Genomic DNA, 72,089 nt, shown 5'->3' with positions numbered 1-72,089 from the left:
AAACAACCTGAGGATTGAATATAAACATTGTTTGACATGTTTCTATGAACTTTACGGATACAATTTGGATTTTTTGTCTGCCTGTTTTGACTGCGTTTGAGCCTATGGATTACTTAAGAAAACACGCAAACAAAATGGAGGTTTTTGGATATAAAGAGACTTTATCGAAGAAAAGGAGCATTTATTGAATAAATGAATGTCTTCTGAGTGCAAACATCTGAAGATCATCAAAGGTAAGTGATTGATTTTATCTCTATTTCTGACTTGTGTAACTCTTCTACTTAGCTGGTTACTGTTTGTAATGATTTGTCTGCTGAGCTATGTTCTCAAATAATTGTAAGGTATGCTTTTGCCGTAAAGCATTTTTTGAATTCGGACACCATGGTTGGACTCACAAGAAGTTAATCTTTAAAACTATGTAAATTAGTTGTATCTTTTCTGAATTTTTATAATGAATATTTCTGTATTTGAATTTGGCGCTCTGCAATCTCACTGGACGTTGGCCAGGTGGGACCACATACCCTAGAGAGGTTAACCTCTCTAGGGTAGGGGGCAGCATTCGGAATTTTGGATGAAAAGCATGCCCAAATTAAACGGCCTGCTACTCGGGCCCAGAAGATATGATTTAGATAGAAAACACTCTGTTTCCAAAACTGTTAAAATAGTGTCTCTGAGTATAACATAACCTGAGAAAAATCCATTCAGGAAGTTTTTTGTTTGTGGTTTTGTAGTTTTCTATTCAATGACATTACAGTATCCATTGACTTAGGACTCCATTTGCAGTTTCTATGCCTTCCACTAGATGTCAACAGTCTTTAGAAATCGTTTCAGGCTTGTATTCTTATAAATGAGGGAGTAAGACCAGTCTGAATGAGTGGACCCTACCGTGTCGCAGAGATTTTTCATGCGCAAGTGCATTATTTGTTTACCTTTTTATATTGACAACATTATTGTCCGGTTGAAATATTATAGATAATTTAGGCTAAAAAACAACCTGAGGGTTGAATATAAACATATTTCTATGAACTTTGCGGATACAATTTTGAATTGTTTGTCTGATTGTTTGACTGCATTTGAGCCTGTGGATTACTGAAAACACACAAACAAGGTTTTTGGATATAAAGAGACTTCATCGAACAAAAGGAACATTTATTGAGTAAATGAATTGCCACCATATGAAGATCATCAAAGGTAAGGTATTAATTCCATCTCTATATCTCTATTTCTGAGTTTTGTAACGCTTCTGCTTGGCTGGTTACTGTTTGTAATAATTTGTCAACTGGGCTATGTTCTGGGCTAGGTATGTTCTGGGCTAGGTATGCTTTCGCTGAAAATCATTTTATAAATATGACACTGGTTGGTTTAACAAGAAATTAATCTTTAAACCTAGGTAAAATGTTTTGTTTTCTGAATTTTTATAATGAGCATTTCTGTATTTTAATTTGGCGCTCTGCAATCTCACTGGATGTTGGCCAGATGGGATGCTAGCGCCCCACGTACGCGAGAGAGGTTAATGGGTTTCCATCGCATTTTCTACTGATCGTTTTGTCCAACAAAAAACATAATTATATAGAGAACGTGCCAACTCTGCTTTTCGCACGTGCACTCTATCCAATAGCTCGCAGATTCAGGCTATGTCGTGACGTGACTGTCATTAATGTAATGACATTCTATTGATCAAATAATTAACTATGCTTAATTATTACGTAATTCAATTAATCATGTAACTTGGGGCACCATGAGAAAAGTTTGTTTAACCTCTTGAAACTCTGGGGGCAGTATTTCATTTTTGGATGAAAAACGTTCCCGTTTTAAACAAGATATTTTGTCACAAAAAGATGCTCGACTATGCATATTGATAGCTTTGGAAAAAAAAACACTCTGAAGTTTCCAGAACTGCAAAGATATTGTCTGTGAGTGCCCCAGAACAGGAGCTACAGGCAAAACCAAGATGAAACTGCAACCAGGAAATGAGCAGGATTTTTGAGGCTCTGTTTTTCATTGTCTCCTTATATGGCTGTGAATGCGACAGGAATGAGCCTGCCCTATCTATCGTTTCCCCAAGGTGTCTGCAGCATTGTGACGTATTTGTAAGCATATCATTGGAAGATTGACCATAAGAGATTACATTTGCCAGGTGTCCGCCCGGTGTCCTCCGTCGAAAATTGGTGCGTCATTTTCAGCTGCTGGTATTTTTCCATGGGATTCTGAGACGAAAGCAGGCTTCCACGAACGGCATATCAATGAAGAGATATGTAAAAAAAAAAACACCTTGAGGATTGATTCTAAACAACGTTTGCCATGTTTCGATCGATATTATGGAGTTAATTTGGAAAAAGTTTGACGTTTTGGTGACTGAATTTTCGGTTAGTTTCGGTAGCCAAAAGTGATTTTCTCCTACACAAAGATTCTTTCAGGGAAAACTGAACATTTGATATGTAACTGAGAGTCTCCTCATTGAAAACATCCGAAGTTCTTCAAAGGTAAATGATTTTATTTATTTGGTTATCTGGTTTTTGTGAAAATGTTGCGTGCTAAATGCTACGCTAAATGCTAAGCTTGCTAGCAATACTCTTACACATGCTTGATTTGCTATGGTTCAAAAGCATATTTTGAAAATCTGAGATGACAGTGTTGTTAAGAAAAGGCTAAGCTTGAGAGCAGGCATATTAGTTTCATTTCATTTGCGATTTTCAGAAATCGTTAACGTTGCGTTATGGTAATGAGTCTGAGGCTGTATTCACGATCCCGGATACGGGATGGGTAGTATCAAGAAGTTAAGAGGCTCCTCTGTCCTCCACTCGGTACCTGTATTAATGGCACCTGTTTGAACAAAATTCAAAATTCACTATGGCCAAGACCAAAGAGCTGTCAAAGGACACCAGAAACAAAATTGTAGACCTGCACCAGGCTGGGAACACTGAATCTGCAATAGGTAAGCAGCTTGGTTTGAAGAAATCAACTGTGGGAGCAATTATTAGGAAATGGAAGACCTACAAGACCACTAATCTCCTTCGATCTGGGGCTCCACGCAAGATCTCACCCCGTGGTGTCAAAATGATCACAAGAACGGTGAGCAAAAATCTCAGAACCACACGGGGGACCTAGTGAATGACCTGCAGAGAGCTGGGACCAAAGTAACAAAGTCTACCATCAGTAACATACTACGCCGCCTGGGACTCAAATCCTGCAGTGCCAGACGTGTCCCCCTGCTTAAGCCAGTACATGTCCAGGCCTGTCTGAAGTTTGCTAGAGAGCATTTGGATGATCCAAAAGAAAATTGGGAGAATGTCATATGGTCAGATGAAACCAAAATATAACTTTTTGGTAAAAACTCAACTCGTCGTGTTTGGAGGACAAAGAATGCTGAGTTGCATCCAAAGAACACCATACCTACTGTGAAGCATGGGGGTGGAAACATCATGCTTTGGGGCTGTTTTTCTGCAAAGGGACCAGGACGACTGATCCGTGTAAAGGAAAGAATGAATGGGGCCATATATCGTGAGATTTTGAGTGAAAACCTCCTTCCATCAGCAAGGGCATTGAAGATGAAACGTGGCTGGGTCTTTCAGCATGACAATGATCCCAAACACACCACCCGGGCAACGAAGGAGTGGCATCGTAAGAAGCATTTCAAGGTCCTGGAGTGGCATAGCCAGTCTCCAGAACTCAACCCCATAGAAAATCTTTGGAGGGAGTTGAAAGTCCGTGTTGTCCAGCAACAGCCCCACTGCTCTAGAGGAGATCTGCATGGAGGAATGGGCCAAAATACCAGCAACAGTGTGTGTAAACCTTGTGAAGACTTACAGAAAACGTTTGACCTCTGTCATTGCCAACAAAGGGTATATAACAAAGTATTGAGAAACTTTTGTTATTGACCAACTACTTATTTTCCACCATCATTTGCAAATACATTCATTAAAAATCCTACAATGTGATTTTATGGATTTATTTTTCTCATTTTGTCTGTCATAGTTGAAGTGTACCTATGATGAAAATTACAGGCCTCTCTAATATTTTAAGTGGGAGAACTTGCACAATTGGTGGTTGACTAAATTATTTTTTGCCACACTGTATTTGATGTTTTAGTTTTGAGGTAGACTCTCATAAGGCACACAAAGACATTCCAATCCCCATACTAGAGCAGAAAGGAATCGTCTGCTGCAATTTACAATGGCCGTGAAGTGTCATAAAACCTGCATCTCAATCCCACTCCCCCCTTCTGTGGGAAAGAGTTCTGTAAGCGCTGATACACTGTAACTCAATCCTTTGGATCCTCACAGGGGAGTCATGACAGCTACCTACATGATGAGATGATTATGGACAAAAGAGGCGAGATCATTTTTACTTGTCAAATGGCAGCCAAGCATCAATCATCATGTCACCAGAATAAGACTCTCGATATTCATTGGAAAGGAGCATCAAGCTTATCACCCTGCACTTTCACCACCCTTATCACCCGTAACTTATTCCATCTGTAGCCGAATAAACGGCATAATTTCCCGAGTCGTAGTGGAAAAACCACACACCATATCATCGCGTGACACCATCTTAACAATTTAAATTACCTGGTTCAGCTGAAGTGTGAAATCACGATATATTACAATAGATTAACATATACAGTACATATAAAAGACCATGCATTATGTTAAATTAGCATTATTAGTCATGTCAAACAGTATTGTCATATATCATCATACATTAACACTTTTTCAAATCAGGTATCAGGTACAATGACATTAGACACCAGACAAACCTTTTGTCTTTCTGAAGTCACTCTCAGGGCTGAAGGCTGATACGAGGGTTGTTGAGAGAAAGGGTGGTAAAATCATTAGCGTGCAATCATACACGCACACGCACTAAAAGGGCGCATGGCACAGTCTCAGCATGGGGCCAGAACTGCCAAATTGACCCATCACTTACAGTTGTAAAAAATGACTGTCTGAGCCTCTGGCAAAGATGAGTTTCATTCAGTTACAATGGTGAACAAAAGTTATTAACACTTTTACAGTGGGCATGTCACAAGTCATCAATAGTTGCTCTCAGTGTGACACTGACAGAATGCTGTTATGATGGATCAGATAAAGATGATATCCAGTCCACAGTACTATTATACAGTGCCTTCAGAAAGTATTCAGACTCCTTGACTTTTTCCACATTTTCTTACGTTAAAGCCTTATTCTAAAATTGATTACATTGTTTCCCCCCCTTCATCAATCTACGCACAATACCCCATAATGACAAAGTAAAAATAGTTTTTTTAGAAATGTTTTTTTTAAACCCGGAAATATTACATTTGCATAAGTATTCAGAACCTTTACTCAGTACTTTGTTGAAGCACCTTTGGCAGCGATTTATAGCATCAAGTATTCTCCCATTCTTCTCTGCAGATCATCTCAAGCTTTGTCAGGTTGGATGTCAGGTTGGATGGGGAGTGTTGCTGCACAGCTATTGTCAGGTCTCTCCAGACATGTTCAATTGGTTTTGTCCGGGCTCTGGCTTGGCCAGTCACGGACATTCAGAGAGTTGTCCCGAAGCCACTCATGCGTTGTCTTAGTTGTGTGCTTAGGGTCGTTGTTCTGTTGGAAGGTGAACCTTCGCCCCAGTCTGAGGTCCTAACCTGCTCTAGAGCGCTTTTCATCAAGGATCTCTGTACTTTGCTCTGTTCATCTTTGCCTTGATCCTGACTAGTTTCCCAGTCCCTACTGCTGAAAAACATCAGCACAGCATGATGCTACCTCCACCATGCTTCACCGTAGGGATGGTGCCAGTTTTACTCCAGATGTGACTGAATACTTATGTAAATAAGGTATTTATGTTTTTATGTTGGAATAAATGTTTTACAATTTCTAAACTGTTTTCACTTCATCATTATGGGATATTGTGTGTAGATTGCTGAGGATTTTTTGTTTAATCTAATACACTATAGAATATGGCTGTAACGTAACAAAATGTGGAAAAATTCAAGGGGTCTGAATACATTCTGAAGGCACTGTATTCAGACATCAATCAGTCTTGCGTTGGCCACAATGTTGAATGGCCATCCTTAATAATAGCAACTTTTTCTCCACTTAAGTTTTTTAACCTTTGTTTGTATCCTTCTCTACCAACTGCAGAGTTCCTTCCCTATCAACTGTTGATAACATTTCGTTTTCCCCCACCATTGACTTGTAGTGGGGCTGTTGATGTGCAGTTGAAGGCATGGTGTGATTCACTGAAAGAGGGCCAATGACCCACTACCCTGTCTAACTCTCACCCGACTTACCTCACCTATGCTCCTCTCCTCTCCTCCACTCCACCTTTCCACCCTCAGTCTCTCACCTTACCTGCCCAGCCCTCCATTGACAATATCAAATTATACAAAAACACAAATCACATTATCGATCATTGAACATCTGAAGATATTGCAGACTCTGGTTAAATAAAATAATATTTGACACAAAGATCAACACACTTTCATTCCAGAAATGTGTGACTTTCCTAAATAACATCTTATGTATTTTCCACAAGAAAGAGTGGGTGTGAAAAAGGGAGAGAGCAACTTGACTCCTAAAACACTACAATGCATTGAGTGTTGGAGCCGCTCCTGAGTACAAAGACAAAAACACACCAAATGTCTGCTTTCCGATTCAAGTCCAATTTATTGGTCACATACACATATTTAGCAGATGCTGTTGGTTTAATTGAATTAGAGATGGTGGTCCCTTTAATGTGCAGCAGCAACATAGGCTTAACAAAAGCCAATTCTTTGATTTGGGTTTTTGGTACGTTTACGCAGATCATTTCCTGGCACACTGCACTATTGGGAACGCTGATGGCCAGGCTGGGATCAGTGCTGGGAAACCCCTAATTGGATTTCCAATGGTTGTGTGTGTGTGTGTGTGTGCGCCAAAGTGATGGAGAGAGAGATAAGATGAGAGGATTTACCTATCATATCCAGGTAAGAAATTCTCATAACAATGACCTGGGGAATAATTGCATTCGAGAAGAGAAAAGAAAGCTTAGGCTGGGGATAAGACGACCATGCGGTGCTAGTCTGAAAAGAGAATCTTCACGTTTAGTAATTAGATACAAAAGTACCACACTATTTTTCTCATGTTGTGGAGATGTAGGGAGCCCCTTTGACCCTCAATAATATCCACCCAACTCCTTCTACGTCTCAAATGTTGATTATCTTCATGCTCCCTCTACCTGATCACTGACATCCACATACACAGCTCTAGCACTAATGAGGCTCAGCTCATCTACATAGAATATTAGCTAAAAATTATTGTGGAGCTCCTGCACCTAAATGTAAACCGTATCAGCACGTAACATGAATAACGGCCCCTATTTCTATCAAGCACGGCTTTTGCCCAATGATGTGATGGACCATAGTCCGGTATACTCAGGGCCAGATTAATCGAACCCCCTCATTGTGAGAAGAGGCAGAGCAATGCTGCAGTGCGCTGCAGCAGCACTACTGTCAATTTATACAGAAATGAGAGATCACTTGTGAGGCTGTTTTATGAAAGTCTGAGAATATTTAGCCAAAGGAAACATTTTTATCTTAAGTGACTTTAAAACCTCTTTGGGCTAGACGTGGCGCTAGCGACCCACCTCGACAACATCTGGTGAAATTGCAGAGCGCGAAATTCAAATTAGAAATAGTAATATTTAACATTCATGATAAAACAAGTGTCATACATCAGAAAAAAAACTTCTTGTTAACCCAGCCTCTTGTGTCAGATTTCAAAAAGGCTTTACGGTGAAAGCACACCATGCGATTATCTGAGGACAGCACCCCACACACAGAAGCGTTAAAAACATTTTCCAACCAGGCTGGTGCACCATGAAAGTCAGAAATGGTGACAAAATAAATGCCTTACCTTTGAAGATCTTCTCTTGGCAATCCAAAAGGTCCAAGCTACATCACAAATGGTCCTTTTGTTCGATAAAGTCCTTCTTTAGCTGGCGACAAACTTAAATCTCCGTCTTAAATTTTATTGTTTATTTATCTATTAAGGTACCTGAGGTTTGATTTTAAACATTGTTTGACTTCTTTGGAGAAGTGTATTGGTAACATTGGGATTAATTTTGTGTGCATTTTGAAGGAGAGAAACCTATGGATTATTGAATGAAGCGTGCCAGTCTATGGAGATTGCATGGTTGTGTGATACATTTTATACACCTGTCAGAATTGGGTGTGGCTGAAATAGCCGAATCCACTGATTTTAGAAGAGGTGTCCACATACTTCTGTATATATAGTGTAGTAAAGTACACAAACTATGGTGAAAGTAGTAAGGACACTAATACTAATTAACATGATAACAGGGGAACAGAGCATTACTTTAGAATACCGTGCCTAGGCCCCATAGTTAGAATGAAAACATGGTGAAACTGCACTTGAAGTAACAGTACTACATAATATTTGCTTAAGTTCAATGCTAAAATAAGTGGGTAACGACAGGACAGTAATCGGAAACAAGACTAAAACAAGAGGTAACTACCCAGCTACAAGCAAAGATCGAAAAGGTAAGGATGATGTCACACCCTGTTTTACCTATTTGTGCTTGTCTGCACTCCCCTCCAGGTGTCGCCAATCTTTACCATTAAACCCAGTGTATTTATACCTGTGTACTTTGTTTGAGTGTTCGTTTTGTTTCGTAAAACCTACCAGCGTTTTCCCACCTGTCTGTTCTAGTTCCTGTTTTGACAATTCTGCCTGCCCTGAACCTGAGCCTGCCTGCCGATCTGTACCTTGCTACACAACACTGGATTATTGACCCCTGCCTGCTCTGACCCTGAGACTGCCTGTCGTTCTGGACCCTTTGCACCCTCTGGATTACTGACCTCTGCCTGCACCTGTAGTAATAAATGTTTGTTACTTCGACACTGTCTGCATCTGGGTCTTACATGAAACGTGAGATGGCCCATGCACAGCATAAGTGAAAGTTCCAAGTTCATTAAGGATACACCCCTTCTTTCTTTTTTTTTTTTTTTTTGTGTGCCTAAAATGACATACCCAAATCTAACTGCCTGTAACTCAGGCCCTGAAGCAAGGATATACATATTCTTGGTACACTTTGAAGTTTGTGAAAATGTGAAAGGAATGTAGGAGAATATAACACAATAGATCCGGTGAAAGATAATACAAGGAAGAAACCAACTTATTTTGTATTTTTTTGTACCATCTTCGAAATGCAAGAGAAAGGCCATAATGTATTTTTCCAGCCCAGGTTCAATTTAGATTTTGGCCACTAGATGGCAGCAGTGTATGTGCAAAGTTTTGCGTTGATCCAATTGCATTTCTGTTCAAAATGTTGTATCAAAACTGCCCAAATGTGCCTAATTTGTTCAATAATAACTTTTCATGTTTAAAACTGTGCACTGTCCTCAAACCATAGCATCGTTACCATCTTATTTCAGCAGTGTAAACTAAAGTGCTACCCCCCTCTCCATGCTACTGAAACCATGGTACTGTCATAAAAAATGTAATCATTGTACTTCTGTGGGTACTGTTATGTCATTGTGATGTCATTGCTCATCAGAATGTCTTAACCATGCTGTCACACACCACAGAGTCTCATCGGGGACCTGTAGGCTGTGTCCAATGGTAAAGATCTAGCCAGTAGAGGCAATTCCATGGTAACTTAATTATGCTGAGACTCAAATGTTTCACTTTAAAATTATGCCAAAAAAACATTTACTCAAAGAACAGTGCAGATGTTTGGTGAGCGAATGACGGTAAAATCTCCCTCCATTTTTTTGTGACCATGTTTTGACCAAAAATATGTGTCATAAGGATGTATTGGAGGCGAATTCAGGTGCAGGAGAGCAGAGTGAAGTGAACAGACGCACACTTTATTCCAGTAAATATAACAGAAGCCTCCAAACAAGAACAAATTTGGTTGGTTCGGACCGGACAAAATATGTACCAATAGTAGACATCTATGTTGCACCTAAGTTTGGACATCACAGTAGAGTACAGTACACTACAACAGAACAGTATAGTAGAGGTCAGTACAGTACAGCACAGTAAAGTATAGTTCAGTAGAGAGAGACTGTTTACACACCTTTGCTTTAAAACCTCTTACATCGATGGCGGCGCTATTTCATTATTGGATAAAAAAACGTGCCCGTTTTAAGCGCAATATTTTGTCACAAAAAGATGCTCGACTATGCATATAATTGACAGCTTTGGAAAGAGAACACTCTGACGTGTCCAGAACTGCAAAGATATTTTCTGTGAGTGCCCTAGAACTGATGCTACAGGCAAAACCAAGATGAAACATCCAGGAAATGAGCAGGATTTTTGAGGCTCTGTTTTCCATTGTCTCCTTATATGGCTGTGAATGCACAAGGAATGAGTCTGCCCTTTCTGTCGTTTCCCCAAGGTGTCTGCAGCATTGTGACGTATTTGTAGGCATATCATTGGAAGATTGACCATAAGAGACCACATTTGCCAGGTGTCCGCCCGGTGTCCTGCGTCGAAATTGGTGCGCAATCTTCAACTGCAAGTATTTTTCCATGGAATTTAGAGGAGAAACAGTAGACATCCACGAACGATATATCAATGAAGAGATATGTGAAAAAACACCTTGAGGTTTGATTCCAAACAACGTTTGCCATGTTTCAGTCGATATTATGGAGTTAATCCGGAAAACAGTTTGACGTTTTGATGACTGAATTTTCGGTTTTTTTGGTAGCCAAATGTGATGTACAAAACGGAGCAATATTTCTCCTACACAAAGAATCTTTCAGGAAAAACTGAACATTTGGTATGTAACAGTCTCCTCATTGAAAACATCCGAAGTTCTTCAAAGGTAAATTATTTTATTTATTTGGTTATCTGGTTTTTGTGAAAATGTTGCGTGATAAATGCTACTCAAAATGCTACGCTAGCTATCAATTTTCTTACACAAATGTTGTTTGCTATGGTTGAAAAGCATATTTTGAAAATCTGAGATGAGTGTTGTTAACAAAAGTCTAAGCTTGAGAGCAAATATATTTATTTCATTTCATTTGCGATTTTCATGAATAGTTAACGTTGCATAATGCTAATGAGCTTGAGGCTATAAATAGGATCCCGGATCCGGGATTGCTCGACGCAAGAAGTTAACCACCATATGACAGAAGGAGAAATAAAACTGTTATCAGCTGAACATTATGCCAGTGTAAAGGAGGACACTAGCAGAGGGACCAATGGTGGTTTGTGAATGGTGGTTTGTGACAACTATGAATTACCATTGTAGCCAATTCACTCATTCTGTTAGATTGTTGCCAATGCAATCGTTGTTACATAGTTTTTGTAACAGATTGACCCGTTTTAATTACTGAGATAAATGTTGTTTATGAATTATTAAGTAAAAGCACTATAACTAGTTGGTAGGTCTACTTTTACTTGTTGTGAACTTTTATTACCCTCCCTCCTCATGGGGGAGACATTTTTTAGCTTTTTTATCTTATTTTGGTAACAGAGTGACAAGACACTAGGCTATATTTCTTAAATTTACAAAAGGCTAATCATTTCTGCAAAACTAAATATCAAAGTTGATACTAGTTGGCGGGGGTCTTCAAAATTATTATGTTTTGATCTGTTGGACCAGAAATTAAAGCCTTTCCTTATTCTTAATTTTCATGATGGAAAATGGTTGAAAAATGTATATATGCCTTAATATAGTATAGACTCATTCATTTCACAGCTAATTTGAAGGGATCCTAGGACTTCACATGTCGGTGCTCATGGAGCTTTTTTTTTTACATGGAAATGCCCATAGGGCTCTCATATGCATTATCACTAATCTAATGACACATAACGTAGGAATCGCGCGGGCAACAATGACATCCATCCCCCTCAAACAGCCAATGACTTAGAGAAGGGGAGGGGGCAAAGCTGAGATATCAGGGATCACAGATTGCCTATTGAGACAGGGGTACTCACACAGGGCTTCGCACACACACATTTCTCTCTCTCTCGGCATGGAGAGGGACGCATTTCAAAGACTACAAATATGCTAAACAGCAAGCCTGTCCTGCCATCTGCTCACCTGAACACATGCACACGCACGCACGCACACATACACACCAACACACAGTCTTTTACAACTGACCTTGTGGGGATACACAATTCAGTCCCATTCAAAAGTATATTTTCTCTCACCCTATCCTGTACTCTTACCCTAACCTTAACCCTAACACTAAACCTAACATTAGCTCATAAACCAAACCCTTAATAAATCTTGTTGAGGATAGGGGGCAGAATTTTCCCTTTGGATGAATTGCATGCCCATAGTGAACTGCATCCTACTCTGTCCTAGATTGCTAATATATGCATATTATTATTACTATTAGATAGAAAACACTCTGAAGTTTCTAAAACTGTTTGAATTATGTCTGAGTATAACAGAACTCATAGGGCAGGCAATCTTCCAAACAAGAAGTGAAATTCTGAATGTGGGTCAACTTTGACGTCATTGCCCCCTCCTTTTCCAACAAGATATGGATCTGGTAGCACTTCCTACGCCTTCCACTAGATGTCCTCATTCAGTAGAAAGTGAAATGGAGCTTTTGGTGTGAACTTTGACCGAATGGGAGGGGAAATAGTCACTGTCCAGACAGAATGCCATTTTCCTGTGGCGCATTTCTCTGTGGGTGCCACCGTCGTTCCATTTGGCTGCAACTGAAAACGTATGATCCGGTTGGAACGTTATTGGATATATATGAAAATAACATCCTGAAGATTGATTCTCTACTTACTTCGACCTGGAATATATCTTTTTGAAGTTTTCGTGCGAGTTGTCCTGGACCAGCATCAGTTTTTGGACATGTGAGCTGAAAGTGGTAGCAAATGCAGCTAATTGGACACCAGTATTGGACATTATGGAACAAAACAACGATTTATTGTGGAACTAGGACTCCGTGCACTGCCTTCTGATGAAAGATCATCAAAGGTAAGGGAATATTTATGATGTATTTCTGTTGACTCCAACATGGCGGAGAAATACTTTTACATCTGAGCGCTGTCTCAGATTATTGAATGGTAGGCTTTTTCCGTAACTTTAAACGTTACGTTTAAAATCTGACACATCGGTTGCATTAAGAACCAGTGTATCTTTTAATTATATGTAGAACATGTATCTTTAGTCAAAGTTTATGATCAGTATTTCTGTTATCTGGCGTAGCTTTCTATAATTCCTCGAGATATTTTGGAGGCATTTCTGAACATGGCGTCAATGTAAACCGAGATTTGTGGATATAAATATGCATATTATCAAACAAAACAAATGTATTGTGTAACATGTCATCTGATGAAGATTTTCAAAACGTTAGTGATTCATTTTATCTCTAATCCTGCTTTTGTGACTATCTTTGGTTGGAAAAAAATGGCTGCATTTTTCCTTTGATTTGGTGGTGGTCTAACATAAATATATGTTGTGTTTTCGCTGTAAAACATTTTAAAAATCAGACATGATGGGTAGATGAACAAGATGTTTATCCTTCATTTGAGGTATTGGACTTGTTAACCTGTTGAAACTCTAGGGGCGCAATTTCATTTTTTGGATGAAAAACGTTCCCGTTTTAAACAAGATATTTTGTCACAAAAAGATGCTCGACTATGCATATAATTGATAGCTTTCGAAAGAAAACACTCTGACGTGTCCAGAACTGCAAAGATATTTTCTGTGCGTGCCCTAGAACGTGAGCTTCAGGCAAAACCAAGATGAGACGGCATCCAGGAAATGAGCAGGATTTTTGAGGCTCTGTTTTCCATTGTCTCCTTATATGGCTGTGAATGCGAGAGGAGTAAGTCTGCCCTTTCTGTCGTTTCCCCAAGGTGTCTGCAGCATTTTGACGTATTTGTAGGCATATCATTGGAAGATTGACCATAAGAGACCACATTTACCACGTGTCCGCCCGGTGTCCTGCGCCGTAAAATTGGTGCGCAAAAGTCAGCTGCAAGTATTTTTCCATGGAATTTAGAGAAGAATGCAAGCTTCCACGAACGATATATCAATGAAGAGATATGTGAAAAAACACCTTGAGGATTGATTCCAAACAACGTTTGCCATGTTTCGGTCGATATTATGGAGTTAATTCGGAAAAAGTTTGACGTTGTAGGTGACTGAATTTTCGGTTCGTTTTGGTAGCCAAATGTGATGTACAAAACGGAGCGATATCTCCTACACACAGACACTTTCAGGAAAAACTGCGCATTTGGTATGTAACAGAGTCTCCTCATTGAAAACATCCGAAGCTCTTCAAAAGTAAATGATTTTATTTATTTGGTTATCTGGTTTTTGTGAAAATGTTGCGTGATAAATGCTACTCAAAATGCTAAGCTAGCTTAGCATACTCTTACACAAATTAGTGAATTGCTATGGTTCAAAAGCATATTTTGAAAATCTGAGATGACAGTGTTGTTAAGAAAAGGCTAAGCTTGAGAGCAGGCGCATTATTTTCATTTTATTTGCGATTTTCAGAAATCGTTAACGTTGCGTTATGCTAATGAGCCTGAGGCTTTAGTCACGATCCCGGATCCGGGATGGGGAGATTCAAGAGTTAATGTGTGAAAGTTAAATATTTCTAAAGAATATTTTTGAATTCCCTGTGCCACCTTTTCAGCTGAATGGGGGGGTGGAGTTCCCCTCGGGGACCGCCTTGCCATAAATAGCTCCTAACCCTGAACCTAACCCTAACACTAATTCAAACCTTAACCCTAAACCCCCTAGAAATAGGGGACCAACAAAACATCCCCAGTTGGTCAAATGTTTGTTTGTTTACTATTCTTGTGGGGACATCTGGTCCCCACAAGTATAGTTAAACATGTCCACACACACACACACACACACACTGCTCTTCTGTCCACAACGATGTGCTGTCTGCACAGCTTGTGTTTATGAATACCTCAACTATACAGGTGATCCCAATGGTTCAGATGCCTCCACTGACTGTAAATCAGTGACAGGACTGTCCACAGGGACTTCACATGATTCAGCTGACTCTAGATCAGTGCCAGGATAGGATAGTGACAGCTCAGCACTGACCAAATGGTGTGTTTCTCCTTTCTCTTAGTCTTACTCTGACTCCAACCTCTGAGTTGTGTGAAAGGAAAATATACACCGTAAACAGAAGCATACTACTCTTTGGCTATCTCCCAGCCCTCACGTTAGCAAACCAAACTTGGCTGCCCAGTCCAGCTCACCTAATTTTTAGATTGCAGTGTGATTTTTCTCAGTTTCCAGGGGTTTCAATTACCATGGTAACAGATGGTGGGGCGTTGACATGACTTAATCAATGGCTCCGATAGAGGGCGCCTCACCTCAAGCTCTGATAAAACATTGCAGGTTTATACTTTTTGCTACTTCTCCTGCTGAAAATGTCAAGGGGTCTGAATACTTTCTGAAAGCACTGTATGTGTGTGCGCGTGTGTGTGTTTGGAAGTGGAGAGAGTGATGTCCGTAACAGGGCCAGATACTGTTTGCTCTGCAGCTCCCAGAGCACACTAGTGTCCAAAAACATCTGCTATGAAGATGTAATGTTGATGAGTTTCTACTGCTCGTCCTGTCTTGCCAAAATGCGTCCCCCACTGTGTCACAATGGATTCGATAAGCTATAGCGTCCACTGCTATATCAATGGTGTGATGACCTAATGCATAAAATTTTGGAGATCATGACAGACAAAATTACATTATTTTCATCCCTGCTATATACACACACAACTGATTACCGTGACAAGTTTGCGCCCCAATCCCAATTTGAATAACTTGCGACTCGACTTGAAATAAAATAACTTGAGACTCTACTTAGACTTGGAACCTCAAGACATGGGACTCGACTTTGGCTTGAGACTGATGACTTTAAATGATCTGTCCAGGTTTAGTACATTATTTCACTTATTTTGTGGCACAGTGTCGCCCTTGCAATTGCAACAGATTGACTAGTGAAACTAGGACTGTGCCGGGTAGTCGGACAAAATTAGTATCAAAACGGATATGTGCAATTTCTAGATACGATTATGATCCAAGTATTTTCTGTGATTATCCATGATCTGAAAAAATGACATTTTTGGGTGCCAACACGCATCTTTCTAATGTCAGTCAGCCATGTGAAAGGTTCTACGTTGGTCTAAATAACTCAACTGGCTAGAATGCTTGCCTGTAAAGAGAAGGGCGGGCTGTACGTTGATTCTGCTACTCTGAATCGATAGAGTGAAGCTGTAGGTGGGTCTTTCTATAAATCATTTGGCCAATGTGTGATTTTGGGTATACAACTTACAAAATGTTTTGAAACAATAATAAAAAGGATTTTCATGCAGATCTACATGTGTATATGGAGGAATAAAAACGGTGGTGCAAATTGACCATAACTCCAACTATACAACAACATAGGCCTACTGTAGAACTATACATCCTTTAAGCAGGGTTCATACAGACATTGGCAAGTCAAATTCAAGCTCTTAATTGTAATTTTCCAGGACCTCAATGCTATACAATTGTATAATTTATGTAATTGTTCATATATGGCGGCCTAATAAAGAACCCCCACTCCCCCCAAAAAGCATGCAAAAAGTGTCAAACAAAGTGTCCAATCCCCCTTTAAGATGTTTTTTAAATTTCATTACCAGATAATATTGTGAATAAGCCCACTAGGCTATATAATTTCTCATCATTATATCCAGAATAATTCATAAGTGTAGCGTAGGGTGTTTCACACTAGTCTATCCTACACAATTGAGCACAGTAGGCTCGGTTTCCAATCCAAGGCACAAAAACACATGAACACATTACCTTCATGCTTTCGCTGTAAATCAAGCAAACAACAACGGATGATCAACCTCAATGTGGATCGAGGCATAACTGTCTTCAACAGTGTAACGAATGAGACACCCAAATATTCTGGACATTCCTTGTAAACAGCTTTTTTTTGCATTGCATGAGCTATCACAACAGTTATTCGTTATTCGACTGTCATTTGGAAAGTTCCTTTCTGGGTCAGACGATGATGTGTGAAAATATCACAGAGTAACTCTTCAGCTGGATGCCAAATGGTATCCAACAACTATTTAAGAACCACGACCTCTTGAAACTCCCCATCCCAGATCCGGGATCGTGACTAAAGCCTCAGGCTCATTAGCATAACGCAACGTTAACGATTTCTGAAAATCGCAAATAAAATGAAAATAATGCGCCTCCTCTCAAGCTTAGCCTTTTCTTAACAACACTGTCATCTCAGATTTTCAAAATATGCTTTTGAACCATAGAAATTGACTAATTTGTGTAAGAGTATGCTAAGCTAGCTTAGCATTTTGAGTAGCATTTAGCACGCAACATTTTCACAAAAACCAGATAACCAAATAAATAAAATCATTTACCTTTGAAGAGCTTCTGATGTTTTCAATGAGGAGACTCTCAGTTACATACCAAATGCGCAGTTTTTCCTGAAAGCGTCTGTGTGTAGGAGAAATCGTTCCGTTTTGTACATCGCATTTGGCTACCGAAACGAACCGAAAATTCAGTCACCTACAACGTCAAACTTTTTCCGAATTAACTCCATAATATCGACCGAAACATGGCAAACGTTGTTTGGAATCAATCCTAAAGGTGTTTTTTCACATATCTCTTCATTGATATATCGTTCGTGGAAGCTTGCATTCTTCTCTAAATTCCATGGAAAAATACTTGCAGCTGACTTTTGCGCACCAATTTCTACGCAGGACACCGGGCGGACACCTGGTAAATGTGGTCTCTTATGGTCAATCTTCCAATGATATGCCTACAAATACCTCACAATGCTGCAGACACCTTGGGGAAACGACAGAAAGGGCAGACTTACTCCTCTCGCATTCACAGCCATATAAGGAGACAATGGAAAACAGAGCCTCAAAAATCCTGCTCATTTCCTGGATGCCGTCTCATCTTGGTTTTGCCTGAAGCTCACGTTCTAGGGCACGCACAGAAAATATCTTTGTAGTTCTGGACACGTCAGTGTTTTCTTTCGAAAGCTATCAATTAGTCGAGCATCTTTTTGTGACAAAATATCTTGTTTAAAACGGGAACGTTTTTCATCCAAAAAATGAAATAGCACCCCCATAGCATCAAGAGGTTAATGACATGATGTGATGTAATGTTAATGTAATGACAAAATAAAAAAAATGCTGATTATTATCAATGACTTGTCAACAGGTGTAACAAGTTGTCCAGTGTAGGAAATCCTCACGGGTACCCTAGTTTATAGAAGATATAGCTTTGTAATTTAACCTGATCACTTTTCCTCCATGTTTTCGGTCGGATCATTTGGCGTGCTGCTGCCTGCTACTATGATAAATCGCACGGCCAGGACGTTTGCTATCAAGCTGACAATGTGCATAATATCTAAAAAGCGAGGCAGCGTTAGAGAGAAAAAAATGAACCGCTGATGCGCATTCTGACTGAACGACAGCAAATTTGTCTGTCAGACAAAGTTGAGAACACACACAGCCCTTCGCACACTGCTCCTTATCTGTATCTTTTTTGAAGTGAGAACCTGCAGGGATGTATTTGACCAACATATATTTAGGCATATTAAAAGACACTTTTCATATAGCCTACCATTTTATTACCCTCTGAGTGAGCGCAATGTGACTTATTAATATTTGCCTGTATTTATCCACCCAAAAATGAAATGCTAATTAGCTGCTAATGTGGCTATCATAAAGAACTAAAAATGCCATTATGATCTGGGCGGGACTGTTGAATCGAGGCAAAGGAAAGAATCTCTGGATTAACTATCTAATGTTAGCCAATCTAGTCATTAAATTGGCTACATTTTTTTTAAATTGACAAGTCTGAACTGTCTTGTGCAAAAAATGTAATTACACAATACCTGTTAGCAAGGATGCCAACTAAAGATGACGTGCAGGAGCTTGCAGGGATTTGTAGTCTTGCATGATGTCTACTTTGATGCTAATTAGCATTTTTGAATCTGAGAGTAAATAGAGCCAAATATACTGATAAAAGTCACCTTGTCCGAGAGAGATTTACATGGTTATCAAAATGTCACGCCAGGATAAGGTAACACGAAACACAGCCCTTATTTTAAGTGTTTCTAAAATTCCCTATAGGAGAAATGTGTAAAGACCAACCCCTAGAGAAGAGAAGCAGGTACAGGGAAGAGAAGCAGGTACAGGGTGTTGAACTCCACTTAATGTGGAACATACATTGAACAGGACAGAGACAGTGTCAGAACCGGGTATACAAATACAAACGAACAGTAATCCTGGAGCAGGGAACAGACAGATATAGTGGAGGTAATGACACAGGTGATTGAGTCCAATAATTGCTGATGCTCATGACGGGAGAAGGCAGATGTGCGTAATGATTTTTGTTTTATTTTTTTACCTTTATTTAACTAGGCAAGTCAGTTAAGAACAAGTTCTTATTGTCAATGACGGCCCAGGAACAGTGGATTAACTGCCTTGTTCAGGGGCAAAACAACTGATTTTTACCTTGTCAGCTCAAGGATTTGGTCTTGCAACCTTCCGGTTACTAGTCTAACACTCTAAACACTAGGCTACCTGCCATCCCATGATGGTGGCAGGAGTGTGTAATGCTGGGGAGCTTGGCGCCTTCGAGCTCCAGGGAGGGGAAGCGGGAGCAGGCGTGACAGTACCCCCCCCTCTAGGGGCGCCACCCAGCGTCCCACCTGGGCGAGCCTGACAGGCGAGCCTGATGGGCGGTGACCAGCCGGTTGGGGCGTAAAAGCCTGCTGATCCAGCTGAAGCGTAGATGCCTGGCGATCCGACTGGGCCTGACGTGGGATGAGCGCCTGCCGAGCCAACCGGGACAAGAAAACCTCTCGAGCCATCTAGCGCGTGGTAGCCCGATGAGCTGGCTAAGGCACCCCCAGTTCCATCGGCGGCGGTCCCCGGACACAACGTCACCACCAACCGGAAAGCCAGCACTCCCCGATGCTTTGTTTGATGGCTTCAGGATTCTGTAGGGACCGATGCTGGAGAAGAGAAGCAGGTACTGGGAGTTGAACATTTAATGTGGAACAGACATTGAACAGGACAGGGACAGCATCAGAACCGGGTATACAATGACAAATTAACATTTAATCCTGAAGCAGGGAACAGAGTTTGGGAACAGACAGATATAGGGGAGGTAATGACACAGGTGATTGAGTCCAGGTGAGTCCAATAATTGCTGGTGCGCGTGGCAGGGGAAGGCAGGTGTGTGTAATGATGGTGGCAGGAGTGTGTAATGCTGGGGAGCCTGGAGCAGATGAGACACAATTTGAGATGGAAAAAGGATTGGAACCTTTTTACTGTTTGACCCCCTAGGTTTTATAGGTATTATGAAACCTCCACAGTGGAGCTCTATTACGGTTGTGCATAATAGGAGCACGTGCACCTAAGTGCGTATAGAAATAGGCTTCATGCCACGCTTTGGAGTCAGTACATTGAATTATAGTAAATTATTGTTCCATATGTAAATGGTGATGAAATATCATTAATAATCATTAAGTCTGATTTAAGACGAATGTACCAATGTAACAATGGATGTGGAAATTGCCTTTTACATTGTAGAACCCGTTTATTGGTACAGTTGTAATGGCCAATTGGGTAATTGTGTGGTTCTGGGAGGGGATAAATGCTTATACTGTATGTACCTGTTTGAGCTCTTGTTAGACAGATTCGATTTGGTTTCGCAAGGGGAGGCTGTGCATTTTTGCCCTCTACCTGTGCCAGTTAAGATAGGACATCTCATGCCTAATACAGAAGCCTTTTCTTTTGGGCAGTGTATATTTGGTAAATGTACTTGTATATTTTGTATGATATGGTGCTTTTAACATTGGATCAAGACCTGTAAATAAATCTTCACTCTGAGCACATCAACCTGTCTTGCCTTCAGCTGATTTCAAATAAAATCAAATACAATTTTATTGGTCACTTACATATATTTGCAGATGTTATCGCAGGTGCAGTGAAATTCTTGTTTCTTGTTCCAGCGGTGCACTAATACCTATTCAAATCAATACACACAAATCCTAAAAATTTAAATTATGTAATTAAGAAATACCAAAACAAACAATGTCAGAGATTGGAATATATAATTATTGGCCTTCTAGTCAAAGAAAAAGCCATATCTCAGTCTGGCCAATAAAAAGAAAAGATTAAGATGGGCAAAAGGCCAGCATCCCGTAGTCGGCTCTTCACTGTTGATGTTGAGACTGGTGTTTTGCGGGTACTATTTCTTAAAGTAATGATAGACTGTCGCTTCTCTTTGCTTATTTGAGCTGTTCATGCCATACTATCAACTTGGTATTTTACCAAAATATCTTCTGTATTCCACCGCTATCTTGTCACAACACAACTGATTGTCTCAAACGCATTAAGAAGGAAAGATATTGTCACCCCCTGACCATAGTTTGCTTTGTATGTTTCTATGTTTTGTTTAGTCAGGGTGTGATCTGAGTGGGCATTCTATGTTGGATTTCTAGTTTGTCTGTTTCTGTGTTTGGGCCTGATATAGTTCTCAATCAGTGGCAGATGTTAGTCATTGTCTCTGATTGGGAACCATATTTAGGTAGCCTGTTTTGTGGGTGGTTGTTTCCTGTCTTTGTGTTTGTTGCACCAGGCTGTTTCGGTTTTGCCACATTTATTGTTTTGTATTATGTTGAGTTTACCTATTAAAAACATGAACTATAACCACGCTGCATTTTGGTCCGCCTCTCCTTCCCAAGAAGAAAGCCGTTACAGATATTCCACAAATTAACTATTAACAAGGTACACCTGTTAATTGAAATGCTTTCCAGGTGACTACCTCATGAAGCTGGTTGAGAGAATGCCAAGTGTCCAAATCTGTCAAGGCAAATTGTGGCTTATTAAATATATCTTGATATGCTTAACCCTTTTTTTGGTTACTACATGATTCCATAGTTTTGATGTCTTAATTATTATTCTACAATGTAGAAAATAGTAAAAATAAAGAAAAACCCTTGAATGAGTAGGTGTGTCAACTTTTGACTGGTACTGTTTGTGGTAATTTGTATTTGCGTATATGTTTGTATGAAGTGCAGTCAGGAGCACACACACACACACCCCACTCAACCCCCCCCTCCTAGTCAAATGTCTCTGCTTCTAACCCCAGTGACTTATCAGTGGTCTGTCAGGGTGGCATTTGGCTGTGTCTGTCCTGTCATACTCCCTACGCCTTGTTATCTCTTAATAGAGAATATTACAACCTGTTATTGCAGTCTTATTATCAGATGGAGGAGAGTATAAACGCATGCACGCAGGCACATACACGCGCACATAAACACACACACACACACCAACCTTGCTCTTATCATGACACAAGGTGAGACCCAGATGCAGACACAGGAGGCAGGTGGTTGGAGTCTTACAATTTTTATTAATCCAAAAGGGGTAGGCAGGCAAAAGGTCAAAACCAGATCAGACTCCAGGAGGTGCAAAGTGGCAGACAGGCTCGTGGTCAGGCAGACAGAAACGGTCAGTCATACGGGTAAAAAGTCCAGAAACAGGCAAGGATCAAAACTGGGAGGACAAAAAAAAAGGAGAACAGGAAAATACGCTGGTTGATTTGAAAATATACAAGACGAACTGGCACAGAGAGACAGGAAACACAGGGATAAACACACTGGGGAAAATCAGCGACACCTGGAGGGGGTGGAGTCAATCACAAGGACAGACGAAATAGATCAAGGAGTGACAGCTCTATTATTGCAACCTTGCTACCAGACTGAAAGCAGGATAAAAACACACAGCAAAGACCAGCCCTATCTGATGCCTCTGACAATGGGTGGATCATACACTCATACCGAAACACATGCTATTGTACATTAATAACATTCAGAGTGGGAAGATAGATGAGCTGAAGCTAGGTTACATTACTTAGCACAGTCAACTGTGTTGGTGCATTTTTTTTTAACCTTTATTTAACTAGGCAAGTCAGTTAAGAACAAAGTCTTATTTTCAATGACAGCCTAGGAACAGTGGGTTAACTGCCTGTTCAGGGGCAGAATGACAGATTTGTACCTTGTCAGCTTGGGGGTTTGAACTTGCAACCTTCCAGTTACTGGTCCAATACTCTAACCACTAGGCCACTACTGCCCCATATGCTCTGTTGTTGCAGAATGAGAGAAGAAAATGGACAAGAGGCAGAAAGAGAGAAACTAAGTGCTGTCCATGGTGCTGAAATGCTCATGGGTAGTTAATGGAATGGTATCGTGTGTGTGTGTGTGCGCGCGCCTTTCAGGGGCCAAAAGAGCAAAGACAGACACAAACCAAACATGACTGCTCTTCAGTCTAAGGCTTTGTCCCAAGGGTCTACGCTGAATACCTTTCTTTTCCGTTTTCCTTGACAAATAATTCCTATGGTTTTGATAGGTGAAGGCAACATGGTGGAATCCTGTGCAAGCCTTAGGCAGACCAGTGGGCTTCAAGGAACGGAGACAAAAAAAGAAATCCCTTGATGTGAATTTGGACACACCCTAAGATAATGCAATGTGAAGGGGTCTAGACTGATCCCAATGATGCATTAGGATCATGTTATGAAGGGTTATGAACAGATTATACAGGGGTTATGAATGTTTAGCTGCTTTAAAATTCTGTCAATAGAGTAGAGCATACTAAGGTGTGAGAGAGAGATAAGGACAGTGTTTTCTCTATATCTCTCTGACTCTCTCTCTCTGACATCAGTAAATTGGTTCTGTCTGATTTGATAATTACAATAGCAGCTTTGATGTCCCAGGCACAACTAATTTAACTGACATCATTAAAAACCGCAGTAGATCCCTCAGACTAGGACCCCTTCTGTCTAGGGCTTTGTCTATGAGTGTGGCGCAGATAAGTCAGACTAAAATAATGAGGTCTGTGTGTGTGACCTGCTGATAGCTTTGACTCTAGTCTGTATTTGCTTTAGTCTCACAGTCAATGAACAGATAAGACGCTCCTGTCTGATTTCTTCATTTAAAACCCCAGAACACGACCTAAACTAATAAAAGTGAAAAAGAGTGAAAAGCAGAAAGTTTTGGCAGTTTTGACAATGTCATGGTTTATATTGACCTTCAACAGGCAGTTTTTTTTATGGGACATGTCTGAAAGTCTACAAGGCTGTCATAAAGCAGCCTGTCATTACTTTCTGTGGCTTGTCAATGATACTTACTACATGTCGGTCATTAACAGTCAGCAAATATCCAGGATTAACACGTTTGAAACCCATAGCTAATTATGTTATGACACATTCATGGAAATGTCACAAACCCTTCATATTTTGTAGACGATCAAATAAGACAATTGTCATGGATTCCTACCAAAAGGGTATTATCTACTCAAGCCACACATAACAAAAAAAAGTGATAAGCCATGTTAAGCGCTGCAGTTGGCATTCTCTGGCATTTGGAGGATCTGTGAGGAGAACTTTATAGGAGGAAAGTCTGCTTACATTGAAGGTTTCTCTATCATGTCTAAAATCTAGCTCTTCTTTCTTTCTTTCTTTCTTTCTTTCTTTCTTTCTTTCTTTCTTTCTTTCTTTCTTTCTTTCTTTCTTTCTTTCTTTCTTTCTTTCTTTCTTTCTTTCTTTCTTTCTTTCTTTCTTTCTTTCTTTCTTTCTTTCTTTCTTTCTTTATAAACACAGGGTCGCTACAGTTGTTATTTGTGGTCTTCGACATCATTTTGAGTTATTTCTGAGGGGGAGGGTGTTCAATTTCTTTTACAGTAGAAGGGGAGAGTCATGTGAAAATATTTTAAAAGTTTGGGAGGGGGGTGCATTTTACTTTTATGACACCTCGAGTTGGACCAGCCCCCGCCCCCCAGAAAAGAGAGAGAGGGAAATAGAGACAAAGAAATAGAAAGAGAAAGACAGAAAGCGAGAGACAGAAACTGTTAGAGGTGGAGAGTTGTTACCCAAGGCTCATTAAGGATAGAAAGAAAGAGGGAGGAAATGTCAGAGTAGTGAGTACCTCGACAACTCTGTCAAGAAGAACAGTGATTCAAATGCCTCCAGCCAAAGACCCTGTCATCGATGAGACAGCAACAACGACAGTGTGCTGCATGCCATTAACACACCCGTAAACACAGGGCCACAGAGACGTGTGTGTGTGTGTGTGTGTGTGGGTGTGTGTGTTCAGCCACACATTCTCCTACTGCTCACTGTCAGGATGAAGCCCCTGGCAGTAACCATGAATGCTCTACAGAGGGTGACTTAAACTTGTCAGATCTACACACAATTTCACACAGATACATACAAAGGCTTTGCAATGCTAATAATGGACTTTTTTTGTCTAAACAACAATGCCATTTGGGAGATAGTAAATAAATACATTAGAAAAGAAAACAATATCATGTACCATTTACAATATCAACATCATACCAGCATTTAAGGATATTAAAAAACAATATAGGCAAATTAAATTTGACTATATCTGCTCTTCAACACACAGTGATGACAAAACTTTTGATCAAATCCAAATACTCAAGGGTACCTACAGTGGTTCGTCCTCTAAAAGTTGCAGCGTACTGCAGCACAGCTTGCGTGGTACTGCAGAATTCTATGGCTCGTTATTTAAGTACCAACCACTGGTGCCAGAAATGCTAGTTAGCGCTAGTTTGACCACCAGAGGGCATCTTTGAGAAGAATTTGATAGCCTTCAATAGTGGCTATACTGGAGCATTTAAAACCTTTTTATGTAAGAACATAGTAACGGTCGGGAGTAGGTTCCAGTACTTGGCTATTTAGCTAAAGAATCCCTGTGTTGTATTAACGAAAGCAAGAAGATGCCATTATTAGTTACATTGCACATTCAAGCTAAAACAGACTGGCACTAGGAACAGCGGGAGCGTTTGCCTTGTCAGCGCCATTATTAGTTCAATGCCCCTTAAAGTGTTGCTCTGTGCTACCCGGGGTGGGGGTCCACTGTGCGCGATTCTGCGGCCCATCCCGTGCCCCCTGCTCTTGTGCCTTGAACCTCATGTGTTTTCAGTGGATACAGCTGGAGAACTGCAAGGCAATCCCATTGTGCGCCACTTGGGAGCCATGACCAATATGACCAATATATATTGTCCTGCTAATAAAAGGGTTAATAATATATCTGTGAGAATATCCAATGAGTTATTATTATTAATTTAGAATTAAATAATAATAATTGCTTTGTTTAAAAAAAATAACAATATTTTGGAGATGATTTTGTTTTCAAATAACGTAAAATGAGAGAGAAAAAGGCCTGTCACGCCTTGGTCATTGTATTTTGCGTTTTCGTTATATATTTGGTCAGGCCAGGCTGTGTCATGGGTTTATATATTGTATTTTCGTATTGGGGTTTGTAGTATTTGGGATTGCGGCTGAGTAGGGATGTTGTATAGGCTTGGCTGCCTGAGGCGGTTCTCAATCAGAGTCAGGTGATTCTCGTTGTCTCTGATTGGGAACCGTATTTAGGCAGCCTGGGTTCCACTTTGTATTTAGTGGGTGATTGTTCCTGTCTCTGTGTAGTTTCACCAGATAGGCTGTAATTAGGTTTCACGTTCCGTTTTGTTGTTATTTATTTATTTATTTATATCAGTTATTTCATGTACCGCGATTCATTTGTTTCATTAAAAAACATGAGTAACCAACACGCTGCATTTCGGTCCGACTCTCATTCAACAAACGAAGAACGCCGTTACAAGGCCATTCTTGAACATGGGGTGAGACATTGTTACTAATTTGTAAAAAAATAAATCATTTAAAAGGCAGTTTGTTATTTAGAATTACGTATTTATTTATGTTTTTAGAGGGAGAAAAATCAAAAATCTACAGTCATCTCATGGTTCTCCCAGTCAAGGCTGGCACAGGTATTGAACCAGCATCTGTAGCAACACAGTTTTCACCTCCTTAGACCATTGCGTCACTCAGGCGCTGTACATTGTAACTGGTCAGAAGTGGGCTACACTACTACAGTAAATGCAAAATAATCCTAACAAAATAAAATAATAAACACCTTAGTGTAACAACAGTTTTTGGAGGTAATACTGAAGTCGTGCACAATTACAATTCTCTCTCTCTCTCAAAAGTTTCCCTGCCAACCAGTGACAATTCTCCAACGCTTCCGGTTCCTGTAAAGAGATCCTAGGGAGATACGGTAGCATTCATGTCCATAGGAAAATGGTTATTGAACTGAGCTTTATGGTTATTGAGACTGAATTTTACAGATATGTTTATTGATATTAAAATTTGCAAGGTTTATAAAGTAAAAAAGTCTAACTAAAAGTGGAGTTAAAGGATTTGGTGAAGATGAATGCTTGACATGGCTTGGAATGCTATGCCTTGGCTTGACGCTTATTGCAAAATGTCATCAGCAAAGAAAAATAAAGCAGACATGTTTGTTTTGTCCTCTCGTGTACTTTTGTATTTTTTGTATATATATTTCAATCTCTTCTCGATTTTTTTTTCATTTGATTATACCTTCCGGTAACCTGCCTCACCCAATGTGATACGGAATCGCTATTATTTTCAATTTTAGAACACATTCAAGAATCTCCAGAAGCTAACCAGCTAATTAGCTGCTAGCGGCTTTTACCTTCTGCACAGATACCAGCCCCGGTTTTAGCCTGGATAATACTCGCCTGTCTACCAATGTCGATTGTCTATCAATATCGGACCGTCTCTCCACAACAACGCCGGATTCCTGCCGTAATCCCTGGATCACTATTTCTGATCTTCACAGCTAGCTCACAGCTAGCTCACAGCTAGCTAGCTCACAGCTAGCTTTCACTCACCGTGGCACATAGTACCAAAGCTATTCCCTGAGGCCCCCCTCCCGGCCTACTCAGCTGTTCACCCAAACCCCACTCATACACGGCTAGAGCCCAAAACTCCACCGGATCCTTGCTGTAAACTCTGGACCTTGGCACCGGTTCACCACTGCTACCGATTGGATATAGATAGCCTTTAGCCGCACCCTCATTCTACTCCTCCTCTGTTCCACGGGTGATGTGGAGGTAAACCCAGGTCCTGCATGTCCCCAGGCACCCTCATTTGTTGACTTCTGTGATCGAAAAAACTTGGAAAGTAATGTCATACATTCCAGGTCCATACCCAAACAGTTCGAACTTCTAATTTTAAAAATGAATCTCTCCAGAAATAAGTCTCACTGTTGCCGCCTTCTAAACTGGGATATGCTTAATTAACACCCCAACAGTCCTACAATCTAAGCTAGATGCCCTCAATCTCACACAAATCATCAAGGAACCCACCAGGTACAACCCTAAATCTGTAAGCAAGGGCACCCTCATAGACGTTATCCTGACCAACTGGCCCTCCAAATACACCTCCGCTGTCTTCAATCAGGATCTCAGCGATCACTGCCTCATTGCCTGTATCCGCTACGGGTCCGCAATCAAACGACCATCCCTAATCACTGTCAAACGCTCCCTAAAACACTTCTGCAAGCAGGCCTTTCTAATCGACATGGCCCGGGTATCCTGGAAGGATATTGACCTCATCCCGTCAGATGAGGATGCCTGGTCATTCTTTAAAAGTAACTTCCTCACCATCTTAGATAAGCATGCTCCGTTCAAAAAAATGCAGAACTAAGAACAGATATAGCCCCTGGTTCACTCCAGACCTGACTGCCCTCGCCCAGCACAAAAGCATTCTGTGGCGGACTGCAATAGCATCGAATATGCAACTGTTCAGGGAAGTCGGGAACCAATACACGCAGTCAGTCAGGAAAGCAAAGGCCAGCTTTTTCAAGCAGAAATTTGCATCCTTTAGCTCTAACTCCAAAAAGTTCTGGGACACTGTAAAGTCCATGGAGAACAAGAGCACCTCCTCCCGCAGCTACTCGCCCAAGCCTCCCCAGCTTCTCCTTTACCCAAATCCAGATAGCAGATGTTTTGAAAGAGCTGCAAAACCTGACCCATACAAATCAGCTGGGCTCGACAATCTGGACCCTCTATTTCTGAAACTATCCGCCACCATTGTTGCAACCCCTATTACCAGCCTGTTCAACCTCTCTTTCATATCGTCTGTGATCCCCAAAGACTGGAAAGCTGCCGTGGTCATCCCCCTCTTCAAAGGGGGAGACACCCTGGACCCAAACTGTTACAGACCTATATCCATCCTGCCCTGCCTATCTAAGGTCTTCGAAAGCAAAGTCAACAAACAGATCACTGACCATCTCGAATCCCACTGTACCTTCTCTGCTATGCAATCTGGTTTCCGAGCCGGTCACGGGTGCACCTCAGCCACGCTAAAGGTACGAAACGATATCATAACAGCCATCGATAAAAGACAGTACTGTGCAGCTGTCTTCATCGACCTGGCCAAGGCTTTCGACTCTGTCAATCACCATATTCTTATCGGCAGACTCAGTAGCCTCGATTTTCTAAAGACTGCCTTGCCTGGTTCTCCAACTACTTTGCAGACAGAGTTCAGTGTGTCAAATCGGAGGGCATGTTGTCCTGTCCTCTGGCGGTCTCTATGGGGATGCCACAGGGTTCAATTCTCGGGCCGACTCTTTTCTCTGTATATATCAATGATGTTGCTCTTGCTGCGGGCGATTCCCTGATCCACCTCTATGCAGACGACACAATTCTGTATACTTCTGGCCCTTCGTTGGACACTGTGCTATCTAACCTCCAAACGAGCTTCAATGCCATACAACACTCCTTCCGTGGCCTCCAACTGCTCTTAAATGCTAGTAAAACCAAATGCATGCTTTTCAACCGTTCGCTGCCTGCACCCGCACGCCCGACTAGCATCACCACCCTGGATGGTTCCGACCTAGAATATGTGGACATCTATAAGCACCTAGGTGTCTGGCTAGACTGTAAACTCTCCTTCCAGACTCACATCAAACATCTCCAATCCAAAATCAAATCTAGAATAGGCTTTCTATTTTGCAACAAAGCCTCCCTTCACTCATGACGCCAAACTTACCCTAGTAAAACTGACTATCCTACCGATCCTCGACTTCGGCGCCGTCATCTACAAAATGGCTTCCAATACTCTACTCAGCAAACGGGATGCAGTTTATCACAGTGCCATCCGCTTTGTTACTAAAGCACCTTATACCACCCACCACTGCGACCTGTATGCTCTAGTCGGCTGGCCCTCGCTACCTCATTCGGCCGCCTTTTCTTCCAGTTCTCTGCTGCCTGTGACTGGAACGAATTGCAAAAAATTGTTGAAGTTGGAGACTTTTATCTCCTTCACCAACTTTAAACATCTGCTATCTGAGCATCTAACCGATCACTGCAGCTGTACATAGTCCATCGGTACATTGCCCACCCAATTTACCTACCTCATCCCCATACTGTTTTTATTTATTTACTTTTCTGCTCTTTTGCACACCAGTATCTCTACTTGCACATGACCATCTGATCATTTATCACTCCAGTGTTAATCTGCTAAATTGTAATTATTGTTCGAAAGAAAACACTCTGATGTGTCCAGAAATACAAAGATCTTCTCTGTGCGTGCCCTTTAACGTGAGCTTCAGGCAAAACCAAGATGAGATGGCATCCAGGAAATGACAAGGATTTTTGAGGCTCTGTTTGTCATGATCTCCTTATATGGCTGTGAACGCAAGAGGAATGAGTCTGCCCTTTCTGTCGTTTCCCCAAGGTGTCTGCAGCATTGTGACGTATTTGTAGGCAGATCATTGGAAGATTGACCATAAGAGACCACATTTACCACGTGTCCGCCCGGTGTCCTGCGCCGAAATTGGTGCGCAAAAGTCACCTGCCAGTATTTTTCCAAACAATACAGAGAGTAAAGCAAGCTTCCACGAACTGCATGTCAATAAAGAGATATGTGAAAAAACACCTTGAGGACTGATTCCAAACAACGTTTGCCGATATTATGTAGTTAATCGGAAAAAGTTTTACGTTGTAGGTGACTCATGGCGTAATGTAGAAAACGATTTTCCTACACACAGACGCTTTCAGGAAACACTGCGCATTTGGTGTGTAACTGAGAGTCTCCTCATTGAAAACATCAGAAGCTCTTCAAAGGTAAATGATTTTATTTATTTGGTTATCTGGTTTTTGTGAAAATGTTGCGTGCTACATGTTATTCAAAATGCATTTAGCTTTGCATACTCTTACACAAATTAGTCAATTTCTATGGTTCAAAAGCATATTTTGAAAATCTGAGATGACAGTGTTGTTAAGAAAAGGCTAAGCTTGAGAGCAGATGCATTATTTTCATTTTCTTTGCGATTTTCAGAAATCGTTAACGTTACATTATGCTAATGAGCTTCAGGCTATAACTGTATACAGGGTTTTTTCATAGCCAAACGTGAACAAAACGGAGCGATTTGTCCTACACAAATAATATTTTTTGAAAAACTGCACATTTGCTATGTAACTGAGAGTCTCCTCATTGAAAACATCCAAAGCTCTTCAAAGTTAATGATTTTATTTATTTGGTTATCTGGCTTTTGTGAAAACGTGCTACATGCTACACAAAATGCTATGCTAGCTTTGCATACTCTTACACAAATTTCAATTTCTATGGTTCAAAAGCATATTTTGAAAATCTGAGATGACAGTGTTGTTAAGAAAAGGCTAAGCTTGAGAGCAAACGCATTATTTTAATTTTATTTGCGATTTTCAGAAATCGTTAACGTTGCGTTATGCTAATGAGCCTGAGGCTTTAGTCACGATCCCGGATCCGGGATGGGGAGTTTCATGAGGTTAAACCATATTCACTATTACAACTGAAGGTGCCCCCGCTATGGTGGGGAAAGGAAAGGAAAGGATAAAGGATTCACGAAGCTGAGTGAAGATAAGATTGGCCACCCCGGGGTTAAATGTCACTGTGTCATTCTCCAAGAGAATCTGTGTTCCAAGATCAAGCCCATGGTGCTAATGGACAGCACCTCCGTTTAATGAGCTATGAAATTTATGAGCAATTAGAAAATCAGAACTGGCACGCAGATCGTTAGAAATGGTCGGATAAATAGTAAGTTGGCACTGCACACAAAAAAGGTTGCCGACTTCTGCTGTAGGACATATGAGGGAGGGGTTACTAGGTTTGGTTTCTAATCCTGCTAGTATACAAACAGGTTGTCACCGTGGCAGTAAACAAGCCCACCTCACTGCATCCAGTCAAGTATAGAATAGGAGGAGAGGGGAATTTTGGAACAAAGGGAGCTCTGTGCCCAACGGGCGCCTGAAAGCGCAAGTATTTTCTCGCGACACTCACTATTTTGCCTGCCAAAGGGCCAAAGCTCGCGGGATTTGCACAATTAAATGCTCTACTGATAGAGGACATCTCGCGGAAGACATAGAAACTGTTCCCAGATCCATAGCTGGTTGGGAAGGGTGGGGGCGATGACGTCAAAGTTGGCCCAACTTTCATGTTTCCAAAACTAGTTTGAAAGATTTGCTGCCCTGTGAGTTCTGCTATACTTACAGACATAATTCAAACGGGTTTAGAAGCTTTAGAGTGTTTTCTATTCAATAATAATTATTATATGCATATATTAGCAATTTTGGACAGATTTTGTTTCAGTTTACTATGGGCACGCAATTCATCCAAAGGGGGCAGTATTGTCCCGAGCCTTAACAGGTTCCTTATCTACATGTACATACTACCTCAATCAGCCTGACTAACCGGTGCCTGTATGTAGCCTCGCTACTGTATATAGCCTTGCTACTGTTATTTTTCACTGTCTTTTTACTGTTGTTTTTATTTCTTTACTTACTTATTGTTCACCTAATACCTTTTTGCATAGTTGGTTAGAGCCTGTAAGTAAGCATTTCACGGAAAGGTGTTGTATTCAGAGCATGTGACAAATACACTGATTTGATTTGACCTTATATTGACAGTAGTGTGCCTTTTCAAATCATGTCCAATCAAATTATTTTACCACAGGTGGAAACAGCGAGAATGATCAATTGAAACTTGATGCATCTGAGCTCAATTTCGAGTCTCAGCAAAGGTTCTGAATATTTATGTAAATACATTTATTTTAATTTTGTAATAAATTAGCAAGAATGTCTATAAACCTGTTTTTGCTTTGTCATTATTATCACGTTTAGGTAAGACCCAGATGCAGACTGTGTTGAATATATTTATTTCATATCATTTGCGATTTTCATGAATAGGAAAAGTTGCGTTATGCAAATGCATTTGAGGCTATGATTACGCTCCTGGATACGGGTTTGCTAGTCGCAAGAAGTTAATGAGCAGAATCTGGATCGTCTTGCTGTGGTTCCCTGAGACATGTAGGTTGATGGAGGTTGTATTGTCGGTGACCCGGCTTATAGAACGCACGCCCAGAGCGCTAACGTCCATGGGAATGGAGAGGGGCTGAGAGGGGATGTCCAGCTCGGAAGCCACGGTAGTGTCTATAAAGCTCTCATCGGCTCCAGAGTCGATGTGGACCTGCAGAGACTTCGACTGGTTCCCCAACAACAACATGGCATGAAAAGGGATGCGAGTAGGGGGAGAGGAAAAGTTATCCGTATGGCCCACCAGAGTACTCGCTCCTATTGGTGAGCCTGGTCTTTTAGTGGGCAGGTGGAGATGAAATGACCAGTAGTCCCGCAATACAGACAGCTCTTACTGTGAAGCCTATATAGCCGTTCAGCTGGAGATATCCAGCTCTGCCTAGTTGGCTAAGTTCAGGAAACAGTGAATCAGCAGGTTTCGGAAACTCTGAGAAACTTCTCTCCCGGGTTCTCTCTGGACTTCTGGGATAGCTCAGAGGCAAGGTAGAATCCTTGGCCGGGCAAGTGGAATCGAATCTCCTCTCCTTCCTTTGGTCCCGTAGTCAGATTTGGGTACAAAACACTCTAAAGTTTCCAAAACTGTTAAAATAATGTATTTTAGTGTAAGAGAACTGATATGGTACGTGAAAACCAGAGGAAAATCCAACCAGGGAGTACAATTATTTTGAAAGGCTGTTTTTCCATTGAAAGCCTATCCACCATACAAAGACTTAGGACCCAGTTTACGAGCTCTATGGCTTCTTCTACATGTGGCCAATCTTTAGGCATTGTTTTGGGCTTTTACCCTGAACAATGAGGGAGATACAGCCGGCCATGAGTCCTGTGCCTGATCGGGAACGCGCCTTTCTTGTTTCTCCTTTTCTATTGACAAAGCTTTTGTCCGGTTTAAATATTATTTATTATTTATGACAAAAACAACCGGAGGATTGTTTTAAACATCGTTTGGCATGTTTCTACTAACTTTAATTTTACTTTAAAAAAACTTTTTAAGTCTGGACTTCGGATATGAATTAACTGGACAAAACGCACAAAACAAAAAGGAGGTTTTTGGTCATAAAGAGGGACATTATCAAACAAAACAAATATTTATTGTCTAACATGGAGACCCGGGAGTGCCACCAGATGAAGATCCAAGGTAAGTGATTAATTTTAAATGCTATTTCTGACATTTGTGAGCCCTTTCCTTGGCTGAAAAATGGCTGTATGGGTTTCTGTGGCTAGGTGCTGAGCGAACATAATCGCAAAAGTGTGCTTTCGCCGTAAAGCATTTTTGAAATCTGACAAAGTGGTTGCATTAACCTCTCTAGGGTATGTGGGACGCTAGCTTCCCATCTGGCCAACATCCAGTGAGATTGCAGAGCGCCAAATTCAAATACAGAAATACTCATTTATAAAAATTAAAAAAACAAAACATATTTTACATAGGTTTAAAGATGAACGTCTTGTGAATCCAACCACAGTGTCAGATTTTAAAAATGCTTTACGGGGAAAGCATACCTTTTTGAGAACATAGCCTAGTTGACAAATTATTACAAACAGTAGCCAGCCAACATTGATAAACGATAAATTCCTAATGAGTTAATTGTTACATGATTAATTTATTTGGGTAACAATAAAACATAGTTAGTTGATTTGATACATGACAGTCATCAGATTAATGAAAGTCATGTCACAACATATATCTTCCATTTAAGATGTATGAACTCATGAGAATTTTGGAGAAGTCAGGAGGTCATGGAACATTTGTTATTCAGAACAGCGAAGGCTGCGGTTCCCTTCAGCGTCTCAGCAGAACCATCAATCAGACTGTACCAGAAGTGTACCTTCAACACACACTTCTTAAGCCTCTCAGTCTTCGGAGGTCGTGTACAAAGTCAGGAGGAGTATAGGGTAACTGTCACTCTATCCCTCTAAGCATGTACTGTGTACACACTTCTACATGCTAAATGGATATGGAGATTGCATTGTCCTTGAAGCAACACAGTACAATAGTTACCCTGGATATTTATGTCATTATCATCAATATCCTGAAGTACCTGTAAGTTTTTTCATTGAGTATCCAGCACAAAGTCAGAGTTCTAAAATTAGTCACTAGTCATAACTGTAATGAATTTAACATACAATGTCCTGTGCCATACAGGTTCAGACCTCTTGGCATAGGGTCATACAGTATATAAGGACACTACAATAACCTATTTCCTTGCAACCTTGGGTCATTCTGCCATGTCCTTGAGACTGAGAAGAGTTTCACCGTTCTTTTGTCTGCCAGACATTCTTATGCGGGGGTTTGAAAGGCTTCAGTAAAAGCCTGCGTAAATAGAATCTTAATTTCTCATCTTGTTTTATGAAGCACTAAAGACTTCTAAACCTGGCTCTCCATCTTCATATACCTGGGATGAGGGGAGAGGAATGTGTGTGTGTGTGTGTGATAAATATTCAAATCATCTCCCCTGAAAGGCGCGAGGGAAACATGTACTGAGGATGAGCTCCCGCCTATCTGCTTTACAAGCCTCACTGCACAGCTCACAGAGAGAGTTGCAGAGAGGGAGGGGGAAGACAGGAGGAGAGAGAGGGGTAGAGTAAATGGGAAGAGCAAATGATAGAGAAGATGGGAGAGGGAGAAGGAGATGGAGGGAGGGAGAAAGAAGGAGAGAGGGGTAGACTAAAATGGAGGAACAAAGGATAGAGAAGATGTGAGAATGGGAGGCAGGGGGAGATGGAATAGAGATATAGGAAGGGGTGGCTGGTGTGAAATTGAGGCAGAGAGAAAGGACATACAGAGGGCATTGCCAAGAAAGAATGAGCAAAAGAGAGCTAGTGATATACAGGGAGAAAAAGAGAGAGGAAGAGTGAAAAAGTAAGAAGGGATCATTCACTTTCCCTGAATTTTATCAGTAGTAAGTTGTCACAGCAATATAGTCCAACACTCCTTCTCTTTCTCCCAAAGGGATAAATTTGAGATTTGCGTGCCAAAACTCATAGGCTATTCCACAGAGAATGAGCAAATCGCCCGCTGACATCAATGCATGATTTACTCTGAGATTTACTTAAAGCTGCGCTATGCAGAAATCTCTCCGCCATTTCCTGGTTGATAAAATTCTAATAGGTGCTTCTACACCTGCATTGCTTGCTGTTCGGGGTTTTAGGCTGGGTTTCTGTACAGCACTTTGATATATCAGCTGATGTAAGAAGGGCTATATAAATAAATTTGATTAGAAGTTTTTGTGACAAAACAAGCACGTACTGTATAGTGTAGAGAATGTACCATCTAAACCACTGTGAAATGTATTTGCCATAAGCAAAACTATTGTATTTTCAGCTGTTTGAAACTGGTGTATAAAACTCATAGTAAAAGACGCAAAAACTAAAACGTAAGAATGGGAAGCATAGAAATAGCGCACTTAGAACATATCTATTGCTTCTTAGACTTGTTTTTATTTTATGTTTACAATTTTACCCCCTTTTTCTCCACAATTTCATGGTATCCAATTGTTGTTAGTAATTACTATCTCCCGTGCGGGCTCGGGAGAGACAAAGGTCATGCGTCCTCTGAAACACAACCCATCAAAGCCGCACTGCTTCTTAACAGAGCGCGCCTCCAACCCGCAAGCCAGCCGCACTAATGTGTCGGTGGAAACACTGTGCACCCAGCTGAGCGCGCACTGCGCCCGGCCCGCCACAGGAGTCGCTGGTGCACGACGAGACAAGGATATCCCTACCGGCCAAACCCTCACGATGCTAGGCCAATTGTGTGTTGCCCCCTGGACCTCCCGGTCACGGCCGGCTGCGACAGAGCCTGGGCGCGAAACCAGGGTCTCTGGTGGCACAGCTAGCGCTGCGATGCAGTGCCGTAGACCACTGCGCCACCCAGGAGGCCCCAGAGTTGCTTTTGATCTATAACTAACATGTCCATGTGAATTTGGTCAGTTACCCCAAAAAGTGACCTATTGCAGCTTTAACTCAGCATTCCCCTATAGATTGGCCATCACACAGGGTTAGTATGATAATGGCTGAATTTGACCCCTTGGAGATAATCTTGAATTCACAGAGTCAGAGATCCACACTGAGGGCTGAGATACGTACATACACCTCGGACATTTCTCTGGTTCACTGCTGCATGATTCATCAGCATTGTTTCACACTTGAATTATTGTATTCAAGTGTATATGTGTAAACAATGATATTCATGAAACAAAACTCTCTTGTAGACTAGAGAACTAGTGTGGGAGTGAGAAGAAGGGAGAGAGTAGAACGGAGAGAGTAGGAAAGAAAAAGAGAAAGAGAGGATGGGAGGAAGAGAAAGAGAGTCAGCGAGCTAGATAAATACAGATGTATTCATGCTGCGTAATGTATGAGCGTAGATTATATTGAATGTACAGGTGGTCTGGTCGTGCTTGAGCAGTTTATGTAATTTACCTTCAGGCAGGAAAATGGAATGACTACTAAACTTCTAAAATGGATTGATGTAAATGCAAACACAGAGAATACATTTAAGGAGGTAAAACATCACATGTTCCAACAGCTTGGGATATTTGTGTTTGCCAGTGTACACACTTACAGAGTCAGACTGCATTGTACTGTAGTGACTGTATATTGTCAATGGACTTAATAAAAGCTAAGAGCTGTTGTGTGAAGCGCCATTTAACCCCCCCCCCCCCCTCACCGTAGTTAGTGGTTCCTTCCAAGGTGCAAAACGGAACAAAGACACAAAGCGTTTGATTTGATTTTAGATGCCCGTGATAGGCAGGATTCGCACGAGGCATGTTTGTAAATGAATTCAATCAAGCTATGCAGCCTATTGATTCCTTCTTGATGAATAAATAATGCAAAAATGTATTGTTGTTTTTCTGTAAAACTAGTCACCTAGCCATTTCATGAAGTTGGTTGGGATTCCCAATCTCCCAACCTCATAATAGATACCAAGCCATTTCAGGATATAAATTAGGTTAGAGTAGCTGGTAACACTTTACTTGACACCCAGTGTCATAACACGGTCATAACCATGTCATAATATGTCATAATAGCTGGAATAACTTGTCATAACCTGTCATGACCCATATATGTACAGCTGTTGTGACATATATTACGTTATTTACATATTTCACTCTCCCACAGAGGCGACCGTCCCACTCGGTCGTAAATTAAGCAGGGAGACCTCACTCTCTCTCCCTCCAGTATTGGCTAAAGGAATGTCCCTTTGTCTTCACAGACTTGTTACCGCTAAATCTCTAATGTCCAAAAAGTGGATAATGGAACAATAATTCTAACATAAAGTATATGGGGAATGGTTAGTGGGGAGATGTAGAAAACTAATGTCATATTGTTTTTCATTTTGTGATGTTATTAAAAAATGATGGACCAAATACTGTAACTTGGAAAGCATACCCACTTTATCTGTAACGTTTCCATCCAATATGTTGTGAATATGATATGAAAAATGATGGAAGTATTTTTGCTAAGATATAAATATGATTTTAAAAGTCATAAGATATATCTTCTAATCATATCCTTTGCACATTAAGTAGGCATACCCCAAGTGAGGTCGAAATAGCATGCCCTAAGTGAAGTTAAAAGAGCATGTTAGACGAACGGAGCCATCCCTTTTGGCCTGAGTGTATAAAAAGCCTTGGTAATGAAATTAACATTAGACCAGGAAACGTGAGGTGAGAGCTACATGTTTTAAATGGTTGAAACTCTGAACCTCAAGATGAGGTGAAGAAATAAACTCACCTTTCTTTAGATCAGAGAGACAAAGAGCTGCAGCTCATGTCCATCGTGGTTTGAATCCTGAATACCAACATAAGGAGGAAGAGGCTCACCTCAGACAATCACTGGGATAGCTGATCAGCTGTCTTAAGTCAGATATCGAAAAAAGCAAATCTAAGTGAGACTATCCTACTACGCTCATCACCAATGGGAACCATCAACATGAGTGAAGTAGAAGATGGGAAAGGGGAGACCCCTTTCGGACAATCAGAGCCATACAGCTGAAAGGCCAAACACCATTTGGAGGAGGGCTGTTCTGACACGACACGTAAAGACGTTCATGATTTCTTATTCAAAACAAACAGTGGTTCGTGAGCAAACTATATAATTAACTATAACTATATAATTAACGTTACTGTGAGAATCATTCTGAAATGTCTCGATGATAAGCCTTTCTCTCTCTCTCTCTTCCCCCTCCCTCTCCATCTATGTTGTAACAAGCCACCATATCTTGTCAGTCCACTAGGAACTTTTGTCTCATGTAAGTGTGTGTGTATTCTGTGTTATTATTCAGTTAGCTAGTAAATACATTATTAAACCAATTTGTTGTAGTACTGAATAATGCACAAGGTTGTTGTTTTACCAGATCCAAGAAGATTATGATCATTCAGAATGAGTCTTTGATAAGAGGTAATGCTTACTAAGATGAATGTTTATCGATGTTATAGGTAAAGACCTTACAGAGTTAAATTCGGGAGACGGTAACTCTCTAAACAACTTCTTCTGTGGTGCCCCAAATTCTAAATTAGTGGATTAAATAAATAACAGTGATTAGATTAATGAAAGTAAAGTCACTACATTTCTTCTTAAGTCCTTTGTCATAATGAATCATGTTATTTTCTTCAACATGTTTGAAATAACTAGTAGAAAATACACTTTATGACCATCCTATGTCACTTTATTTGGCCTAAAAAAATGCACTTTATGACAATGTCAAGAACCATTATGACCATCTTAATCATATAAGCCAGATAGGCCTATCAAATACATGCCCTTATGTCAGTAATCAGTCAAAAAGACCATTAGGGAAGGTGCATGTCTGACATCAATGTGTGATCAATTACAATGATAATTTTATATGGTCAATTTTCAGAAAATGTTACTTAACATAAACATACGGTTGACAAGTAGGCTATGTTGTATTGGAATGTTTTGCCTTGTTTTGTGGGTTTGACACCTATGTAAGTGTCATAACCAGCCATAAACTAAAGCAATATGTCACAACATGTTTAAATATATGTGTCATGACAGTTTTATGACAATTTTATGACAAATTATGGCAGTTGTTATGACATACTATGACATGGTTATGGCCGTGTCATAATGTGTTATGATGCTGTGTGTCAAGTAAAGTATTATAGAGTAGCTTGTTTAACTTTTATCTGGCATGCCTGCTGGTAAGGTTGCAGGACTTTAGACTCACATTTCTTTCAATAAGACTCACATTCCTTTCGATCTTTTACCCAGATTTTTAGCAGAGAAGCATATTTAGTTTCTTTAAAAAATAACTGCCATTTAGGAGGATACAGACAGCTCAAGAGGCATGCTTAGATATGCAGAAAAATACTTGGTTTAAATGTAATCTGGCAATTTATGATAATATCATGACTTTAGTTATGTATTAATTATGATGCTGTAATTGTTGTAATTTGTATGTATATCATAGGCATGTTAGTGCAGTATATTGAGATGTATAATTTACCACAATCAGAATGATACCTGTATTAAAATGACAAATGAATAGGTAAAGAGGTAGGTTTCGCTAACCTATACAGAAAAATAGACACATTTTGGATATATAATTAGGCATAATGATTATGGCTCTAGATTTAAGGAAAAAGCTGTTTCAAGTGTTTGAAAAATTCAATATTCTACAACCCCCTCCATCCAAACGTACTTTGTGCCTCCGCTAAAATAACAGGTGCATGATGCCCCTGGCCAGGCGAACTTATACTTCAAGTGAGTGCTAGCAAGCATGCTAAGTAGTGCTAGGTATCAACAGCCAATCCAGTAGGGGCTGTTAACTTCTTTGATATAGGGGGCGCTCTTTTAATTTTTGGATAAAAAACGTTCCCGTTTTAAACAAGATATTTTGTCACGAAAAGATGCTCGACTATGCATATGATTGACAGCTTTGGAAAGAAAACGTTCTGACGTTTCCAAAACTGCAAGGATATTGTCTGTGAGTGCCCCAGAACTAATGCTACAGGCGAAACCAAGATGGAATTTCATACAGGAAATGCCCCAGATTTTGAATCCAATGTCTCCTTATATGGCTGTGAATGCGCAAGGAATGAGCCTACACTTTCTGTCGTTTCCCCAAGGTGTCTGCAGCATTGTGACGTATTTGTAGGCATATCATTGGAAGATTGACCATAAGAGACTACATTTACCAGGTGTCGGCCTGGTGTCCTCCGTCAAAATTATTGCGTAATCTCCAGCTGCATGCACCTTTCCATTTGGTTCAGAAGAGAAAGGCAACTGCCAGGAATGATTTATCATCGAAGAGATATGTGAAAAACACCTTGAGGATTGATTCTAAACAACGTTTGCCATGTTTCTGTCAATATTATGGAGTTAATTTGGAAAAAAGTTTGGCGTTGTAATGACTGAAATTTCGGGGGTTTTTCTTAGCCAAACGTGATGAACAAAACGGAGCGATTTCTCCTACACAAATAATCTTTTTGGAAAAACTGAACATTTGCTATCTAACTGAGAGTCTCCTCATTGAAAACATCCGAAGTTCTTCAAAGGTAAATTATTTTATTTGAATGCTTTTCTTGTTTTTGTGAAAATGTTGCCTGCTGAGTGCTAGGCTTAATGCTATGCTAGCTATCAATAGTCTTACACAAATGCTTGTGTAGCTATGGTTGAAAAGCATATTTCAAATTTGAGATGACAGTGTTGTTAACAAAAGGCTAAGCATGTGAGTCAATATATTTATTTCATTTCATTTGCGATTTTCAAAAATAGTTAACGTTGCGTTATGCTAATGAGCTTGAGGCTATGAATTCGCACCCGGATACGGGATTGCTCGACGCTAGATGTTAAGCTATAGTGAGCTTTTATTGGTCAATTGCGCAGTATTTGAAGATTTGCTTCTCAACTTAGGTCCCGCCCTGTTCACACTCCCTCGCCCATGTTTGCATCAACCAACGGTCCCCCAACCCACTTCGCTTCCTTCCATTGAAAATGAATGGGTTCCATAGTTTCATCGCCCCCTATTGTGTTCAGTGGCTACGTACTGTAAGGCGAGAAGTAGGAGTCAGATCCGGCTCGAAGGGGGTGTACTCTCTTACATTTTCAGTAGGCCTACTGTTGGACTCTTCACAAACAAAAAGCTGACATTACAAACCAGAACCTTCAGCGGAAGTGACTGTAAATATACACTGAGTGTGCTCAACAGTTTCCTGTGTGTATCAAGAATGGTCGACTAACCAAAGGACATCCAGCCAACTTGACACAACTGTAGGAATTATTGGAGTCAACATGGACCTGGATCCCTGTGGAATGCTTTCGACACCTTGTACAGTCAAACCCCGGTGAATTGAGGGGGGGGGGGCAACTCAATATTAGGAAGGTGTTCCTAATGTTTGGTATACTCAGTGGCCAGTTTATTAGGTACACCCATCTAGTACTGGGTCGGACCCCACTTTGCCACCGGAACAGCCTGATTCTTCAGGGCATGGAAACGTTGCTCGATTGGTATCAAGGGACCTAACACTTGCCATGAAAACATTCCACATACATACAGTATATTTGACACCCGTCAGAATGGGGCAATGGATTCATGCCGCCTATGCTAAATCCTTACGTTGCCATCTCAGCATGACGCAACAGGAACCGGGATTTGTTGGACCAGGCTGTCACGGCTTTCGACTGTAGAAGGAGGAGCGGACCAAAATGCAGCGTGGTTGTTTATTCATTTTATTTTAATAAAGAAACTATACACGAATAAACTAACAAAAATAACAAACGTGCGAAAACCTAAAACAGCCCTATCTGGTGCAAAACACAGAGACAGGAACAATCACTCACAAACACACAGTGAAACCCAGGTATGGTGAAACCTGTGAAACCTAAATATGGTTCCCAATCAGAGACAATGACTAACACCTGCCTCTGATTGAGAACCATATCAGGCCAGACATAGAAATAGACAAACAAGACATCCAACATAGAATGCCCACTCAGATCACACCCTGACCAACCAAAACATAGAAATATACAAAGTAAACTATGGTCAGGGTGTGACAGTACCCCCCGCCCCCCAAGGTGCGGACTCTGGCCGCAAAGCCTGAACCTATCGGGGAGGGTCTGGGTGGGCATCTGTCCGCGGTGGTGGCTCTGGTGCTGGACGTGGCCCCCACTTCACCGTAATCTTCCCCCACCTTGTCCGCTTCCGTGACCTCCTAGCCACGGCAACCCTACTTAATAATACGGGACAGAGGGGCAGCTCGGGACAGAGGGGCTCTTCAGACTCCGGCAGCAGCGCCGGACAGGCGGGAGCCTCCGGCAGCAGCGCCGGACAGGCGGGAGCCTCCGGCAGCAGCGCCGGACAGGCGGGAGCCTCCGGCAGCAGCGCCGGACAGGCGGGAGCCTCCGGCAGCAGCGCCGGACAGGCGGGAGACTCCGGCAGCGTCTGGCTGCAGAGTCTGGCTGACTGACAGATCTGGAAGAGTCTGGCAGACTGGCGGATCTGGAAGAGTCTGGCTGACTGGCGGATCTGGAAGAGTCTGGCTGACTGGCGGATCTGGAAGAGTCTGGCAGACTGGCGGATCTGGAAGAGTCTGGCTGACTGGCGGATCTGGAAGAGTCTGGCTGACTGGCGGATCTGGAAGAGTCTGGGTGACTGGCTGATCTGGAAGAGTCTGGGTGACTGGCTGATCTGGAAGAGTCTGGCTGACTGGCAGATCTGGAAGAGTCTGGTTGACTGGCAGATTTGGAAGAATCTGGTTGACTGGCAGATCTGGAAGAGTCTGGTTGACTGGCAGATTTGGAAGAATCTGGTTGACTGGCAGATCTGGAAGAGTCTGGTTGACTGGCAGATCTGGAAGAGTCTGGTTGACTGGCGGATCTGGAAGAGTCTGGCTGAATGGCGGATCTGGAAGAGTCTGGCTGAATGGCGGATCTGGAAGAGTCTGGCTGACTGGCGGATCTGGAAGAGTCTGGCTGACTGGCAGATCTGGAAGAGTGTGGCAGATTGGCGGATCTGGTGGAGTCTGGCTGACTGGCAGATCCTGTCAGACTGACGGCTCTGGCTGCTCCATGCTGACTGGCGGCTCTGGCTACTCCATGCTGACTGGCGGCTCTGGCTGCTCCATGCTGACTGGCGGCTCTAGCTGCTCCATGCTGACTGGCGGCTCTGGCTGCTCCATGCTGACTGGCGGCTCTGGCTGCTCCATGCTGACTGGCGGCTCTGGCTGCTCCATGCTGACTGGCGGCTCTGGCTGCTCCATGCAGACTGGCGGCTCTGGCTGCTCCATGCAGACTGGCAGCTCTGGCAGCTCCTTGCATACTGACAGCTCCTTGCAGACTGGCAGCTCCTTGCAGACTGGCGGCTCTGGCTGCTCCATGCTGACTGGCGGCTCTGGCTGCTCCATGCTGACTGGCGGCTCTGGCTGCTCCATGCTGACTGGCGGCTCTGGCTGCTCCATGCAGACTGGCGGCTCTGGCTGCTCCATGCAGACTGGCGGCTCTGGCTGCTCCATGCAGACTGGCGGCTCTGGCGGCTCCTTGCAGACTGGCAGCTCCTTGCAGACTGGCGGCTCTGGCTGCTCCATGCTGACTGGCGGCTCTGGCTGCTCCAGGCTGACTGGCGGCTCTGGCTGCTCCATGCTGACTGGCGGCTCTGGCTGCTCCATGCAGACTGGCAGCTCTGGCGGCTTCTTGCAGACTGGCAGCTCTGGCAGCTCTTTGCAGACTGGCAGCTCCTTGCATACTGACAGCTCCTTGCAGACTGGCAGCTCCTTGCAGACTGGCAGCTCCATGCAGACTGGCAGCTCCATGCAGACTGGCAGCTCCATGCAGACTGGCAGCTCTGGCTGTTCCATGAAGACTGACAGCTCTGGCTGCTCCATGCAGACTGACAGCTCTGGCTGCTCCATGCAGACTGACATCTCTGGCTGCTCCATGCAGACTGACATCTCTGGCTGCTCCATGTAGACTGGTATCTATGGCTGCTCCATGCAGACTGACAGCTCTGGCTGCTTCATGCAGACTGGCAGCTCTGGCTGCTCCATGCAAACTGGCAGCTCTGGCTGCTCCATGCAGACTGGCAGCTCTGGCTGCGCTAAACAGGCAGGAGACTCCGGCAACGCTGTAGAGGCGGAAGGCTCTGGCTGCGCTGAACAGGCGGGAGACTCCGGCAGCGCAGGAGAGGAGGAAGGCTCCGGCAGCGCTGGAGAGGCGAGGCGCACTGTAGGCCTGATTGCGTGGTGCTGGCACTGGTGGTACTGGGCCGAGGACACGCACCGGAAGCCTGGTGCGGGGAGCTGCCATCGGAGGGCTGGTGTGTGGAGGTGGCACAGGATGGGCTCGACCGTGAAGGCGTACTGGAGATCTTGAGAGCAGTGCTGGCACAGGACATGCAAGGCTAGGGAGTTGCACAGGAGGTCTGGTGCGTGAGGCTGGCGCCAACTTCACCAGCCGACTAACACAGGACGAGTATGGAACGCTGACCCAGGTGCCATCAAATCCACGACACGCTCCGTTGGGCGAATTCCATACTCAAAGCACCAACACAGCAACTCCCTCATTACTCTCTCCTCCAATTTCCCCATTAACTCCTTCACAGTCTCTGTTTTGCTCACCTCCAACACCTGCTCTGGTTCTGGTCTCCTCCTTGGCTCCTCACGATAAACAGGGAGAGTTGGCTCAGGTCTGACTCCTGACTCTGCCAAACTCTCCCTGAGCCACCCCCCCAAGACATTTTTTGGGGCTGACTCTCGGGCTTCCATCCGCGTCGCCGTGCTGCCTCCTCATACCGGCGCCTCTCCGCTTTCACCGCCTCCAGTTCTTCCTTGGGGCGGCGATATTCTCCAGGCTGAGCCCAGGGTCCTTCTCCGTCTAATTCGTCCTCCCATGTCCATTCCTTTTTTTGTTGCTCCTGCTGTTGCTTTTGCCTGTTACCACGCCGCTTGGTCCTCTTGTGGTGGGTGATTCTTTCACGGCTTTCGTCTGTAGGTTGGTCCGAACTCAGTAGAAGTTACACTTCCACTGGATGTCATAAGGTGAATTCACCAATTTGTAAGTCGCTCTGGATAAGAGCGTCTGCTAAATGACTTAAATGTAATGTAAATGTAGAAGGATGAGCGGACCAACATGCAGCGTGGTTGTTATTCATTTTATTTTAATAAAGAAACTATACACGAATAAACTAACAAAAATAACAAACGTGCGAAAACCTAAAACAGCCCTATCTGGTGCAAAACACAGAGACAGGAACAATCACCCACAAACACACAGTGAAACCCAGGCTACCTAAATATGGTTCCCAATCAGAGACAATGACTAACACCTGCCTCTGATTGAGAACCATATCAGGCCAGACATAGAAAAAGACAGACATGACATCCAACATAGAATGCCCACTCAGATCACACATACAAAGTAAACTATGGTCAGGGTGTGACACAGGCAATGTTTTTCCACTCCTCAATTGTCCAGTGTTGGTGATCACGTGCCCACTGGAACCGGAACCGATTATTCTTGTTTTTAGCTGAAAAACCCAGGAGGTCAGCCATTTCTGAGATACTGGAACCGGCGCGTCTGGCACCAATGATCAAAGCACACTCAAAGTCGCTTAGGTCACTCGTTTTGCCCATTCTAACGTTCAATCGAACAGTTACTGAATGCCTCGATGCCTGTCTTCCTGCTTAATATAGCAAGCCACGGCCATGTGACTCACTGTCTGTAGCAGCGAACCGTTTTTGTGAACGGGGTGATGTACCTAATAAACTGTCTACTGAGTGTAATTATTATATTATTAGAAGTTTATTTTTGTTTAAATTCTCCTCCCTCCCTCCACCTTTCTTTTGGTTCTCCCCCTTCTTTGGTGTAGGTGTAGATTATGCTGTGTGCGTGTCTGCTTCCTTCTGTTTTAATCTATTTTACCTCAAATACGAATAAAACATGGAGATTATATCAGAAAAGTTTGTCACTTCAGGATAGACAGCCAACGGGGAAATAATTCTCCATTAGAAAGTAACAGGGAAAGTAATCACATTTAATAAAAAATGAAAGTTCGAAGAAGACTCAACTCATTTCATTGACTCAAATCTCACTCACGGAGACGATGCATCAGCAACAAATTCCCCTTGCCTCCACAGCTCTCACTCTTTTCAATCTTGCTCGATATAATCACAAGATATTCATTTTTCTTCCTTGTTCCCTCTCTCCACCGCTGTCGGCCAGGCAAACAGAGTGAGAATGAGAGACGATTGGAGAGAGTAGCAAGCTCATATCAGAAATCGATAAGTATTCTCTAACCTGGGTGTAAATATGCTTGTTATTTCACCCACGATGGTGGAAATACACTTACTACAGATTCACACAGATGGGCTGAGTTTGATAATGAAATGAACAGTGGAGAAGAGATAGGCTTATCACTGTGAACATTACTTTCTGTGATCACAAATTAATTTACACCCAGTTTGGGTTCTCCACCTGATAATATTGGTTCAGCACGATTAAGGAATTGATTGAGTTTCATCATTTAATGAAGTTTTAGGTTAGACTGAAGTAGAAAATCAGATGGCTCTAGGATGCTACTCTGGTCCAAGCATCCTACGGTGAACACTTTTTCAATCTGCGCATTGATTTGTGTTCAAAGTGTACAGGCTTTTGTTCCAGCCCAGTACTAAAACACCTAATAAAATTACGACCAGGATTGAAGAAGACAGCAATAGATAAAGTCTCTCTCCATTTATGCCAACCGTTGTTGTTCCTGTTTCTGCCAACCAGGCTTGTAAATATGTAAGATATTCCCCCACTAAACAATAAACAAAGATCTGTGATCTGAAACACGGAACACACACAAACCTGGCATGGTGATGGTCCCTGCTCAGTTGGGTCCTGGAAGATGGAGTCTGTTTGATGTTTTGTGTTTGTGTGTGTATATGTGTGTGTGTGTGGTGTGCGTATATATGTGTGTGTGTGGTGTGTGCGTGTTTGTTTGTTTGTTCATTTGATGGCATGTGGCTGTGATGTTGGGATGTTGTGGAAATGGGTAACAGAGGCTCCTGCAGAGAAAGGCAGAATTTACCATGAGTTCTGGAAAACTTCTCTCATCCCTGACGCAAGTACACGCACACATGCACAAAAGACACGTGCGCACACTCACACATACACGTTCACTCACCCTTAAACACACATTTGCTCCTGAACCGTGACAGGCTTGAGTTTGCCGTAGGCGAGTATCGATGAGAGATTTGGGAAAGTTGGTGAGAAAAACACAGACATGGAAAAATATTCAAAGGTATGCTTAGAAAGGTGGTATATATTTAGTCGATTTTGCTCAGCAGGGTACATTCAAACAGGAATATTCTGATCTTATTTATGTTTTAGCCTTTTAAGAATATTTGTTTTACTATCGATGGCACGTCTCTTATCTCTTGAGAGAGCCGGATTTTGAAAAACATTTACAGCCCCATGGGTCTTCTAGCAAATAGTAAACACACACACATTACTTGTGAGGACTTTTTTGGGGCCAACAATTGATACCTATTCAAAATCCTATTTTCCATAAACGCTAACCCTAACTTTAACCTTAACCCAAAACTAGCACCGAAGAACGTGGCTGATGTTTTACATTCTCCCAACCAATTGTGATATTTTTTTACATTTTTTTTAACTTACTGTGTACATAATGTTGCTGCTATCATCTCCTATGACCTAAAATAACTTCTGGACATCAGAAAAGCAAGGACTCACCGTGGACTGGAAGAAACGTTTTCCTTTAATGAGTCCGACAAGAAGGATATCCTGCTTTCACTGGAACTGGCCCAGATCCATGCCTTTTGGTGAAGAAAAGACGCTGAAAAAGAGGCTGCAGATCGGTCACCCTCCTGAGGCGAGTGAGTAAACTCCCATTGCTTTTTATTCTTCTTGCTAACGTGCAATCATTGGAAAATGACTTACGATTCAGATTATCCTACCAACGGGACATTAAAACCTGTAACATCTTATGTTTCACTGAGACGTGGCTGAATGAAGTTATGGACAATATAGAGCTAGCGGGATTTTCCATGCACCGGCAGAACAGAGATGCTACCTCTGGTAAAACAAGGGGTGGGGGTGTGTGACTTTTTGTCAATAACAGCTGGTGTGCGATGTATAATATTAAAGAAGTTTTGAGGTATTGCTCACCTGAGGTAGAGTACCTTATGATAAGCTGTAGACCACACTATCTACCAAGAGAGTTCTCATCTGTATTATTTGTAGCCGTCTATTTACCATCACCACAAAGCGAAGCTGGCACTAAGACCGCTCTCAAGCAACGCTATAAGGTCATAAGCAAAGAAGAAAATGCTCACCTAGAAGTGGTGCTCTTAGTGGCTGAGGACCACCTTTAATCCACTCACAGAGGTGCATACAAAGCTCTCCCTCGCCCTCCATTTGGAAAATCTGACCATAATTCTATCCTCCTGATTTCTGCTACAAAGCAATAACTAAAGCAGGAAGTACCAGTGACTCGCTCAATACGGAAGTGGTCAGATGACGCGGATGCTACACTACAGAACTGTTTTGCTAGCACAGACTGGAATTTTTCCGGGATTCATCGAATGGCATTGAGGAATACATCACCTCAGTCATCGGCTTCATCAATAAGTGCATCGATGACGTCGTCCCCACAGTGACTGTATGTACATATCCCAACCAGAAGCTATGGATTGCAGGCAACATCCGCATTGAGCTAAAGGCTAGAGCTGCTGCTTTCAAGGAATGGGACACTAATCTGGATGCTTATAATAAATCCCGATATATCCTCAAACGAACCATCAAACAAGCAAAGTGTCAATACAAGATTAAGATTGAATCCTACTACACCGGCTCTGACACTTGTCGGATGTGGCAGGGCTTGAAAACTATTACGGACTACAAAGAGAAACCCAGACGCAAGCTGCCCAGTGACGCCAACCTACCAGACGAGCTAAATAACTTTTTTGCTCACTTCGAGGCAAGCATCACTAAAGCATGCACAAGAGTAGCAGCTGTTCTGGATCAATCAATCAATCAATTCATCACATGTATTTAAATAGCCCTTCTCACATCAGCTGATGTCACAAAGTGCTGTACAGAAACCCAGCCTAAAACCCCAAATAGCAAGTAATGCAGATGTAGAAGCACGGTGGCTAGAAAAACTCCCTAGAAAGGCCAGAACCTAGGAATAAACCTCGAGAGGAACCAGGCTATGAAGAGTGTCCAGTCCTCTTCTGGCTGTGCTGGGTAGAGATTATATCAGAACATGGCGAAGATGTTCAAATGTTCATAGATGACCAGCAGGGTCAAATAATAATAATCACAGTGGTTGTCGAGGGTGCAACAGGTCAGCACCTCAGAAGTAAATGTCAGTTGGCTTTTCATAGCCGATCATTCAGAGCACCTCTAACGCTCCTGTTGTCTCTAGAGAGTTGAAAACAACAGGTCTGGGACAGGTAACTTGTCCGGTGAACAGGTCAGGATTCCATTGCCGCAGCCAGAACAGTTTAAACTTGAGCAGCAGCACGACCAGGTGGACTGTGGACAGCAAGGAGTCATTAGGCCAGGTAATCCTAGGGCATGCTCCTAGGGCTCAGGTCCTCCGAGAAAGAAAGAAAGAATTAGAGAGAGCATACTTAAAATTCCCACACGACACCGGATAAGACAGGAGAAATACTCCAGATATAGCAGAATGACCCTAGCCCCCCAACACATAAACTATTGCAGCATAAATACTGGAGGCTACCCCTGACGATACCCCCGGACAGGGCCAAACAGGCAGGATATAACACCACCCACTTTGCCAAAGCACAGCCCCAAAACACCTGAGGGATTTCTTCAAACACCAACTTACCATCCTGAGACAAGGCCGAGTATAGCCCACGAAGATATCCTTCACGTCACAACCCAAGGGGGGACGCAAACCCGGACAGGAAGATGACGTCAGTGACTCAACCCATTCAAGTGACGCACCCCTCCTAGGGACGGCATGGAAGAGCCCCAGTAAGCCAGTTACTCAGCCCCTGTAATAGTGTTTGAGGCAGAGAATCCCAGTGGAGAGAGGGGCACCGGCCAGGCTGAGACAGCAAGGGCTGTTCTTTGCTCCAGTGCCTTTCTGTTCACCTTCACACTCCTGTGCTAGACTACACTCAATCATAGGACCTACTGAAGACATGAGTCTTCAATAAAGACTTAAAGGTTGAGACCTTAAAAATGATGTGGATATATTGAAGCAACATCTCAAGACATCAGTCAGGAAGTAAAAGCTTGGTCGCAAATGGGTCTTCCAAAAGGACAATGACCCCAAGCATACTTCAAAAGTTGTGTCAAAATGGCTTAATGACAACAAAGTCAAGGTATTGGAGAGGCCATCACAAAGCCCTGTCCTCAATCCCATAGAAAATGTCTGAGCAGAACTGAAAAAGCGTGTGCGAGCAAGGAGGCCTACAAACCTGACTCAGTTACACCAGCTCTGTCAGGAGGAATGGGCCAAAATTCACCCAACTTATTTTGGGAAGCTTCTGGAAGGCTACCTGAAACATTTGACCAAAGTTAAACAATTTAAAGGCAATGCTACCAAATACTAATTGAGTGTATGTAAACTTCTGACCAGCTGGGAATGTGATGAAAGAAATAAAAGCTGAAATAAATCATTCCCTCTGCTATTATTCTGACATTTCACATTCTTAAAATGAAGTGGGGATCCTAACTGACCTAAGACAGGGCATTTTTACGAGGATTTAATGTCAGGAATTGTGAAAAACTGAGTTTAAATGTATTTGGCTAAGGTGTATGTAAACTTTCGACTTCAACTGTACATGGTTATCAAAACGTCACGCCAGTGTACGCCTACATGAAACAGCCTGGCTACACAACGTGAATTATAGACACCACACAGACATACAGGGGCAATATTGCTGGAAATGAATTTACAGATGTGTTACATTTGGATTTTTAAGCCAATTGTGATCAACTAGGGATAATGCCAATGTGAATATGATTGGATAGTAACCCTGGAGCTTGAGGTGTCTGATACTTAACCGTTTGCGGTGGAGTTCTCCTTCTCAGCCCGAAACCGAGGAGAAAACAACTGCCCAACCTGGTCTTATAAATAATAATAAAATGCATGATTGTATTTAAAGGCATGAATGACTCTTATGCTGTGTCAAGACATGAATGAATGATTTATTGATTATATTGAAGTAAGCTAAGGCACAGTACATCTTGAAAGTATTCAGACCCCTGGACTTTTTTCCACATTTTGTTACGTTACAGCCTTATTCTGAAATCTATCTACACACAATACCTCATAATGACAAAGCAAAAGCAGGTTTTTAGACATTTTTGCAAATGTATAAAGAGTATTCAGACTCTTTACACGTCACTTTACTTATTTAGACCCTTTACTCGGTACTTTACTTATTCAGACCCTTTACTCAGTATTTTACTTATTCAGACCCTTTACTCAGTACTTTACTTATTCAGACCCTTTACTCAGTACTTTACTTATTCACACCCTTTACTTATTCAGACCCTTTACTTTACTTATTCAGACCCTTTACTCAGTACTTTACTTATTCAGACCCTTTACTCTTTACTTATTCAGACCCTTTACTCTCTGTACTTTACTTATTCAGACCCTTTACTCAGTACTTTACTTATTCAGACCCTTTACTCAGTACTTTACTTATTCAGACCCTTTACTCAGTACTTTACTTATTCAGACCCTTTACACGACACTTTACTTATTTAGACCCTTTACTCAGTACTTTACTTATTCAGACCCTTTACTCAGTACTTTACTTATTCAGACCCTTTACTCAGTACTTTACTTATTCAGACCCTTTACTCAGTACTTTACTTATTCAGACCCTTTACTCAGTACTTTACTTATTCAGGCCCTTTACTCGGTACTTTACTTATTCAGACCCTTTACTCAGTACTTTACTTATTCAGACCCTTTACTCAGTACTTTACTTATTCAGACCCTTTACTCGGTACTTTACTTATTCAGACCCTTTACTCAGTACTTTACTTATTCAGACCCTTTACTCAGTACTTTGTTGAAGCAACTTTGGCAGCGATTACAGCCTTGAGATTTCTTGGGTATGATGCTACAAGCTTGGCACACCTGTATTTGGGGAGTTTCTCCCATTATTTTCTGCAGATCCTCTCACGCTCTGTCAGGTTGGATGGGGAGCATTGCTGCACAGCTATTTTTGGTCTCTCCAGAGATGTTCGATCCGATTCAAGTCCGGGCTCTGGCTGGGCCCTCAAGGACATTCAGAAACGTGTCACGAAGCCACTCCTGCGTTGTCTTGGCTGTGTGCTTAGGGTTGTTGTCCTCTTGGAAGGTGCACCTTCGCCACAGTCTGTTGTCCTGAGCGCTCTGGAGCAGGTTTTCATCAAGGATCTGTCTGTACACGTGACTCACTGTCCGTAGGAGTGATCCCTTTTCATGAACGGGCTGATGTACCTAACAAGCTGAATGTTTAATATATGTGTGTGTGTATGGCTTTGTATGGCTTTGTGCATGTTTCTCTCTCTCTTTGTCTCTCTATTGCTTGATAGGTAGGGTTTCGCACTCATATCTCACCTCATCAGGTGTGTGAAACTGTTCCTGGATATCTCATCAGGGTGGCGTGAAGTGTGTGTATGTGTATGTACATTTATTCAACTTGCTGGCAAAATAGAGCCTTCAACTATTGTGGGATGCATCTGGTTAGAAATAAAGAATACATCAACACATGAACAGTGCTCTACATCAGTCGGTCTTCTCCATAACACTCTACAGCCCTCGGAGCACTTAACAAGAAATAGCAGAATGGATCGGTGCTTTATCACAGAGATGTGTTTTTATGCCGATACACACTAATACATCCGTCCTTTGTGCGTCTATACGGAGTGTATAGTGGTGTATGTATACCTATGTCATCATTAAACCAGGCATTCCCCCTGGATCTACATCCATTTCCCCTGAACCAGATTGAGAGCTGTTTTCTTTTTTATCTAAAAGCTTTCCCTTCTCTCATTTCTATACATCCTCTGTTCAGACCATCGCTGGTTATCTGGAGCATTCATCTCTCAGAGTCACTGGCTCCATTTTTTTGTATACATTAGCTCTTCTTTATTTCGATGTTAGGCATATGTACAGTAAGTGCACTTCGAGTCATTATACATGGATGCTAATTGATCTTACTCAAAAGCTAAACACATGAATGTTGCTTTCTTTGAGACAATGACGACCTAACTTCAATGGTGCCTGAAAGATGCCTAATGATTATCTGTGTGTGTGTGTGTCTGTGTGTCTGTGTGTCTGTGTGTGTGTGTGTGTGTGTGTGTGTGCGCATCATTGGCGGTCAGTGGCGTTTTAAACGAGGGATGACAGTATTTTTCATGAGCATGGCCTTATTTCTAATACATAACGTTGGATGACTGTTATTCATATTCAATTTACCCAGCTCAATGTGACATCGATAGGTTTAGGCTACTACATGATATACCCATCATGAGGTTGCCAAAAACTAGCCTATGAATTCAAGTTTACAATGTAGGTGCACACAGGTTGAGGGTAAAATTTGAGATGACAGACAGTGACACATTCAAAACTGCCTTTCACACTCTTGCCTATCTTATCTAGGGTGTAATCATTAGTACAACAATTGCAAACAAGTGTTTCTATATGGCAAATTAATGTATTTTTATCCCTGTTTGTTTGATTCTGTTTAAGAAATGTTTTTCATCAGAATCAGCAGAGTGAATATACCCTTGAGCATGCATAAACACAGTTCACTTTCATAGCAGCCACATTGTATTCCCTCTCACCTTCTCCCTTCGTTTGTGACCAACATATCAACATGTGACCAGGTGAAAAAAACGTTCAAAGCCAAACCATGTCATAACCACTACATACAGCCTACATCGTTGTCCCTGTATTAGCTAAAGTAATGTCCTCGTCAACATAGCTAATAGAAGTAATGCGTTAGTTAACCCGCTACAATTATGCAGTAACGTTACAGTGCATAGTCAGTAAGTAGTTACACCGGTGGTCCCCAGTGGCAATAAATTAATAAAACCAAACGCTTACCTTAACTTGGAAGAGTTCCAGTGTTGTGTTGGATAGTCATAGCCAGCTAGCTAACATAGCATCCCTCATAGCATCCCTCTGTTTGAGCCAGGTGTTTGAGTAACTAAACTAGCCAGCTGCTTTGCTAGCTAAGTAAGTGAAACTGAAAAAAGGGACGAAATCTCTCTCTCGCTTCTCCTTAATTTTTGAAGAATTAATTTGTTGAAACTATTGTCTTTTTCTCTCTTTGAGTCAACTAATCACAACATGTTATGCACTGCAGTGCTAGCTAGCTATGGATTATGTTTTCAGTACGAGATTAATACTCTGATCATTTGACTGGGTGGACAACATGTCAGTTCATGCTGCAAGAGCTCTGATAGTTTGGAGGACGTCCTCCAGAAGTTGTCATAATTAGTGTGTAAGTCTATGGAAGGGGGTGAGAACCAAGAAGCGTCCTAGGTTTTGTATTGAAGTCAATGTACCAAGATGAGGACGGAAACTAGTTGTCATTCGGCTACACCATGATGCTACCCTACAGAGCGCTGTTGAGGCTACTGTAGACCTTCATTGCAAAACAGTGTGTTTTAATCAATTATTTGGTGATGTGAATATGTTCAGTATAGTTTTATCTAAAAAGTTTAACTTTTTAATGTTACATCGTTTTTGTTGGGAAATTCACTGAGGAGCATGTGTGTGCGCACTAATGCCTGCATGTGTGTTAAGAGTGTTTTTTTCAGACACTATAATCAGAGCCCATTTGAACCAGGGCTCTCCTGTGATAAGAAGGGGAGGGAAAGAGAAGAGGAAGAGGAGGAAGAGGAACAAATGCAGGTTTCTATTAAAAGAATGAGAGCGGAGCTGACAATATAGATTTGGAAAGCTTTAACTTCCTCACTATAGAGTGGAGCAGGGAGGTGTAGAATGTTTAAAACAGGACATATCCATCTGAAGAATAACCTACAGTCAAGACATTACACAAATTTCTCTACAGACGTGTTTGCCCTCTAGATTTAATCCTCATGGTTTAATTTTTTAACCCTATACAGATGTATTATCTTCAATGTTTTAAAATTAAGTAAATGGGTTATCTTTATGTGAGGTCCCTTAGATCTATTTCTCTTTCAGTTCCTAATACAGATTATGGCTGAGATGAAGACATGGGTGTTTCTAAGATTTTAAGACATTCGAGGTTAGCCGAAAGCCAGTCGGGGGAGTCCGGGTGCATTCTCCCCTGGCAAAAAAAGGGATTTCAACAGCTAACTGCATGAATTTGGTGCACTTTGAGATGAACGTTGAGAGATTCGAATATTTACAGTTGCTACTGTGATTCTCTCTACTCTGGAACACATACATCTCTGGGACAGTCAACAACTTCAAACATAGACTCTGACCTGAGCCATACTGATGAAAGAATCCCACTCTCTCTCTCACACACACACTGTGCAGTAATTAGAATCCATAGAGCAGTTTTAAATGATACAGTCTACTGTGTGCTCACCCCTCTCCTGCCTCTGTCCATCGCTTTCTCTGTGTCGTCTGTTGCTGTTTCTGTCTCCTGTAATCAGAGTGCGCAACTGAACACCGTATGCTGGAAACACTTGGTTTGTTATTTTTGACTGAAAACAAAATTGTTAAATATAAATACCAAACATGTTTTTGCGTGGCAGGCTTTTAACAGCTAGGACCCCTATTTATTTTCCCGGAATCCAGCTTAACAGACAGGTTGAAGCCTCTTTGTCTGGAGAAATAAATGAATGGTTCCTGCGCTGTAGGAGCAGTATCTACTACGCTTTGTTTCGAAACAAAACAGATCACTCAGCGTTCCAACGCTGCAATTCTTTGCTTGCCGAGTATTATTGTCACGCCCTGGTCGAAATATATTATGTTTATTCTTCATTTATTCGGTCAGGCCAGGGTGTGACATGGGTTATTGTGGTGTGTTTTTGTCTTGGGGTTTTGTGGGATGTCTAGCGTAGTTTATGGCTGCCTGAGGCGGTTCTCAATCAGAGTCAGGTGATTATCGTTGTCTCTGATTGGGAACCATATTTAGGCAGTCATATTCTTTGAATGTTTTTCGTGGGTGATTGTTCCTGTCTCTGTGTTTAGTTTCACTAGATAGGCTGTATAGTTTTTTCACGTTTCCGTCTGTTGTTTTTGTACATGTCAGTTATTTCACGTCAAGTCTACTTTCATTAATAAATATGAGTAACTTCCATGCTGCATTTTGGTCTGCTCCTCCTTCAACAGAAGAAAGCCGTTACAGAATCACCCACCACAACAGGACCAAGCGGCGTGGTAACAGGCAAGAGCCGCAGCAGGAGCTGGTTGACAAAACTTTCTGGACTTGTGAGGAAATCCTCGACGGGAGAGGACCCTGGGCTAAACCAGGGGAGTGTAGCCACCCCAAGGTGCAGCGAGAAAAAGTATGGACATGGGAGGACAAACTGGACGGTAAAGGAACCTGGGTTCAGCCTGGAGAATATCGCCATCCCAAGGAAGAACTGGAGGCGGAAAAAAGCGGAGAGGCGATGGTATGAAGAGGCAGCACGGCGACGCGGTTGGAAGCCCGAGAGTCAGCCCCAAAAATTTCTTGGGGGGGCGGCTCACAGGGAGTATGGCTACGCCAGGTAGGAGACCTGCGCAAACTTCCTGTGCTTACCGGGGGGCTAAAGAGACTGGGCAGGCACCGTGTTATGCTGTGGAGCGCACGGTGTCTCCAGTGCAGGTGCATAGCCCGGTGCGGTACATACCAGCTCCTCGTATTGGCCGGGCTAGAGTGGGCATCGAGCCAGGTAAAGTTGGGCAGGCTCGGTGCTCAAGAGCTCCAGTGCGCCTGCATGGTCCGGTCTATCCAGTGCCACCTCCACACACCAGCCCTCCAGTGGCAGCTCCCCGCACCAGGCTTCCTGTGCATGTCCTCGGCCCAGTACCACCAGTGCCAGCACCATGCATCAGGCCTACAGTGCGCCTCGCCTCTCCAGCGCTACCGGAGCCTTCCTCCTCTCCTGCGCTGCCGGAGCCTCCCACCTGTTCAGCGCTGCCTGAGCTGTCAGTCTGCATGGAGCAGCCAGAGCTGTCAGTCTGCATGGAGCAGCCAGAGCTGTCAGTCTTCATGGAACAGCCAGAGCTGTCAGTCTTCATGGAACAGCCAGAGCTGTCAGTCTGCATGGAGCAGCCGGAGCTGCCAGTCTGCATGGAGCTGTCAGTCTGCAAGGAGCTGCCAGTCTGCAAGGAGCTGCCAGTCTGCAAGGAGCTGCCAGTCTGCAAGGAGCTGCCAGTCTGCATGGAGCAGCCAGAGCTGCCAGTCTGCAAGAAGCCGCCAGAGCTGTCAGTCTACATGGAGCAGCCAGAGCCGCCAGTCAGCATGGAGCAGCCAGATCCATCAGTCAGCCAGACTCTTCCAGATCTGCCAGTAAGCCAGACTCTTCCAGATCTGCCAGTCAGCCAGACTCTTCCAGATCTGCCAGTCAGCCAGACTCTTCCAGATCTGCCAGTCAGCCAGACTCTTCCAGATCTGCCAGTCAGCCAGACTCTTCCAGATCTGCCAGTCAGCCAGACTCTTCCAGATCTGCCAGTCAGCCAGACTCTTCCAGATCTGCCAGTCAACCAGATTCTTCCAGATCTGCCAGTCAACCAGACTCTTCCAGATCTGCCAGTCAGCCAGGATCTGCCAGAACCGTCAACCAGCCAGGATCTGCCGGATCCAACTACCTGACTGGGCTTCCTCTCAGTGCTGGGCTTCCTCTCAGTGCTGGGCTTACTCTCAGTCCCGAGCTTCCTCTCAGTGCTGAGGTTCCCCTCAGTCCCGAGCTGCCTCTGTCCCGAGCTGCCTCTGTCCCGAGCTGCCCCTCTGTCCCGAGCTGCCCCTCAGTCCCGAGCTGCCCCTCAGTCCCGAGCTGCCCCTCAGTCCCGAGCTGCCCCTCAGTCCCGAGCTGCCCCTCAGTTCCGAGCTGCCCCTCAGTCCAGTGGGGTTCTGGGTGAGGACTACTAGGCCATGGTCGGTGGCGAAGGTTGACTATCCTAGGACGCGAGGAGGGGGGACTAAGACATTTATAGAGTGGGTTCCACGTCCCGCGCCGGAGCCGCCACCATGGACAGACGCCCACCCGGACCCTCCCTATTGTTTTGATGTGCGTCCGGGAGTCCGCACCTTAGGGGGGGGGGGGTTCTGTCACACCCTGGTCGAAATATATTATGTTTATTCTTAATTTATTCGGTCAGGCCAGGGTGTGACATGGGTTATTGTGGTGTGTTTTTGTCTTGGGGATTTGTGGGATGTCTAGCGTAGTTTTTTGCTGCCTGAGGCGGTTCCCAATCAGAGTCAGGTGATTATCGTTGTCTCTGATTGGGAACCATATTTAGGCAGTCATATTCTTTGAGTGTTTCGTGGGTGATTGGTCCTGTCTCTGTGTTTAGTTTCACTAGATAGGCTGTATAGTTTTTTCACGTTTCCGTCTGTTGTTTTTGTACATGTCAGTTATTTCATGTCTAGTCTACTTTCATTAATAACCTCTTGGAACTCCCCATCCCGGATCCGGGATCGTGACTAAAGCCTCAGGCTCATTAGCATAATTTCTGAAAACCGCAATTAAAATGAAAATAATGCGTCTGCTCTCAAGCTTAGCCTTTTCTTAACAACACTGTCATCTCAGATTTTCAAAATATGCTTTTGAACCATAGAAATTGACTAATTTGTGTAAGAGTATGCAAAGCTAGCATAGCATTTTGAGTAGCATTTAGCACGCAACATTTTCACAAAAACCAGATAACCAAATAAATAAAATCATTTACCTTTGAAGAGCTTCTGATGTTTTCAATGAGGAGACTCTCAGTTACATACCAAATGCGCAGTTTTTCCTGAAAGGGTCTGTGTGTAGGAGAAATCGTTCCGTTTTCTACATTGCGTCTGGCTACCGAAACGACCCGAAAATTCAGTCACCTACAACGTAAAACTTTTTCCGGATTAACTACATAATATCGACCGAAACATGGCAAACGTTGTTTGGAATCAATCCTCAAGGTGTTTTTTCACATATCTCTTCATTGATATGCAGTTCGTGGAAGCTTGCTTTCCTCTCTGTATCCCATGGAAAAATACTGGCAGCTGAGTTTTGCGCACCAATTTCGGCGCAGGACACAGGGCGGACACCTGGTAAATGTGGTCTCTTATGGTCAATCTTCCAATGATCTGCCTACAAATACGTCACAATGCTGCAGACACCTTGTGGAAACGACAGAAAGGGCAGGCTCATTCCTCTCGCATTCACAGCCATATAAGGAGACAATGGAAAACAGAGCCTCAAAAATCCTGCTCATTTCCTGGATGCCGTCTCATCTTGGTTTTGCCTGAAGCTCACGTTCTAGGGCATGCACAGAAAATATCTTGGTAGTTCTGGACACGTCAGAGTGTTTTCTTTCGAAAGCTATCAATTATATGCATAGTCGAGCATCTTTTTGTGACAAAATATCTTGTTTAAAACGGGAACGTTTTTCATCCAAAAATGAAATAGCGCCCCCAGAGCATCAACAGGTTAATAAATATGAGTAACTTCTACGCTGCATTTTGGTCCGCTCCTCCTTCAACAGAAGAAAGCCGTTACAATTATAGGCTTGAGATGGCTTCCTTGATCATGCAGGTAGCCAGCCTACGTACAAAAATGGGGAAAAAACAGAGTGGAATGTTTACCATTTCTACGTCATTGGCTGGACGGCGTTCTCACTTGTTGGATGCATCTCCAACAGACAGCGGCCTCCCGCAAATCAGTCTATACTTCCGAATGAGAGGCCCGGAGTGGATACAAACAATGAATAGTTTCGTCGTCCTGGAGCCTGATCTTCCTGCATATCGCAGGGGGTACCTTTGTCTGTGGCCGCAGACGTCGACATCCTTCCGTCCCTGCTCTGGATCGAGCGGAGTCCTCCATCTGTCGGAGGCCTGTGCCAGGCACCGGCAGCAACGGACTCAAGTTATCCTGCCTTTCACCCGACCATAAAGGGTTCTCCGAATCCTGTGAAGTGTGGGAGTGGGCAGATTTCCTCGACCTTCTCGCCTGCTGTGATTTTGGGCAGCTCCATGGTAACATATGTGACCGTACCTGGTGCAAAAACAATGTCCTATCCTGGACCTCGAGTAAATGATGTTACTAAGCTGCTCTACTAAGCTGCTCCCGAGTGTACCTTCTAGGCAGAGTTAAAAAAAAGCCATATCTCAGACTGGCCAATAAAAATAAAAGATTAAGATGGGCAAAAGAACACAGACACTGGACAGAGGACCTCTGCCTAGAAGGCCAGTATCCCGGAGTCGCCTCTTTGCTGTTGACGTTGACACAGGTGTTTTGTGGGTACTATTTAACTTCTTGAAACTCCCCATCCCGGATCCGGGATCGTGACTAAAGCCTCAGGCTCATTAGCATAACGCAACGTTAAGGATTTCTGAAAATCGCAAATAAAATTAAAATAATGCGTCTGCTCTCAAGCTTAGCCTTTTCTTAACAACACTGTCATCTCAGATTTTCAAAATATGCTTTTGAACCATAGAAATTGACTAATTTGTGTAAGAGTATGCAAAGCTAGCATAGCATTTTGTGTAGCATGTAGCACGCAACATTTTCACAAAAACCAGATAACCAAATAAATAAAATCATTTACCTTTGAAGAGCTTCTGATGTTTTCAATGAGGAGACTCTCAGTCACATACCAAATGCGCAGTGTTTCCTGAAAGTGTCTGTGTGTAGGAGAAATCGTTCCGTTTTCTACATTGCGTCTGGCTACCGAAACAAACCGAAAATGCAGTCACCTACAACGTAAAACTTTTCCGGATTAACTACATAATATCGACCGAAACATGGCAAACGTTGTTTGGAATCAGTCCTCAAGGTGTTTTTTCACATATCTCTTCATTGACATGCAGTTCGTGGAAGCTTGCTTTACTCTCTGTATCGTATGGAAAAATACTGGCAGGTGACTTTTGCGCACCAATTTCGGCGCAGGACACCGGGCGGACACGTGGTAAATGTGGTCTGTTATGGTCAATCTTCCAATGATCTGCCTACAAATACGTCACAATGCTGCAGACACCTTGGGGAAACGACAGAAAGGACAGACTTACTCCTCTCGCGTTCACAGCCAAATAAGGAGACCATGGAAAACAGAGCCTCAAAAATCCTTGTCATTTCCTGGATGCCATCTCATCTTGGTTTTGCCTGAAGCTCACGTTATAGGGCACGCACAGAGAAGATCTTTGTATTTCTGGACACGTCAGAGTGTTTTCTTTCGAACGGTAGCAATTATATGCATAGTCGAGCATCTTTTTGTGACAAAATATCTTGTTTAAAACGGGAACGTTTTTCATCCAAAAATGAAATAGCGCCCCCAGAGCATCAACAGGTTAATGAAGCTGACAGTTGAGGACTTGGAAGTGTCTGTTTCTCGAACTAGACACTCTAACGTACTTGTTCTCTTGCTCAGTTGTGCTCCGGGTCCTCTCACTCCTCTTTCTATTCTGGTTTTATCTGTTCTGTGAAGGAAGTAGTACAGAGCGTTGTGTGAGATCTTCAGTTTCTTGGCAATTTCTCGCATGAAATAGCCTTCATTTCTCAGAACAAGAATAGACTGACAAGTTTCAGAAGAAAGGACTTTGTTTCTGGCCATTTGGAGCCTGTAATCGATCTCACAAATGCTGATGCTCCAGATACTCAATTAGTCTAAAGAAGGCCAGTTTAGCACAGTTTTCAGCTGTGCTAACATAATTGCAAAAGGGTTTTCTAATGATCAATTAGCCTTTTAAAATTATAAACTTAGATTAGCTAACACAACGTGCCATTAGACCACAGGAGTGATGGTTGATGATAATGGGCCTCTGTACACCTATGTATATATTCCATAACAAATCTGCCGTTTCTAGCTGCAATAGTCATTTACAACATTAACAATGTTTACACTGTATTTCTGATCAATTTGATGTTATTTTGGACATAAAATATGATTTTCTTTCAAAAACAAGGACATTTCCAAGTGACCCCAAACTTTTGAATGGTAGTGTATATACTGTATATAATATGTCTTACAGAGCCTTTCCATAAGTCCACTCAAGTTTCTTCAACTGTCTTCTGACTGTGATTAGAGCGATGTGGATGTTGTGCTGTGATGCCAGCAGATTCAAGATTGCATTTGCCGATCTCCCATCAACTTCAACCATCAGTGAGTCGATGGCTTGAATAGTCTTGCTGGAAATTGAACACAATGTAAAAATGGTGACCAGCAAGGTCAAATATTATAAACAATGGTTATAGAGGGAGCAACCGGTCAGCACCTTAGGAGTACTTCAGTTGGCTTTTCATAGCCGAGCATTCAGAGGTCAAGACAGCAAGTGCGTGAGAGAGAATATCGAAACACATAGTAACGCGTGTTAATGAGTTCCCGAGAACCGATTTGCTGTCCAACAATTAGTTTAATAGGCTGGCGACTGTAGGTGTGAATATCCCCCCAACAAGCAATAGCCTACCCACATGTGGTCAACTATTTTAGCACCATTTCACGCAGTTCTGAGACAAGCAAGAGTACTTAATAAACATATGCATTTTGTGGCTTTATCAAAAACAGGCCTAATGATGCCTTTGGGTAAAGATTAGAGCTGGGATAGGATCATCTGACCTTGGATCAGTAGTTGAGGCTGACTTCTACCTATACAGTCTGTGATCCTTTCCTCTCTCCCCCGCAGCCAAGAGTACCACATCATAAGTGCACTGTGTCGAGCTGAGATAAGATGAACTGTCTTATCACAGCTGCAACCCAAACTCCAGCCCCCTCTTACCCTCAGGAGCACTGAGATATTTAGCATTTCGTATACATCAGCAGTTTAGAATGTGCACTCTCACTCCAAATTCAGCAAGGAGGAGAGAAAAAGAGAGGGAGAAAGAGGAAAGTAGAAGGAAAATGACAAGTGTATTCTTATCAGCAGAACAAAGTAACAAAAAATACCTGTTTATTTTTTATCTGTTTCCGCTGCTGTGTAGGGTATGACAGAAACAGGTATATCACACCCTTACTACACCTTAGAAAACCCCACAGAGGAACAGCTCACACACCTTCATGCACGCGCACACACACACAAACACACACATGCACACATACCATACACCACCCCAACCTCACCCTGTCACAGTCAATATTTACCGAAAAGGTTCCCTCCTCAAAGAACTGAATACAAACACAGGGAGGAAGTGGATAAACGTACTAAATCGCTAAATCGCGGCTCTTAGTCTCCACTCAGTCAGGGCTGCAATACAAAACACTGTGGCACTGGAGCCTCTCAGCTCCGTCAGTACGAGAGGTGAATAAACAAGATAGACCCCTGGGTCCTTTGGGCCTCACACGGAGAGTTCTGATTGGTTGAGCAGACGTAGCATTAATCAAGTGCTGATGTAAAGGTCGGAGATAGCGCAGTTAGAATGCTGAGAGTTTTTGCCTAGTAGTATGGTCTAAATAAATTATTTGAAAAGAGAGCAGAATACAAGTACACTGTGTAGCTGCTCCAGCGTTTTAATGTGGCAACGTTTATACCTTTCTTGAACTTTATTAGATAACAGCACACTACCTGTTATCGAATAAAAAAATGTCCTATAACTTCAACTAAAAGCTCTTCCTAAATGTCTACTTAATGTTGATGCCAAAACTCTCATGGTCAGGGAGAGGCCAGTCAAGTTTGTTAGAGAGAGAACAATTGACTATCCTTACGATACATGCAGGTACCGTAGCAACTCCCCTCCGGCTACATTATAATAAGCCATCATAAAAACACAGTCAAATTGCTTATTGAACATCGATAATGCAGCACATTGTGACTCTCTCTGAGTCGATTGCTTTGATTGACTCATTTACAGAAACAGAGTGTGTTATGGTGATTGTGTATGTATGTTTATTTGATGGACCTGACCTCTATACAGTAGGCTGTGAATTGGGTGAGTGGTAAACAGTGTGTGTGCATGTGTGTCATTATATTGGGGCGGCAATGTAGCCTAGTGGTTAGAGCATAGGACTAGTAACCGAAAGGTTGAGAGTTCAAACCCCCGAGCTGACAAGGTACAAATCTGTCGTTCTGCCCCTGAACAGGCAGTTAACCCACTGTTCCCAGGCCGTCATTGAAAATAAGAATTTGTTCTTAACTGACTTGCCTGGTTAAATAAAGGTTAAAAAAAATAAAAAATATTGAGGATTTATTGGTAGGTTTTAAGAGCTGTGGCCAGTGTTGCACCCTTCCAAGGTCAGACAACGGCAATGTGTTCCAGACATGACTAACTACAAAAACACAAATAAGCAGGCAAGCAAACTCACGTATGCACACACACACACAATCTATTTCCATGAAAACATTCAACCCTACCAGCGTGCCATTGTATTCACAAATTCGCACTAGGAAAGAAAACACTTCCATAAGACAATGTCTTACAATAGAATGATATGATGGGTTACAGTCTAGTCTAAAACCATAACATTACACCACCTCATCTGACCCAAAACTGACCTTACAACACTTAATTACATCACAGTTTGAAGATCACCAATCTAATCCAGTTGACAGACAGTGTGATACCGACCGTCCTGCAGCCATTACATTAAACACAGTCACAGACATATTACACAACCACATTATGAAAAGCGTTGATTATTGAGGTGGTTAGTATGAAACAGGAGCAGCCAACTGTACTCTCTCTAATTGGCTATCAGATGGCTCAGTGGATTCTGGGAAAGCTGTACCAGGTGTCGTGGTTTTGAATACTGTATATCACATTATGGGCCCAGTTGTTGCAGTCCACCCTGTGTGTCTGCATACACACAGATAATGTTCTGTTTTTGACTCATGCTGTGGGTTGTTAGGTAAGACCAGTGTTAGGGTCAAGGTTTATGTTGGAAGCTGAAATAATTATTTTGTACTCCCTGACATCTCGCTGAGTAAGGGGCGGCATGAGATTTAAATAGCTAGGAGGGTTAGTCTCAATGAATGCAATGTCCATGACTAAGCAATATATTACTAATATAATTTGACTAAATAGATGGATGTTGTACAGTAAAGAAATAGGGTACCAGTCAAAAGTTTGGACACACCTACTCGTTCAAAGGTTTTTATTTCTTTTCAACTATTTTCTACATTGTAGAATAATAGTGAGGACATCAAAACTATGAAATAGCACATATGGAATCATATAGTAACTAAAAAACTGTTAAACAAATACAAATATATTTTATATTTGAGTTTCTTCAAAGTAACCACCCTTTGCCTTCATAACAGCTTCGCACACTCTTGGCATTCTCTCAACCAACTTCATGAGGTAATCACCTGGAATGCATTTCAATTAACAAGTGTGCCTTGTTCATTGTTAATTTGTGGAATTGATTTCCTTCTTAAATGTCCAGTTTCTTGACAACAAGGTTGATGAAATCCGAGCATGGGTAGCATTCCAGAGGGACATCAGAGACTGTAACGTTCTGTGCTTCACGGAAACATGGCTCACTGGAGAGACGCTATCCGAAGCGGTGCAGCCAACAGGTTTCTCCACGCATCGCGCCGACAGAAACAAACACCTTTCTGGTAAGAAGAGGGGTGGGGGTGTATGCCTTATGGCTAACGAGGCATGGTGCGATGAAAGAAACATACAGGAACTCAAATCCTTCTGTTCACCTGATTTAGAATTCCTCACAATCAAATGTAGACCGCATTATCTACCAAGAGAATTCTCTTCGATTATAATCACAGCCGTATATATCCCCCCCCAAGCAGACACATCGATGGCTCTGAACGAACTTTATTTAACTCTATGCAAACTGGAAACCATTTATCCGGAGGCTGCATTCATTGTTGCTGGGGATTTTAACAAGGCTAATCTGAAAACAAGACTCCCTAAATTTTATCAGCATATCGATTGCGCAACCAGGGGTGGAAAAACCTTGGATCACTGTTACTCTAACTTCCGCGACACATATAAGACCCTGCCCCGCCCCCCTTTCGGAAAAGCTGACCACGACTCCATTTTGCTGATACCTGCCTACAGACAAAAACTAAAAAAAGAAGCTCCCACGCTGAGGTCTGTCCAACGCTGGTCCGACCAAGCTGACTCCACACTCCAAGACTGCTTCCATCACGTGGACTGGGACATGTTTCGTATTGCGTCAGATAACAACATTGACGAATACGCTGATTCGGTGTGCGAGTTCATTAGAACGTGCGTTGAAGATGTTGTTCCCATAGCAACGATTAAAACATTCCCTAACCAGAAACCGTGGATTGATGGCAGCATTTGCGTGAAACTGAAAGCGCGAACCACTGCTTTCAATCAGGGCAAGGTGTCTGGTAACATGACAGAATACAAACAGTGCAGCTATTCCCTCCGTAAGGCTATCAAACAAGCTAAGCATCAGTACAGAGACAAAGTAGAATCTCAATTCAACGGCTCAGACACAAGAGGCATGTGGCAGGGTCTACAGTCAATCACGGACTACAGGAAGAAATCCAGCCCAGTCACGGACCAGGATGTGTTGCTCCCAGGCAGACTAAATAATTTTTTGCCCGCTTTGAGGACAATACATTGCCACTGACACGGCCTGCAACGGAAACATGCGGTCTATCCTTCACTGCAGCCGAGGTGAGTAAAACATTTAAACGTGTTAACCCTCGCAAGGCTGCAGTCCCAGACGGCATCCCCAGCCGCGCCCTCAGAGCATGCGCAGACCAGCTGGCTGGTGTGTTTACGGACATATTCAATCAATCCCTATACCAGTCTGCTGTTCCCACATGCTTCAAGAGGGCCACCATTGTTCCTGTTCCCAAGAAAGCTAAGGTAACTGAGCTAAACGACTACCGCCCGTAGCACTCACTTCCGTCATCATGAAGTGCTTTGAGAGACTAGTCAAGGACCATATCACCTCCACCCTACCTGACACCCTAGACCCACTCCAATTTGCTTACCGCCCAAATAGATCCACAGACGATGCAATCTCAACCACACTGCACACTGCCCTAACCCATCTGGACAAGAGGAATACCTATGTGAGAATGCTGTTCATCGACTACAGCTCGGCATTCAACACCATCGTACCCTCCAAGCTCGTCATCAAGCTCGAGACCCTGGGTCTCGACCCCTCCCTGTGCAACTGGGTACTGGACTTCCTGACGGCCGCCCCCAGTTGGTGAGGGTAGGTAACAACATCTCCTCCCCGCTGATCCTCAACACTGGGGCCCCACAAGGGTGCGTTCTGAGCCCTCTCCTGTACTCCCTGTTCACCCACAACTGCGTGGCCACGCACGCCTCCAACTCAATCATCAAGTTTGCGGACAACACAACAGTGGTAGGCTTGATTACCAACAACGACGAGACGGCCTACAGGGAGGAGGTGAGGGCCCTCGGAGTGTGGTGTCAGGAAAATAACCTCACACTCAACGTCAACAAAACTAAGGAGATGATTGTGGACTTCAGGAAACAGCAGAGGGAACACCCCCCTATCCACATCGATGGATCAGTAGTGGAGAGAGTAGCAAGTTTTAAGTTCCTCGGCATTCACATCACAGACAAACTGAATTGGTCCACTCACACAGACAGCATCGTGAAGAAGGCGCAGCAGCGCCTCTTCAACCTCAGGAGGCTGAAGAAATTCGGCTTGTCACCAAAAGCACTCACAAACTTCTACAGATGCACAATCGAGAGCATCCTGGCGGGCTGTATCACCGCCTGGTACGGCAACTGCTCCGCCCTCAACCGTAAGGCTCTCCAGAGGGTAGTGAGGTCTGCACAACGCATCACCGGGGGCAAACTACCTGCTCTCCAGGACACCTACACCACCCGATGTTACAGGAAGGCCACAAAGATCATCAAGGACATCAACCACCCGAGCCACTGCTTGTTCACCCCGCTATCATCCAGAAGGCGAGGTCAGTACAGGTGCATCAAAGCTGGGACCGAGAGACTGAAAAACAGCTTCTATCTCAAGGCCATCAGACTGTTAAACAGCCACCACTAACATTGAGTGGCTGCTGCCAACACACTGACACTGACTCAACTCCAGCCACTTTAATAATGGGAATTGATGGGAAATTATGTAAATATATCATTAGCCACTTTAAAAAATGCTATCTTATATAATGTTACTTACCCTACATTATTCATCTCATATGCATACGTATATACTGTACTCTATGTCATCGACTGCATCCTTATGTAATACATGTATCACTAGCCACTTTAACTATGCCACTTTGTTTACATACTCATCTCATATGTATATACTGTACTCGATACCATCTACTGTATCTTGCCTATGCTGCTCTGTACCATCACTCATTCATATATCCTTATGTACATATTCTTTATCCCCTTACACTGTGTATAAGACAGTAGTTTAGGAATTGTTCGTTAGATTACTTGTTGGTTTTTACTGCATTGTCGGAACTAGAAGCACAAGCATTTCGCTACACTCGCGTTAACATCTGCTAACCATGTGTATGTGACAAATAAAATTTGTTTTGAAATCGTTTGAGCCAAACAGTTGTGTTGTGACAAGGTAGAGGTGGTATACAGAAGATAGCCCTATTTGGTGAAAACAAAGTTCATATTATGGCAAGAACAGCTCAAATAAGCAAAGAGAAATGACAGTCCATAATTACTATAAGACATGAAGGTCAGTCAATCCGCAAAATTTCAAGAACTTTGAAAGTTTCTTCAAGTGCAGTCATAAAAATCATCAAGCGCTATCATGATAAAACTGGCTCTCATGAGGACCACCACTACAGGAAATGCAGACCCAGAGTTATCTCTGCTGCAGAGGATAAGTTCCTTAGTTAAACCTCAGAAGTTGCAGTCCAAATAAATGCTTCACAGAGTTCAAGTAACAGACACATCTCAACATCAACTGTTCAGAGGAGACTGTGTGAATCAGGCCTTTAAAGTCAAATTGCTGTAAAGAAATCTCTACTAAAGGACATCAATAATAAGAAGAGACTTGCTTGGTCAAGGAAATATGAGCAATGGACATTAGATTGTGGAAATCTGTCATTGGTCTGATGAGTCCAAATATGAGAAACAGAGTAGATGAACGGATGATCTCTGCATGTGTGATTCCCACTGTGAAGCATGGAGGAGGTGTGATGGTGTTGGTGTTAGGTATGTGTAACTGGCTGTAAGGGAGTCAGGCGCAAGAGAGCAGAAGTTGGGTAGCCAAAGGAGCCTTTTTTTGGAGGACAAAACACACAGCACTAAGAACAATAAACACAATATGTGTTGACATAACCCAGCGCAAACCAGTCTAGCGTGCACATACACGAAACAACAAACAATTCTACACACAGGCATGGGGGGAACAGAGGGTGATATTACATGTATAATACTGAGGGAATTGAAACCAGGTGTGTAGGAAAACAAGAAAAGACAAATGTAAAAATGAAATGTGGATCGGCGATGGCTAGAAAACCGGTGACGTCGACCGCCGAACGCCGCCTGAACAAGGAGAGGAAACGACCTCGGCGGAAGTCGTGACAGTACCCCCCCCCCTTGACGCGCGGCTCCAGTGGCGCGCTGACACCGGCCTCTGGTACGATCCGGAGGGCGAGGTGCAGGGCGGTCCGGACGGAGATGGTAGTACTCCCGCAGCATTGAAGGGTCCAGCACGTCCTCCACCGGGACCCAGCATTTCTCCTCCGGACCGTACCCCTCCCACTCCAAGAGGCACTGAAGGTCCCTTGCCCGATGCCTTGAATCCAGTGTGGAGCGAACGGCGTACGCCGGGGACCCCTCGATGTCCAGAGTGGGTGGAGGAACCTCCCGCACCTCAGACTTCTCGAGAGAACCAGCCACCACCGGCCTGAGGAGAGACACATGGAACGAGGGGTTAATACGGTAATCGGGGGGACCTGTAACCTGCAACACACTTCGTTCAGTCTCCTCGGGGCTTTGAACGGCCCCACAAACCGCGCACCCAGCTTCCGGCAGGGTAGCCGGAGGGGCAGGATTCGGGTCGAGAGCCATACCCAGTCCCCAGTTGCGAACACACTGGGGTCTTACTGCGGTGATGGTCTGCGCAGGCTTTCTGGCGCAGCACGGCGAGCTGAAGGTGAACATGGGCAGCGTCCCAGTTGTCCACCGCAGGAGCTTCGGTCTGACTCTGATGCCAAGGAGCAAGAACCGGCTGGTACCCCAGTACTCACTGGAAGGGGGAGAGGTTAGTGGAGGAGTGGGCCTGGCCTTCTCTGCCCAGGGAGAGAATGCCGCCCACTCCCCTGGCCGGTCCTGGCAATAAGACCGCAGAAACCTACCCACATCCTGGTAACATAGGGCTATGTATCATTTGGGCAGTATAAATGCCATTTGGACATGGTTCACTGACTTTTGAGTTTGAAAACTGACTTCATATGATTGTACATGGCAAATGGACATAACACCCTTATTTGGCACTTTCAAAACTTTCATATTGCATTTGGACATATCATATGCCATTTGGCAATGGTTCACTGACTTTTGACTTTGACTTTTGACTTCCTATAAAATCATATTGCAAATGGACAAAACATCCTGAATTGGCACTTTCAATAGTTTCATATTGCATATGGACATTTCTTATGGCATTTGGCAATGGTTCGTTGACTTTTGACCTCAACTTTTGACTTCCTATGAAATCATTTTGCAAATGGACAAAACATATGCCTTATGGAGTTAGGTTAGTTAGTTAAGTTAAAAAAATTACAATAAAATATGACAAGTATGTTCATACAGTTCTTATACATATATACTGTATGTAGCAACCTGGTCAGACACAGAATTGTTGAACTGTTCTAACACAATCAAATTAGACAGACCCTCAAAAGTACT

This window comes from Oncorhynchus masou, chromosome 1, assembly GCF_036934945.1.
Source record: "Oncorhynchus masou masou isolate Uvic2021 chromosome 1, UVic_Omas_1.1, whole genome shotgun sequence".
NCBI lineage: Eukaryota > Metazoa > Chordata > Actinopteri > Salmoniformes > Salmonidae > Oncorhynchus > Oncorhynchus masou.
This window is presented reverse-complemented; position numbering follows the sequence as displayed.